The sequence below is a fragment of the Pelodiscus sinensis genome, chromosome 5 (genome assembly GCF_052426305.1).
Source record: "Pelodiscus sinensis isolate ZL-2025 chromosome 5, ASM5242630v1, whole genome shotgun sequence".
Classification (NCBI taxonomy): Eukaryota; Metazoa; Chordata; order Testudines; family Trionychidae; genus Pelodiscus; species Pelodiscus sinensis.
The window spans coordinates 128,797,782-128,858,729 of NC_143056.1; the positions used below are offsets into that span (position 1 = coordinate 128,797,782).

General features: G+C 54.0%; 3 protein-coding genes across 5 annotated transcripts; 1 reads left to right on the top strand and 2 right to left on the bottom strand.

Annotated features, from left to right (window-relative positions):
* Window positions 1-9,330: 9,330 nt before the first annotated feature.
* APLNR (apelin receptor) lies at window positions 9,331-13,634 on the bottom strand. Its single transcript, XM_075928578.2, has one exon. It carries the CDS (start codon window positions 13,282-13,284, stop codon window positions 12,160-12,162), a length of 1,125 nt encoding a protein of 374 aa, XP_075784693.2. The 5' UTR covers window positions 13,285-13,634; the 3' UTR covers window positions 9,331-12,159.
* A 13,667-nt stretch (window positions 13,635-27,301) lies between these two features.
* Window positions 27,302-58,262, top strand: LOC102463971 (mas-related G protein-coupled receptor member H-like). 2 transcript variants are annotated; one of them, XM_006116925.4, is made up of 4 exons: window positions 27,302-27,504; window positions 50,002-50,155; window positions 53,457-53,745; window positions 56,777-58,262. In XM_006116925.4, the coding sequence occupies exon 4, from the start codon at window positions 56,829-56,831 to the stop codon at window positions 57,789-57,791; it is 963 nt and encodes a 320-aa protein (XP_006116987.1). In that variant the 5' UTR covers window positions 27,302-27,504; window positions 50,002-50,155; window positions 53,457-53,745; window positions 56,777-56,828; the 3' UTR covers window positions 57,792-58,262. The 2 variants fall into 2 exon arrangements, with proteins under 2 accessions (XP_006116987.1, XP_014425876.1); XM_014570390.3 differs by having other exon boundaries at window positions 50,002-50,082.
* LOC102450075 (apelin receptor) lies at window positions 29,841-41,342 on the bottom strand. Of its 2 annotated transcripts, XR_016349722.1 has the most exons (3): window positions 41,150-41,342; window positions 37,501-40,208; window positions 29,842-35,812 (listed from the first exon to the last, which is right to left on the bottom strand). XR_016349722.1 is itself a non-coding variant. In XM_075928579.2 (2 exons), the coding sequence occupies exon 2, from the start codon at window positions 39,766-39,768 to the stop codon at window positions 38,644-38,646; it is 1,125 nt and encodes a 374-aa protein (XP_075784694.2). In that variant the 5' UTR covers window positions 39,769-40,208; window positions 41,150-41,342; the 3' UTR covers window positions 29,841-38,643. The 2 variants fall into 2 exon arrangements, 1 of the variants encoding a protein (XP_075784694.2); XM_075928579.2 differs by having other exon boundaries at window positions 29,841-40,208.
* Window positions 58,263-60,948: the final 2,686 nt, after the last annotated feature.

Genomic DNA, 60,948 nt, shown 5'->3' on the forward strand with positions numbered 1-60,948 from the left:
TGTTCTTGAGCAAGAAGCCACAAGTGTAGACATAGCCCCAGTCCCACTCCTGAGGAGCCCCTGGCCACTCCACGCTGCTGCTTCTGTATCAGAAGCAGCAGCACAGGGTGCCAGGTGGGAACTGGTCCATAAGGGAAACCAGTTTGAAAACCAGCTCCCCTTGCAGACCGGCTGATACAGAGGCAGCAGCAAAGGGTGGCAGCAGCCGCTGTCTGGCCGGGGCTGAGCTCCAGGACCACCGGTGTGAACCAAAACTGAGACAGGCTGCCTGCCAGCCTGGCTCCTAATACACTTTAAATGCAGAGCTGCAGTGGGGGTATGTCCCGGATCTGGACTGGGTTGGGCTGCTGGCCAGCCTGCTAATAAATTTACTGGCGGGGGGGAGGGGAAGAAATGTGTTGTCTAGAGCAGTGTTTCTCAACCTTTTTTTATGAAGAACCCCTTTTTCAACAAAAAAAATTATAAGTACCCCCTTTAAAAAAAATGTTAAGTACTCCCAGTACCTACAGTTTTCAGACACACCATTGTTTTTTCTACCATTGCAACACATTTCTTTAAACAACTTAATTGTAGCCAGGGGGATGCTGAAATTTTTGGGTGTAAAAAGTACAAAAATAATAAAGCGCTGCAAAACTTAAAACAAAAATTCAATTTTCTCCAAATTTCAGTTGTGTTGACGTACCTCCCACCCGACTTCTCTCCAGTACCCCTATGGGTACGCGTACCACTGGTTGAGAAACACTGGTCTATAGCATTAACCGATAATGGTTAATTGACAACACTGTTACATTCCTCTTGGAACTCCAGCCCCGAAGCACCAACAGAACAGGCGCCTATTCATAGCGGCAGAACAGTGTCTTTGTCCCATCAGCTTGAGGTCACACAAAACAAATCCTTCCATAGTAAAAATGACCCCCCTACTTCGCAGCAGGTGTTCCCCTTATCAGTCTACCCAGGAAGGCTGAGGGCTGGATAGGCCATAGAAACGAGCCTTGCATCTCGTTCTTAGGCTGAGCCTCACTCTCCATCCCACAGCCGCACAGCACCGTCCTACCCGGGCAGAGAGGGTTCCTCCAGAGGCGGAGGGGGGTTTTCTGTCAAACTAGCCACAGCCGCACCGGAGTTAGGGCAGCAGGGCCTTGGGGAGGGAGCTCTTCATACCCAGGAGTGCCAGAGCAGAGCTCCCCTGGAGAGAGCACGCTGCCGCTTTCCGAAGCAAGAAGCTGCCTTTGTCAGTAGCCACTTCTAGCCTGCCTTTCTGTTACAGCAGGGACAGGGAAACTAAGGCCCAGGGCTGGATCTGGCCCCTGAGGCTCAGAGCTTCCCCACCCAGCATTGGGGACCCTGCATCGGCATCGCCCAGGCCCTGCACCCCCTAGCCTGCTCCTGCACCCCACCACTCACCCAGCTCCCCAACCCTCAGCCTGCTCCTGCACCCCACCACTCACCCAGCTCCCCCACCCCTCAGCCTGCTCCTGCACCCCACCACTCACCCAGCTCCCCCACCCCTCAGCCTGCTCCTGCACCCCACCACTCACCCAGCTCCCCAACCCTCAGCCTGCTCCTGCACCCCACCACTCACCCAGCTCCCCCACCCCTCAGCCTGCTCCTGCACCCCACCACTCACCCAGCTCCCCCACCCCTCAGCCTGCTCCTGCACCCCACCACTCACCCAGCTCCCCAACCCTCAGCCTGCTCCTGCACCCCACCACTCACCCAGCTCCCCAACCCTCAGCCTGCTCCTGCACCCCACCACTCACCCAGCTCCCCCAACCCTCAGCTTGCTCCTGCACCCCTCCTGCCCAGACCCCACACCCCGTCCAGCTCAGACCCCTCACCCCTAGCCTGCTTCCCGGCAGCCCCCTCTCACACAATGAACCCCTCATTTTTGGTCCCACCCCAGAGCCTATGGAGGGGCTCACAAAATGTACCAGCCTGGGACCCCTGGGCTCTGGTGTGCACGTGGAATGTGGAGAAGACTTTCTCCTCAGTCAGGGGTTTTTTTGGTTGGTTGGTTGGAGTCTTTTGTTTTGTTTTTTGTTTTCTCCTCCTCTGCGTTACAGATTTATTTCAGCCCCGCTCTCTGAGCTCGCCTGGCCTTATTAGGCTGATAAAGCAGCATCCCAAGGACACATTTTCCCTTCCCACTACTATCTTTAGTCGATTTCCACAAACACTTTTCAGCCCTTGTTTTTCAGCTCAACCACCTATAAATAAAAAACGCTGGAACGAGCCCAACACGTACCCGTTCAGCAGCACTGATTAGCTGACAAAAACAAACACCTCCTTGCTCCCCGGCTGCCTGCCTCTTTCTGCCCTGAGGAATGAGGGGGGCAAAAGATTGTCTTGCCCTGAGAGCAAGGCTAGGAAGAGCCAGTTCCAGTCTTCACTCTGCCCCCTGTGCCTCAGTTTCCCCTCTGCCAAGTTTGAAGACTTACTTCAACAAAGGGGAGAACTAGTCTGGGAGGACAGATTGCCCAGGGTGGTTGGCTGGGACTCTGAAGATGTGGGTTGGGTTCCCTGCTGTCCCATGGACTTCTTGTGTGACCTTGGTCCAGACGTAAGAGTGATCCATCTAGCCTAGTATTCTGTCTTCTAATGGGCCAGAGGCTTCAAAAGGAATGAATAGAACAAGGCAATTGTCAAATGTTAGAGACTTCAGGACACTCAGGGCACGTCTACATAGCAGTGTTATTTTGGAATAACTGACGTTATTCCAAAACAGTATAGTCCACGTCTACACTACAAGCAATTATTTCAACATAATGTCAAAATAATGGCGAGCTAGAGGACGTCTTACTCCGACTCCAATAACCCTCATTTTATAAGGAGTAAGGGAAGTTGGAAGAAGAGTGCTCTTTCTCAGACTTCTTGTTTGTGCAGACAGCGCTAAAAGTCGAAATAAGATATTTTGACTTAAGCTACGCAATTGATGTAGCTCAAGTTGTGTAGCTTGTTTCGGCTTTAGCTCTGCGGTGTAGACGTGCCCTCAGAGCCTGGATTTGGGTCCCTGACCATTGTGGCTAGTAACATGCATGAACTTAATTCTTTTCCGAATCCCTTTATAGTCTTGGACTTCACAACATCCTCTAGCAAGAAGTTCCACGGGTTAACTATGCACTGTGGGAAGAAATTCTTTCTTTCTTTTTCTTTTTCAAACTGCTGCCTATTCATTCCACTGAATGATCCCTGTTCCTTGTATTATGGGAAGGGCTAAACAGGGCATTTAATCTGTCTGTGCCTCCCTGTAAAATGGTTCTAAGGCACTCCAACCTCAGTCTATAAGTAGGGCTGTCGATTTGTCACAGCGCTTTCTTCTATCAATAATGAGAGCATGTTGCAGGCAACAGAAGTCTCCCTCACCCACTCCTGTAACAGGCCCAGAACCTCTGATTGAGTCACTGACGTCCTCAAATCATGGTTTAAAGACTTCATGTGCCAGAGAAGTAGGTGACCAGTTACACCCCTCGCATGGGGGTAAGACTCACCAGGCAGACACTGGGAAAGAATTCTCTGTAGTAACCCAGAGCCCTCCCCAGTGCCATGTAGGCTGACCAGGGAGGAAGGGTGAAAAACAGGATGGGAGGTGGGAATAAGTGCCTACAAAAGACAAAGCCCTAGATATTGGGACTGTCTGTCCCTATAAAATCAGGACATGTGGTCATCCGACTGACATCCACGTGCCACGTGGGACACCCAGAACGGGAAGCCAGGATCTCCCCTCCACACTGGATTATTGGGGCAACCCACACACACACACACACACACCCTGCAGCCCCAGTTACAAGGAGTTGGTAGAGATCAGGCCCCTGGGTAATAGGGGGTGGGGAATCTTGTATTTACCATAGATAGAGATCAACAAAAGGAGCTTGTTGGTCTACCAAGACAGTCGCTCGTGGCAGTGGCTCCTGATTGGCTGGAAGCCTTGGAAGATTCTGGCCCAAGGAGTGACTGTCATCTTGGTGGTCTCAGCTCAGGGTCAGCCAGGCGAGGGATTAAACCCCCCTTTATCCACAGATACACAGCAAGCTTCCCATCGTGCTCTGCTGCAGAAGGACTCTGTTCCTGTCCCTGCTGACTCCTGTGAGTGGAAGTTGGGGAGGGGGGAGGGTTGTGGTATATGCAGGAACGGGAGAGAGATGTGTTTTCCCACAGAGTCCTTGTCGTTGGACAGAGAAGCCAGTGACCTCAGAGGGTCAGGATCCAGGTTGGAGGTTCCTACCATCTTCCAGCAAGAACAGCTGAAAGTGGTCATGTGCCCCCTTTCCTGGTGTCTGCATTCCCAGGTCTGATCTTGTGCTGCCTCAGTTTACCTTCCACCTGGATTCAGACAAAGCAAAGCTGTTGTTTTGACCCCACCAATCCCATCCTGGGTGGGCTATCCTCCACGTAGTTACACGCCAACTTTCCAGCTCTCTTCAGTTAGCCCCAGTTTCAGTTAACCCTTTCCCTTTCTAAGGGCATCTTTCCAGGCTCCGATATTTTCAGTCCTTTCTCAGGGCTTCCCCTTCCTCCAAGCTAGAGATGGGCAGGAAACAATTTTCCCATCCCACAAGAACTTGAGTCATTTCCAAGATTTTTTTTTCCCATCTCCCAAACCTGGCCAAGGGGTCCAAGTGTCAAAAATCATCACACACAGAACATTCCTTTTGACCAAAACCATTTTGTTTCTGCAATTTTGAAACATTTTGCTCCCGTTTGGGCCCCTTTTTTATTTAGCCTTTTTTAAGCGTCAATTAACTTTTGAAACAAAATGTCTTTGCAAAATGCTTTTCGTTAAAAAAATTTAAAAAAAAAACCAGGACACACTTCAACCATTTTGAAACTTTTGCCTCCCACTCACCTTTTTTTTCTTTTTTCTTTCAGATCAGGGAATCCGTCAAAGCCTCTTCTGCAAATAGTTGTCGTTTCAAGACCTTGGTATTTCTCAGAGGGGGGAAAAAACCACATAGTGTCAAAACCACACTTCAGAAAAAATGTGAACAAACTGGAGAGAGTCCAGAGGAGAGTAATGAAATGGATAAAAGGTCTAGCAAACCTGACCTACGAGGAAAGACTGAAAGAATTGTGTTTAGTCTGGAGAAGAGAAGGCTGAGCAGGGACATGAGAACTGCAGCAATTGATCTGCAGCAATACAAACTTAGGTTAAAATTAGGGAAAACTTGCTAAAGATGGATAGGTAAGCATTGACTTCTAAAGGAGGTTGTGGAGTTCCCATCATTGGAGGTGTGTAAGAGAGGGCTAGATAAACACCTGTCAGGGATGGTCTATGTTTTCTTGGCCCTGCCTTTGGAGGCTGGACTAGATGACTTCTCAAGATCCTGTGCATCTAGATTCTTTAAAAAAAATCCCGTCAGTTCAAGTAGAACCTCACAATCCTTTGTAGCCCTCCTAGCTTGGTCCTTCAGCTGAGGTTTATCCCTCAGCTGGTCTCTGAATAGACCTTCTGTCCACAGTCCGGCTACCGTTGTATACTTCCTCCCCTCCCCTCGGCCCAGCCTGGTTTCTAGCAACATGCTCCTGTCGTGTGACTCATTCCACCTCGGGGAGGTTGGCTAAGCCAGCTCAGTGTGATATCATCTCTGGTGATCTGATGGTGCGGGTTGGATAATTTTCATCACATATTTTTTTCCCCCAAGAAAAATGCTGTTTTCATTAAAAGCCAAATTCCTGGAAAATGGGTCAATTGTAACAGGAATTTCCATGCACACAAATTTTGTTTTTGAAAATGAAAAGTTATCCTTTCAGAATTGCAAAACAAAATTTCCCAAATTTGAAAGGAAATTTCAAAATTTTCCAAACAAAAAAAAAGGGAGGGAGGGAGGGATTCTGTTTCATGGGAAATTTAGAAATGATGAGATGATGTTATGAATCAGAAATTCCAAGTTTCTGCCGACTTGGTTTCATCGTGTGTCTCATGACTTTGAGTGACCTTTTTCAAGCCAGTGCTCCTGGAGTCATGTTAGTAAGTGAGAATCACAGCTTTCCTTTTTAAAAATCAGGTTTTGAGCACTTGTGGTTGAGTGGGACCAAGTAAATCTTTTTCCTTGTTTACCTTCTTCATACCAGTCATGCTTGGATAGATCTCTGTCATATCCCCCGTTGGGATAAGCCTACACAGCAGCATTATTGTGGAATAGCAGACATTATTCCGAAATAACATATTGAGCGTCTACACAGCAAGCCCGTTATTTTGAAATAAATTCCAAAATAGCAAAAGCAGCCAGTGAGAGGGGGTTCAGGGCGCAGGCTTCTAGTAGTTGTACAATTTCACATTTGAGTTCATTCAGAACTCTTGGGTGAATGCCATCCGGTGACTTGTTACTATGAAATGTATCAATTTGTTCCAAAACCTTCTCTAATGACATCACAATCTGGGACAGTTCCTCAGATTTGTCACCTAAAAAAAAAAAAAGCTCAGATTTGGGACTCATCCTCAGCTGTGAAGAGAGATGCAAAGAATTGGCCGAGCTGTGTGCATTAGGGACCCCAGCGCTGGACTTGCAGGGGGGCTGCAGGGTACGGGTGAGGAGTATCAGCAGGGTCACGTCGGTGAAGCACCTAGCAAGGCGGCTGCAATTTGGGCTGGACATGCATTTGCTGAGGGAGACCAGGTCATCAGAGGGTTGCTTTCTTGTCATTACTTGTGAGTGGGGACCTGTGTGTAGTCTCTGAAAAAGCTGAGCAGGGGAAAGCCATGTGCACACGAACTTTGGTTTGCAGGGAACCCCCGTGATGGATGTTGACATAGGTGACGCATGGTAGCACTCGGGTGCTCCACACTTTTGGGGGCCCCGCAGCGGCCACCCCAACCATCTTATAGGTGGCGGGGACCTGGGTGGAGAGGAGGGGGCTATGGGAGCCTGGCACAGTAACAGCAGGGCCCCCCCACACATACTCACCACGCAGGCAGCGGATTCTGGAGCAGCCTGCTCCTCCTTTGCCCCCCGCCATCTCCCTCCCAGCCCGCTGCAGCGGTGAAGTGAAGCGCATTGGCTGCGAGGGCAGCGTGATGGGGCGGAGCAGTCTGCCAGGCCGCACCAGCTCCCACTGCCCCTGTGATGAGGGGGGGCAGTTCCGGCTGCTGCCGTGCCAGGCCCCTGTAGTCTCCCAGGCTGCATTGCTTGGTGGAGGGGGCAAGGTTGGGGGACTGAGAGGGGGAGGAGCTTAGGGAAGGGGTGGTGTGGGGGCACGGCTGGGGCAGAGCCTCCTGCAGGGGAAGGGGCTGCCCTGGGTCCTGCGTCCCCTCGGGACAGCCCCGTGCACCCCTCCCTGTGTCCCCACCACAATGTTAATTGCTATGTGGGGTGTCCCTCCCTGTTCCTCTGGGTGGCCTTCCCTGCATCCCCTCCCCCCACAGGCACCCGTCGCCTCTGGGCACTGCTGGCCCTTGCGGTCTCTATCCGAGGGCGACACCGCGGCTGTGCTCTGGGCGAACACACTGGCAGGCTGTTGTGCAGGCGGGCAAACCCCTGGAGCAGAATGAGATCGACAGGCATCGCCCTCCTCCCCCACACCCCTGCTGCAGACACACGTGATCCCAGATGAGCACCGGCTCTGTGCATTTCCACACGCAGCCCCAGATGCACTTCCCCCATGAGCCAGAAGGGACGGGTCTGTACGGGCACAACCACCCGCCCGCCGGCAGAGTCGCACGGAGGGGACCTATAGAAACACAGGCCCATGCGCACACAGGCACCCACAAAGGCAGCACACTGGCACAAGCCACTGGCGTGCATCCCACCGGGCACGGGGGCTTGCAGCCCCGCCTTTGAGGGAAGCCTGAGTTGCTCTTGCTCCCAGGGAAGGAGATTTGGTTCTTTGTGCCCAGGCTGGAGCAGCCCAGGCTGTTAGGTCTGCAGGTCCCCAGCGGAACCTGCGGGGTGTAGCCGGGGGGCAGCGTTCATTCAGACCCACGTGCACTCACGCTGACACACACACCCCCAGCGGCTCACAAGCGCCTTGTGCGCATGCACCCTCAGACACGGCCACGAATGCCCAAGCTCCCCGCTACCCACCTGTGTGGAGGCAAATGCGCACCCCGGCACAGCGTTGAGAGCACCTTCACAAACGTCTGCTTCCCAGCATGCGCTTGTGCAAGTACCCACAAACAAAACGCAGGCATGACCACATGGAGCAGACACTGCCACACACACACAGAACAGACATGCCCACCCGGACACAGTGTATGCACAGGAGAACCACACACATGCACAGACATCGGCTCCCACGTACACTAACATAGACATACACCCACACACACACACACCTACAGCTATGTAGGCCAACATGCATGTAGCCCTGCACACGTGTGAGCAGACATGCATGTGCACCAACGTCCATGCATGCCAACACACATAATTGCCAACATGCATGGACACACACAAAGAGACATTAATACCAACACACATGCACATTGACACACAGAAGCACGCACTACCATGTATGTACACCAACCTATGTGTCTGCCAACATGCATGGACAGACACTCTGAGAAGTCAGCACTAACATACATGCACACAACATATATGCCCACACAGATGTAGACAGGGACACTGGGTCTACTCAGAAGTAGGAACCAACACAGAGGCACACGCTTGCTGACATCCATGTGCCCATAAAGATTTGGGGGCCTTCCCCCGTAGTTTTGGGCCCCTCCAGGCTGATTCTGCCCCTTTCCCACCCAATGCAAAAGTTTTATTTCCTCTGTCCCAAAGATTCTCCAGCAGGTCCGGACAATGGTCAGAAAAATGGCCCAGGATGTGGCTTCTCCTGGGAATACACCAGGGACTCGGCCCACAGTCCCATGCCAGCCTGCATCCCCCTCTGCCCACAGCCTCAACCCCAGAGCAGCTCAGGCACCCTTTGACCCACACCTGTGGGGGTTTTTACCCCCCCCCCCCCGCTTCCCTTCCACCTCCTGCCCAGCCTGCCCGCCAGCCTCTGGCTTTCACGGAGCATCTGGCGTTCATTGCACAGCCCCACCCAACAGCAGTTTCCGAACAGCTGCTCGCGCTGGTTGTAAATTCCTGGAGCCGTCTGGCTTTGCAGGGATGTGGCAGGGGAGATTAAATAAGGCAGCGGCCGGTGACACACGCGCACCCCCGCCCAGCTGTCTCTCCCGGTCTCTCCTGCCCGTGCTTGTTTTCCCTCCCACTGTGTCCGTTATCTGCCATCTTTACGCCATCTCTGCTCCCGGTCCCTTTGCCACCTCCCTTAATCTCTGCCCCCTCTCCCCACTTCTCCCTGCTCCTTCCATCTCACACACCTAACCAGGATCTCCAGCAGCTTTCCCCCATGGCAGTTACTGAAGCCACCTGACACAAAATTTAGCCAAGGCCCATTTATTCATCATACACAACAGCAGCCCCGGCCTGACAGAGGCCCCCCTCCCTCCCCGAGATGGTCCGAGCGGTGACCCCACTGTTCAGAGTTCTGACGGGGCAGCCCCCATGGGGCTCAGAGACCCAGACAAGCCGCCGCAAGCTGGGAGGCGTCCCCTGGGGCATCCCAGCACAGTTTTTGGCCTGGAGATCTCTTCCTGGGGAACGTGACTTTTCTTCTGCCGCCCGACATCCAGCTGGACTCACCCGTCTCCTGGGGGCGGTGGGGTCTTTCTGGCCAAACTGTGACGGCCGCAGCCCAGCAGCTCTGTGGATGGGCTCTGCTTTTCCCCGGGCGCTATGCAAAGGGAGCTGCCCCTTCCTGAGACGCCTTCTCCAGTCTCAGCGGGTCCATCACAGGTCGTGCTTCTTCACCATTCCCCCAAGAGCTGGGGCAGGCCCGGGGCTGCTCCCACATGCCCAGAGCCCCTCCCCCCCCCGAGCCCTTATGCAGGAGGAGTGGTGTGGCCCCCAGATGCCTGCCCCAGACCTCATGCCCGCGTGGTCCTCAGAGGCAGGTGGGTGGGGTCAGGAGGCCCATGCAATTCTTAGCACCTGCCACCTCTTGTAGCTGTTCCACCTCCCACTCCTCTGCAGGCCCCCGACCGACTTGGCCCATCCATCCACTTCCCCGGCCCTTCAGCCTCAGGCCCAGCAAAGGGCCACATGCGGAGAGACTCCTGTGACCCACTAGCTCCTCCCCTGGGGCTTGTCTGACAAGCAAAACCACCCATCCCTTGCTCCCCACAATGCCCTTCTGACAGGCCTCGGGGCCCGGGCAGCGAGTAGAGCAATGCCTGGGCACACTGCCACCTGGGTTCTCTTCCTGCCTCTCTTGGGGAGATTCTGGGCGAGTCACTTCCTTGTGCGCTGCCTCAGTTTCCCCACCCTACATTGGGAAGCACTTTGAGATCTGCTGAGGAGACAGGCTGGGAATTCTTCTCAGGGATGGGCTAACAAGCAAGAGAAAGATATCTCCACACCAGATAGGGTAGCCAGATGGTTTCCACAAAAACACTGGACATACTTAACATGACATCATAATCGACATGACATCTTAGTTAGAAAATACCGGACAGTTCTATTTTCTCATTTCTATTTTCTCCATTTGTTTCCCGAACAGAAAGCTCAAATACTGGACTGTCCAGTTCAAAACCGGACACCCGGCAACCCTAACACCAGAGGGAAGGAGCTCTACCAACCCCTCTGCCCCTGCAACCCAACCGAATAGCCCCTCCCTCCAGGAGACAGGCTTAGAGGAGTGTGGGGGGGGAGACAGTTCTTGGCAAACTCATCCAGTGAGCTGCTCTGGAGCTGTGGCTAAAGCTATCTGAGCAGGGGGGAGGGGGGGCATGCGAGGAGTGACCCCCATTAACCTCCTCTCTGGCTTTTTTCTCCACATGGGTGAGGGCGAGCAGGTGAATAAACAGAAAGCCGTGGGGCAGCAGCTTCTTGGACTTCAAAACTGGGACAGACCCTCTGCCCTAGCCACCTCTTTCCTCCATTGCGAGGTGATTTCTTCCTGCTCCCCGCCCCCCGCAGATGAAACAGGCTCTGGGGGAAATCCTGAGTGGGTGAGGGGGAGGGCTGGGGGTGGGGAAGAAATGTCTGTGCAGGCCAGCGGGAGGGAGGGGGTCCTATGGCTAACAGCTCCTTCGGTCCCACAGCTGGGGGGCAGAGGGGGACACTGTATCCAATACCATGGGGGTCTGGATATTGGCAAAGGCCTAATGAGAAGGGGGAGGAGGGTCTGGATGGGGGGGCAGACTTTTCCTCCTCCCCCTCACCCACACACCCCACAGAAGTGTGACATTCCAGGGCGAAGGCAGCCTGTGTCTCGGGGAGAGGCAGCTGCAGCCGTCCAGCCTTAATACCAGGAGTGGGGGACCTGAGGGCCGGATGCAGCCCCCAGCTTGCCTGGATCTGGCCCCAGTGGCTCAGGGTTCCCCCCTCCCAGCATTGTGGAATCCACACTAGTGCTCAGCCCACCCCCCCAACTCCACATGGGGCTGGAGTATACAGAATCTACTCCGCTGCGCCCCACTAGGCTCTGGTGTGTGAGAAATGTGGGGGCTCTTCTCAGACAGGGGCCACATCAGTGAGGGATTTTTTTTCTCACTTCTCACTTGTGTGGCCCCCGACTGATTTCTCTGTGGGTCAGCGGCCCCCCCACCCCCAAAAAATTCCCTACCCCCTGCATCAGACCCTGATCCCTGAGGCTATCTCTAGAGTAGGGAGGGGGAGCCATGTTCAGAGGGTGGTTACTTGGGAGGAGTCTTCCACCCCTACCCCCACCCATTAACACCCTACTCCCAAAGCCCAGGCAGTGACCAGAAAAAAGAACAGTAATTCAGAAAGACAGAAAACCCTCATTCCTGGGGTTGTCTGCTTCTGGGTCATGAGCCCTCCAGGCCATGTCTACACTGCTGCTGGTGAGACAGACAAGCACTGGATCTATTGTGTGGGTCCCAAGCCCTTGGAGTGACTAGGGCTGGAATATGGGAGGCTTCTTCCGGCTGCACTGTAGACAGGCCTCTAGCAGACCGTGCCATGCCAAAGGGTGGCATTGAGTTTCTGCGGGCCAGCCACAGACCTCGGGACACCTTCTCCTCACAGGAGCTGGAGGAGGAGTAAAAGGAGACATGGAAGAGGACGAAGGATGAACGAGGGAAGCAGTGGCGGAGAGAAAAGAAAAAAGAAGGCGCGAGAGAAGCAATGGAAGACAGGGGGCAGCAAAGGATGTCCCTGAAGATGGGTCTGTGCCCTCCCACTTCTCTTAGCCTCGTAGCAGAGTTTCCTGCCTCCCTGGACCCAGTTTCTCCTGCTGCAGTTCCACACCCTTCCCCTGCAGGTTCTGGCTGTGGCCGGAGGAGTAGCTGGCTGACCTGTCCTTGCTGGACCCCGGCCAGCGCCCCCGGCTGCAGCACAGGACAGCGGTACAGGCCTGCCGGAAGCGGGGGTCAAAGAAGGCGTAGAGGAAGGGGTTGAGGCAGCTGTTGATGTAGGCCACGCAGGTGCAGTAGGGGTGCAAGTTATTGAGGAAGGCGTGGAAACCACAGGACCAGGGCATCATGTCCATGTCCATCAGCACATAGATGGTCTTCACCAGGTGGAAGGGCAGCCAACAGAGGGCAAAAGTGGCCACCAGCACAATGATGATGCTTAGCAGCCGTTTCCTCTTCCTCATCTCCTCGCCGCGCTCCTTCCGGAAGTGGTCGGCGATGGTGCGGGCGATGAAGAAGTAGCAGGTCAGCATGACGACAAAGGGGACCACGAAGCCCAGCATGGTGGAAGACAGGCCCAGCCCCACTTCCCAGGCCCCCTCGGTCCCGTTGGCCACCATGCCTGAGTAGTCCATGTAGCATGTCACCTTGGTTTCCCCGGGTAGCACCGATGCTCGCCGGAGGATCATGGCTGGCAAAGCCAAAATGGCCGCCAAGGCCCACAGGGCAACGGTGGCCACCAGCCCGCTGGCCCTCCACCTCATCTTGGCATTAGCCATGGGCCGCACGATGGCCAAGTAGCGGTCAATGCTGAGGCCCATCAGGCAGAAGACGCTGGCGTACATGTTGACGAAGACCAGGTAACTGCTGAGCTTACAGGCGTAGGAGCCGAAGGGCCAGTGGTAGCCCAGCCAGGTGTAGGCAGCCCAAAGAGGCAGGGTGACGACGAAGGTCAGGTCAGCCATGGCGAGGTTGGCGATGAAGGTGTCGGCCGAACGCCGCTTCTCTTGCCCTCCTCGGAAGATGGTCCACAGCACCAAGCCGTTGCCAGTGGTACCCAGCAGGAAAACCAGCAGGTAGATGGTGGGGATGAGCACCAGGGACGGGCTCCACTCCTCGTAATCACAGTCGCCTGTCTGGTTCTCGCCATAGGCCTCCCAGTACAGCTGCTCCTCCATGCTTCAGAGATCCCAGCGCCAGGGGTGGCAGAAGGATGCTAGGAGCAAGGAGTTCTGACCCCGAAGGTCTCTCGGGCTCTGCAGCTCTGTCGGGACCTGGTGCTACCGGGCAAATGCTCCGAGCCCCTCTGACTTCCCAGCCACCTCCTTGCCCTCTGCTCTGGGCAGACAGCCTGACTCCTCGTCTCCACTCAGCTCATTTCTCTTCTCCTCGGCTTCCTTCCTAACGCCTCAGACAGATGTGGTCAGAGCCCTCCCTGCGCGCTCTGTCTCACACACAGGCCGGCAGCTGTTCCTTCCTCCTGCCTGTCAGTCCCTCAGCCTGGTGTCTAATTAGAGTCCTGAAGTTACAGCCCCTTCCCCCTTCTTCCCACCCCCACCCCTTCCCTCCGCCTCTCACTCAGCATCCTCATGGCAAGCCGGCGAATTGGCTCCTGAGGTGCTGGGCAGATCTTTGTATCCAGGAGCCCAGGCCGCCTACCCCTCCGTCCCCACCTCCCCCGGTTCCCCAGAGCCAGGGCCGGAATGTGGATTAAAGCCAGCTGGAGCTGCTGGGGCCAACAGAGGGGGGGGGGGGGGGGGGGTCAGTGTGAAATTTCACAGATGCATTTAGCAACCCCAGGAAAGCCAATCGGCCCCTGTCCGTCCATCCCTCTGCCTGATTCAGCCTTTCCTTCCAGTCATTTCACCAGCCTGGCAAGGGGCATTGCCAAAGCAAATACACCGGCCCCCTTGGTCCCATCCTGGCTGTGGAACCACAGACCCCAGGGTAACACAGTGGCCCTTGATCCCCTGTGAATCAACCGGGACACCCCCGTTCTCACCCAGGAGCACTCAACAGCCCAATGGCCGGCTACTGTCCATGCTACAAGAGCAGGAGGCGTCCACCCCCGTGTCCCCATGTCGTACCAGGATCTGCTAGCCTGGGAGAGTCTAATTAGCAACGTCTACACTGGAGTTTGAGCCCCGGGTGCTCAAACCAAGCTACAGCCATTTCATATCCCAGCCTAGGCAGGAGCTAAGCATGTTACACAACACACAGGCCTTGTCTGGAGCAGTAAATGAGCCCCCGTGAGATTAGAACTTTAGCCTCGGTCTGTGTAATGGGTACATCACCATGCTTCCTCTGCCTTTAGTCCCAGGACTGCGTGCAACTGCACAGCTTGCTTTGGGGGAGGGATGCTCAGTGGTTTGAGCAGTAGCCTGCTAAACCCAGGGTTGTAAGTTCAATCCTTGTGGAGGCCGTTTAGGGATTTGGGGCAAAAATTTGTAAGGGATGGTACTTGGTCCTGCTGTGAAGGCAGGGGACTGGACTTGATGACCTTTCAAGGTCCCTTCCAGTTCTAGGAGATAGGCAATCTCCATGAATTTGAACCTCTCTACTTTGGCACCCTCTGGACCTGATTGGTGAATGTGCTGGACCACGGGAGGTCAATATGGTCTAGCAGCATCACCAACACGTCCACTGCTTACTGGGCTCTGAGAAGACATCGAGGGGTCAATTAGAACTAAGTAGCCACATGGAGCCAGGACTGGTGGCTGGAAACAAACTTTGGGAGTGCGGGAAACTTAGTCACACTCAAGTGGACATCCAGCTCCCTAAAATCATGCTGGACCACGGATGTTGCTGGACCAGAGCATGCCGGACTAGAAAGGCTCAGTCTGTACACCAGACATGGTGCAGTAGTGGGGTTCTGTTCCCCACTCGAGTGCCCACACATTGAAATGGCTACTGACTAACTGGCAAGGGCTGAGGGATGTTATTTAACATTTTCGTCCATGAGCCAGCAGGAAAAATAAAATCAGCCTTGCCCCTATAACACTTGTGGGAGGATTAAAGAACAAAGAGGACGGGCCACAGCACAGAGCGATCTGGATCGCTTGGGAAGCTGGGTACGAGCGAACCCCGTAGCCAAATGGAAATGAGATAGAAACATGCACCCTTCGGAATGGAGGATGGAAGACTGTGAAAAAGCTTTTTTTGGGGGGGGAGTCTAAACTGCTGTGCCTTAGCCACCAGGAGCTCAGTCTATATAGCTCAGGGGTGGGGAACCTTTTTTGGGTCGGGGCTGCTGACTCTCAGAAAAAATTAATTGGAGATCACACAAAAGTAAGAAGCAAAAAAAAAAAAAAAAAAAAAGCTGATGCTGACATGGGCCCCAACTGAGAAGCAGAAAGACCCTCCCCATAGTCACTAGAGTCTAGGGGGCCTGTGTTAGTACATTTTTGTGGACTTCCTTAGGCTCTAGGGTGGGGTCAAAAATGAGGGATTCAGTGTGTGGGAGGGGGCTGCCAGGAAGTGGGTTTGGGGAGTGGGGTCTGGGCAGGAGGAAGGGTGCGGGATCCTCCGGGACTGGATCCAGGCAAGCTGGGGACTGGATCTGGCTCCCGGGACTTATGTTCCCCACCCCTGATTTAGCTGAACAAAGAGAAAGTCGAGGGGCGTCTTGTACAGTCTGGAAACACCTAGGTGGGGAACAAATATTTAACAACCGGCTCTAGGCTCTAACAATGGCTGGGAGTCGGAGCCAGACATAAACAACTGGAAATAAAAGGTGCGTTTTTAACAATGAAACTAATTAACCGTTAGAACAAGTTCCCGGGGGAAATCTCCATCGCTGGCAATCTTTCAGCCAAGACGGGCTGTTGTTCTAATAGCTCTGCTCTGGGAGCGATTCTGCGGCCGGCGTTATAGGGGTGGTCAGGCCTGAGGTTCGCCTTCCGGCCTTGGAGTCAATCAAAGCAGGACAGGAGGGCTGGAAAGCTTGCCTGAAGGTGACAGATGAGAGACAGGGATCTTTGGAGCTTATCTAGCAGCCATCTGTAAGTGCCTGGGGGGGGGGGGGGGGGAGAAAGGGTTCTTTCATCTCCCAAACGCACCACAAGAGCTGCTGGCTGCAAAGTGAAGCCAAACACATCCCAAGGGGACACCAGGTGCCAATGGTTTACAGGGGCTGGAAGGCACCAGTGAGCCGGCACACCTAGGGATGTGGTGGGTTCTTTGATGCCTGGGGTCTAGGGGTGGGGGGAAATCAGTCAGGGGCCGCACACAAGTGAGAAGCAAAAAAAAAAAAAAAAAAAAAAACCTACCCCTCGCTGACATGGCCCCTGAGTGAGAAGAAAGACACTTCCCACATTCCCCTCGCACACCGGAGCCTAAAGGGGCCCAGGCTAGTAGATTTCATGAGCTCCAATGCTGGGGTGGAGGGGAATGAGCTTTGGAGGCTGGATCCAGGCAAGCCAGGGCTGTATCTGGCCCCCGGACCTTCAGTTCCCTACTCCTGTTTTACACAAAGGTTGGCTGTGGGTCTACAGACGTGTTTCCTCTGCAGGATATTGGGATGGATGGAAAAATGACTGGCTGGAATTCTGTGGCCTCTTTCCCCTAGGTGATCAGACTGCAGTAGGAATGGGGATAAATACTGAGCTCTTCCATTGGCCGTTTCAGCCATGCCCTTCATGTTCGTAAAGAGGGGAAACTGAGGCACAGAGCCAATCACCACACTCGCTTTTGGCTTTTACTTCCATGGGGCTTTGAGTGACTGGGGCACTGTGGAAGGACTTTTTTTACATCGCACGCCAGCTAGCGCACTGGCACTTTTCATCCCTCCCTCTCTCCCCTCCAGTACACAAGCACAGGCTAAGAACAAATGTGGGTCAGGTTTCTTTGCAGCAGAGCTAATAGAAATAGTCATCTGGGTAGCAAATTGGGGTGGAGACACCCCCCGTGCAAAAGGGCAGGATGAAACCCTGTCGTGGGGCTGGCACCCTATAGTGTAAGTATGGGCTGGGCTCGTTTCCTGGTAGGTCGCTTTTCTGCAGTGGGTTCGATCCCCATTCAGCTAGCCCCATTCAGTTCAGTGGGGTAGTGCCCGGGTTGCTAACCTCAGTCTGTCTCAGATTCTGGGAACACGTCTGCTGCCTCTTCTCTTTCTCCCAAAGCCCAGCAAAGTTTTGCTCCCTGGCATGTCACTGGAGGAATTGTTCATTGGGCCAGCGCGTTAGGTGGTATAAATAGGCCTGGAGTCAATGGGGAGGCATCATTTTACCCCAGGTGGGGATCTGATCCATCAATGCCAATACAGCTGCAGCTTGTGTACACCAGGTGGGGATTTGGCCCATTGATGCCATAGGAGCAATATCTGATTTACACCCGCTGGGGATCTGGCCCCGCTGCCTCCAAACAAGCCAATTGACACTCGTCAATGTATCTCCAGGGGCCTTGGGTGTCTCCCCCACTTCCCACTGGCTGAGGCTCTGTGTTTCCCGTATTCCACAGCAGGAAGCTACTTGCTCACAGCCCCGGATGCCTGTGGGGTTACTGTCAATGTATTTATTTCTCTGGATAGAAAAGGAAGCCAGGAGAGGTTCCTGCCCGCAGCCCTGCACACCCCGCCAGCGCTGAGATGTACAAACTGTGCCCTCCCCAAGCCCTCTGCCCATGACAGAGTCAGCCTCTTTCGGCTCAGGCCAGGTCTAAATGAGGAATAAACCATATTGCTACATGAGGGGAAATCCATACTCCCAGCAATGCAGTAAAACTGACCTGTTAACACCCTGTTAACTTAGCCACCCCCTCTTGGGCAGGCAGAGCACCTATGTCAAGGGGAGAACCCCTCCTGTTGGGGTAGGTAGCAGCTTCACGGCAGTGTTTTAAGTATAGACAGGGCCCAAGTAACTGCCCTAGGACTCCAGCCGACCTCAGACCTTCCCTCCACAGAAAGGAGTAGTGATCAGTGTTCCCTGTAAGCTGAGGAGAAACTCCAATGCTGCCCTGTTGATTAGCAGAGCACCCTCAGGGAGGTTTGGGTTTCTCTTGGTGGTGTACACTCGCACATGTGTTGGTGCACGTAAAATTATTCCGCACGCAGAAGGAAAAAATCTGCACATGGATGGAAAAGATTAGAAGGAACATTGATGGTGACTCCAGTGGGCAGCAGATAGCCCCTAGACTCTGCCCTCTTCCAATGCCGGCGAACAAGAGACATCCATGTCTTCAAGGTGAGTTCACTCAGGGGATTTCAGACTAGGTGGAATGCCCTACCGGGAGCCCTCTTGCTAACAATGGTAACACTACCAGACTCCCACATAACCCCATATAGCCTCAGGTCTCCACCCCCTTTATAAAGGAGGGTGCTATCATTTTGCAACTGGGGAAACTGAGGCACACGGCAAGACATGACTTGTCCAAGGTCCCCCAGCAGGCCAGGGAGAGAAGCGAGGCCCGGGTGGTGCAGCGCTTCACTGTAGTCACTAGCCAGCTCGGTCTCCCCCTGTACTACTGTCCATCCCTCTGCAGAGGTCACCTACCAACACAACCAACTTCAGAGAGGCTCCTACAGGCACTGGCGGTGATGGGGGAGGGGTGTTAAATCTTTACTTCTCAGTATCCTCTGTGCTGAGAGTGGTTTGCATATCTGTGTGGGACCTGGGGGCCGGCTCCTATCTGCTTTTCTTCTTCAATCTGATCTTCCCAGCAATCTCTCTCATCTCTGTGTGTGTTTTGCCAGGCGTGCGTGATAACAAACGGGTCTGTTCCCAGGGCTTCCCTCTCCTGTTTGGGAGATGAACCTTTGTGCGTGTGTGACAGACGCCTGACATAGCATCCCTGGGATCAGAAATCGACAAGGGGCGGGGAGACAATTCTTACAAGCTTTGGGAGCCTCGATTCCCTGGGGTGCTCAGCGATTCCCTTGGCTCCTAAGTCACTTGGGCCCAGGGCCTCAAAGGAATTTAAGTGCCTGTCAGAATCAGGCTCCTAAAGTAACTTTCTGACTCTGGGCTGGAGAGGTTTCCAGCTCACAAAGCTTGTACTGGTTTAACTACGCCTCCTCTTTGGGACTTTATCCGCCAGTCACACATGGGGAAACTGATTTGTCCAGAACAAGGGTGGGGAACCTAAGGCCCAGGGGCAGCTGAAGCCCCTGGCTTGCCTGGATCAGGGCCCCCAAAGCACTGGGGAGCCTGTGGGGTACTCCAGCCTCTATCCCTCCCCCAGCGCATGAGACTGGAGCACACAAAATCTACTAGCCTGCCCCCCCCCCTCGGGTCTGGAGTGTGAGAGGAACGTGGGGAGTCTCTTTCTGCTTCTCAGCCGGGGGCCACGTCAGTGAGAGTTTGTTTGGGGGGGGGGTTGCTTCTCACTTTTGTGCAGCCCCCAACTGATTTCTCTGTGGGTCAGTGGCCCCCGACCCAAAAAAAGTTCCCCACTCTGGTCTAGAGACATCTGGAAAGCCGGTGGCAGCACTAGGACTTTATCCAACAGCTTCCTGAAAGCCAGGTAAATATTCTAGCCACAAAGCTCTCAGCTGTCCCGAGGGGGGGGGGCTCTGTAGTCCCTGGCCTTGAACCTTATGGAAAGCTTCAAGCTCGACCTTAACTGCCCACAGGGTCTCCCCCGAGGCCGCGCTGTCTGGGCTACACTCAGAAAACGGTCCAGACGTGTCCCGGGATGGGGGAGGGAGGCCGAGCAGGTGGTAATAGTCCAGCCTGACCTCTGGGATGCCTGAGCCATCTCCGGAGCGAGGGCGTGAGCTGGGTCATGCTTCTCTAGCCAGGTCTGGACGTGGGATGGGGAGAAGACTCTCCCCCCACCCCTTGCAATGGGATGGAAACATGGCGAGTAAGCACCTTGGAGCACAGAAGGGTGGGCAGGGGGCTCAGGATGTGTCCCTGCTGCACAAGAAACCAAGGCCGGTGTGATCGGACCTGGCCAGGGTTCGCGGCGTGGGGTGAAATAGCAGCACAGACAGCATCAGGCCCCGTTCGCTAGCACTCCGGCAGCTGACCCAAGCACACCTTCCGGGCAGCACCAGCTACCTGTGGGGAGAGGCAGAGCGCGCCCGAGACGGGAAAGAGACGACGCACAAAAGTCCAGAGGAGATGTGGGGGTCATGGTCTCCCCTGGTCTGTCTCCGATTTCACATACCCGCCCCCAACCCTTCCGGCCACCGGTAGGTATCCGCTAACAGCGGGCGTCTCGTGTAGGCCCCTTCCCTGGGCAGCTGGCAAAGATCCGTGTGCCTAACAGCTGGGGCGAGGGGGGCTGCCGGCAGCGGACAGGGGGGCTAAAGACAGGGGCACTGAACAGTGCTGCCGTCAGGGGACCTGGAGTGGGAACAGCTGGCTCCTTCTTCCTTTCGCCAGCTGCCCCTTCTTTGTCTCCTGCCCTCCTTTTTCTCCTTCTCTCTCTCTTCCAGCTGTCTCTTCCCTGCAGACGCAGGATGCCCTTGCCCCAGCCTACAGGGGGGACCCCTTCACCCCCCCTTGCTGCCACCCCCACCCCTCTCTGACTGTCCCACCCGTTCCCCAAGAAAAAGATTCGTCTGCCCTTGCATGGGCCTTAGGGGGCAGCCTCCTCCCACAAGGAAAAACTGGGACTATGTGAAAGGAGGGCGTGAAGGGGGTGCACCCACAGGAGAAGAGATGGGGATGAGTTGCGGGTTCAATTGGTGGAGCGGGTTGCAGAGCGAGGGGGGGTGTCACGTCAGCCTGGAGGGAGCCGCGGGAGGGTTTCACCCGCTAAGTGTTTCTCAACCTTTTTTTTTATAAAGTACCCCTTTAAAAAAATGATAAGTACCCCCAGTAGCGACAGTTTTCAGACACACGACATTTTTTTTCTACCATTGCAACACGTTTGTTTAAACAACTTAATCGTAGACGGGCAGACGATGACATTTTTGGGTGTAAAAAGTACAAAAATAATAAAGCGCTGCAAAACGGAAAACAAAAATCCGATTTTCTCCAAATTTCCGTTGTGTTGACGTACCCCCAGACGTCTCTCAAGTACCCCTGCAGGTACTTGTACCGCTGGTTGAAAAACACTGATGTAAGGTGGGGCAGGGAGGGTCATATGAGGGCAGGATGAGGGGTGGGGGTGTCTCTCTGGGGCAGGCTGGATTCCCGTTGCTGGCGCTGTCCACATGTGCAGCTGGGACCTTCTTGCAGGGCAGGAAGGTGGGGGGATCCCTACGGGGCAGAACTGGGGTGCCCTTGCCAGTGCCAGGTTGACTGCCCCCTTGTGGGTGGAGCATAAAGCAGTCGGGTCCCTGCCCCACTCTGCAGGCTGTGGTGTTATCTGAAGCAGGCGGCCATCCTGGGCGGAGGTTATTTGGGGCAGGAAATGGATAGGGGGCAGGAAGGGGAAAAGAGACAAATGGGCCCAGGGGCCAGCTCACACTCAGCAAATTCCCAGCCAGCGTTAAATATAAATCTCTGCTTGGCAACATCCCTACACAAAAGGATGCTTTGCCAAACAATGGGAGGACGTATGCACCCGAGGATCCCTGCCCAGAGACAAGGCGCTGCCCAGGAAGGAGTCTGGGGTCCCATCCAGGGGACACTGGAATCCAGATTTCTCTCTCTTCCTTCGGAGGGACTGTGGACAGAGTCGGGCGGGGGGATAGGCCAGGAGCCGGGGATGGTTCTCTCCCCTGGTACTTTCTTTCTCCGTGTTTCCCACTGGAGTTTTCATCCCTTTCCATCCTGCTGCCTGCATCCTTCTAGCCCAGGGGCAGGGAACCTCAGGCCGGGGCCCGGGGCCCGGATCCGGCCCTCGGCTTGCCTGGATCCGGCCCCCAAGGTTCATGGCCCCTCCATAAGCACCTGTCTTGGTGCTCCAGCCCCCCTGCTGTTCCCCTGGGGGCTGGAGCGCCCAAAATCTACTAGTCTGGGCCCCCCTCCACTCTGGTGTGAGAGGCGAATGTGGGGAGTATCTTTCTCCTCAGTCGGAGGCCACAGTGAGGGGTTTCTTTTCCCCGCTTCTCACTTACGTGTGGCCCCCGACTGATTTTTCAGAGGGTCAGTTGCCCCCAACCCAAAAACAGTCCCCCGCCCCCGTTCTAGCCCAAGGACTGTCTGATGCTGCCTGTTCCCTGCCTACTGTGCTGCTGCTGGTACCTTGTCCCAATAATTTCATTGTGATCTTTGCTGCTTTCCTGAAAACCCCAGCCCCTGGCATCAGGTGATCACAGCAGGCACTCAGTGTGTATTTGCAAAAACAAAACAAAATATCAAAGGAGAGCCTCTAGCTCTGGCAAGTGCAGGGGAAAGGTTGGACAGCTGAGCCTCAGTGCGACCCTACCAGCTCAGAAACCAGGAAGCTCCGTCAAAGAGCCTGTCTGCTTGATCGCAGCATTTGCAAACCAATCTCAGGACACTTCTGAGGCCGGAGACAGGACTTGCAAATGGGTAAAGTTGCAAGGTGGCTCCCCTGAGTGGCACAGGATGGAAGCCTCGGGCTGCCTAGCACAACGGCCCCAGACGTGTTCCCTAAGGATGGAGTGCAGGAGATGCTGGGTTAAGAAGCAATGCGCTGTCACTGAGGGTATGTCTACACTACAGAGTTGTGTCAGAAAAACAGACATTTTTCCGACAAAACCTGAGTTACATCCACCCTGCAAATCGTGTTCTTCGGAAAGTAAATCAAAAGAACAGAGGGGGTTTTCCAGCGTTGGTATTCCTCTTTCTACGAGGAAGAAGCCTTCTGAAAGAGCTCTTTTGGAAAAAGGCATGTGTGGATGGGAAAGAGGGAGAAGAGGAGAGGGGGAAAAGCATAGGTGCCCTGGTGGCCATTCCGCCCATGCGAGAGAGCATCCGTTCAGGGTGGACGCTATCTTTCGAAAAAGCAGATCGCTTTTTTGATGCCCTTTGGCAGTGTGGAGGCTCTCTTCTGGAAGAAGTTTTTTCGGAAGATCTCTTCCAAAAACAGCTTCTTCTGAAAGAACCTTGCAGTCTAGACATAGCCTGATTGAAGTGCGTGAGGTCGTATCTTTGCATCGACCCCCGCTTGTTGGTGAGAGAGACCCTGGCTTTGTCTGTAATTGATACGGTTACCGCAGCGCTGCCCAGGGCTTCTTCCTAGTGTGCGCACCACCTGCCTCAGTGGCCTGTGAGCAGGATTCATCACCGAATTTGAGCTCCTGGTTGGGTTATTAGCTTCCCCAGCCTGTGACAGGTGCTGATGGGGCCTGCAACGTGAATGCTGATTCCTGCCGCCTGCGTATCACTGACCAGGCATTTTCCCATCAGTACACGCCAATTTGTTGAAGCAAACTACGTCTCTCCGTCTCTCTTTCTCTTCTCCCCCTCCTGCCTCTCACCCTCTTTCTCTTCTCCTCCTCCTCCTGCGTGGGGAGCGCGGAGCCCAAATGGCTGTTTGCACCACTTGCTCCCACATGGCAGCCCGGCTGAGCGGCTGCCTATGAGCACCAGCTGCCCCCCTGCACCGTTTCCCTTCATCCCAGCACTGATCCTGCAGCCTCCCAGTTGTCCTCCCCCTCCCCTCGTTCTCCTTCCCTCCCCCCGGCCAGGGTCTGTTCACGGCCAGGGGACGGGGCCTGGAGCCGCTGTCACGCCACATGTCACCGCCCCACCCCCCTTTCGCCTCCCGCCGTGGCGCTCGGCTGACTTCTGCACCGCTCAGCCGGGCCACCACGGGGGAGCAAGCAGCACAGGCGGCCGTTTGGGGTCCGCACTCCCCGTGCAGCATGGGGGTGCTGCATGGGGAGCATGGACCCCCAATGGCCGCTTGCTCCCCCGCGGCGGCCCGGCTGAGCGGCGCAGAAGTCAGCCGAGCGCCACGGCGGGAGGCAACAGCGCCCCCTAGAGGCAAGACGTAACGTTACAGCGCTACAGAGTCACAGACATTAGGCTACTATATATATACACACACTAGCCAATTAGCCCATCATACGACAGGATTTTCAGGTCTCTCCTCCACTTCGGTCTCTCTCTCTCTCTTTTTCTCTCTCTCCTCCTACTGCCTTTCCCTTCTCTCTCTCCGCTTTCCTCCACCTCCTGCCTCTCTCTCTCTCTCTCTCTTCTCCCCCTCCTGCCTCTCCTTCGGGGGACCGTGGAGCCCAAATAGCCGTTTACGCCGCTTGCTCCCCCGCGGCGGCCCGGCTGAGCGGTGCAGAAGTCAGCCGAGAGCCACGGCATGAGGTGAAGGACGGGACTCAGGCAACAGCGCCACCCAGAGGGAACAGCCAGCATTTCAGCATTACAGACTCAGGGTATGTCTACACTACAAAGTTAATTCGAACTAACAGCCGTTAGTTCGAATTCACTTTGATAGGCGCTACACAGGCAAACCGCTAGTTTGAACTTAATTCGAACTAGCGGTGGGCTTAATTCGAACTAGGTAAACCTCATTCTACGAGGACTAAGCCTAGTTCGAATTAAGTAGTTCGAATTAAGGGCTGTGTAGCCCCTTAATTCAAACTAGTGGGAGGCTAGCCCTTCCCAGCTTGCCCTGGTGGCCACTCTGGGCACCACCAGGGAAACTCCTCTGTCCCCCTCCCAGCCCCGGAGCCCTTAAAGGGGCATGGTCTGGCTATGGTGCCCGTGCCAGGTGCAAGCCTGCCAACACCCAGCCAGCAGACCCTGCACCTGGCACGGCACGAGCCAGCCACCCGCTGCCAACCAGCCCTTGGCCTCTTCCCGGGACCAGGCTGGCGGCTCCCGGGAGCCTGCCCAGGTCCGCAAGAGGCAGGCGCCCGCCTGGTCTAGTGCGGAGATTGTGGACCTCATCCACGACCTCCGCAGTAGGCACAGGAAAGTGGCCGGCTAGGGCAGGAGAGCTGCCAGCCTGGCCACCCAGGAGCAGGTGTGCATGAAAATCAGGGTGGTCCAGTGAGACCCCCGACCCTGAGCCCTGAGCTTACAATGGCCGTCCTGGGTCAGACCAAAGGTCCATCTAGCCCAGTAGCCTGTCTGCCGACAGCGGCCAACCCTAGGGACCCTGGAGGGGATGGACCGAAGACAGTGACCAAGCCATTTGTCTCGTGCCATCCCTCTCCAGCCTTCCACAAACAGAGGCCAGGGACACCATTTCTACCCCCTGGCTAATAGCACTCCATGGACCCAACCTCCATGCCTTTATCTAACTTCTCTTTAAACTCTGTTATACAGGCAGTCCCTGGGTTACGTACAAGGTAGGGACTGTAGGTTTGTTCTTAAGTTGAATTTGTATGTAAGTCGGAACTGGTACATATTGTAGGGGAAACTCTAGCCAAACATTTCTCCAGAGCTCAGTTTTATTCTCCCACACCTCACTTCCCTCAGTCCTTTATTCTCAAGCTGAGGTGTCTGCTGAGAAAAGCCGCTCCGCGTCTCCCTGGTCTGCTGGGGGGGAGGGCGCTAGCTTCGCATCTCCCTGGTCTGCTGGGGAGGGAAGCAGCTAGTGAGGGGTTGCCTTACCCCATTTGTAAGTAGGGAGCCGATGTAAGTCGGATCCATGTAACCTGGGAACTGCCTGTAGTTCTAGCCTTCGCAGCCTCCTGCAGCAAGGAGTTCCACAGGTTGACTATTTGCTTTGTGAAGAAGAACTTTCTGTTATTAGTTTGAAGCCTGCTACCCATTCATTTCATTTGGTGTCCTCTAGTTCTTCTATTATGGGAACTAATGCGGAACTTTTCTTTATGCACCCTCTCCACACCACTCATGCTTTTATAGACCTCTATCCTATCCCCCCTCAGTCTCCTCTTTTCTAAGCTGAAAAGTCCCAGTCTCTTTAGCCTCTCTTCATATGGGACCTGTTCCAAACCCCTGATCATTTTAGTTGCCCTCCCCTCTCCCACCTCCTTTTCCCAGTCTCCCCGAGTATTGTTCAATAATGAGAGTTTCTATTTTTGAACACGCGTGTCCTTTATTTTGTACATCAGGAAGGGGTAAGTGGAAGGAGGTGAGGGAGGAATGGGGTATGAGCCCTCGATGGGGAGGACTGGGGTGGCTCCTCGGGGTGGAAGCTCTCCTGCAGCCCCCCGATTGACCCCCCCCCCAGATGGCAGCCTGTGGCAAGTGCAGCCAGGCTGATGGCCGAGTGCTGTGATGTGCCGTGTGTGGGCACTTAGGGCACTCCAAGCCAGGACTGCTTTGCAAGCGGGGAACCCCTGAGAACTGTCTGTCCAGGGTGGGGGCCAGATCCTTTTAAGCACAGCCCTCGGCTAGCCTGAGACAGCAGCTCCACGCTCTAAGGCTGTGTCCAGACTCCATGCCTCCGTCGACGGAGGCATGTAGATTAGCCAGATCGGAAGAGGGAAATGAAGCCGCGATTAAAATAATCGCGGCTTCATTTAAATTTAAATGGCTGCCCCGATCTGCCGATCAGCTGTTTGTCGGCAGATCGGGAGAGTCTGGACGCGATGCCCCGACAAAGAAGCCTTTCTTCATCGACACAGGTAAGCCTGGTTTCACGAGGCTTACCTGTGTCGATGAAGAAAGGCTTCTTTGTCGGGGCATCGCGTCCAGACTCTCCCGATCTGCCGACAAACAGCTGATCGGCAGATCGGGGCAGCCATTTAAATTTAAATGAAGCCGCGATTATTTTAATCGCGGCTTCATTTCCCTCTTCCGATCTGGCTAATCTACATGCCTCCGTCGACGGAGGCATGGAGTCTGGACACAGCCTAAGTCCTAACCTGATGCCCTGCCGGCACTGCTTCCGGCCATCCTTAACCTCGGTTCAAGGTCCACTCAATGTGGACATGCTAGTTCGAATTAGCAAAATGCTAATTTGAACTAGTTTTTAGGTCTAGATGCACTAGTTCGAATTAGCGTAGTTCGAATTAACTAATTCGAATTAAGTTAGTTCGAATTAGTGCTGTAGTGTAGACGTACCCTCACAGACATTGGGCTACTGTATTATATATACGATTCCTCCCCAGGGCTTCCTGGGGCTTTAAGTCGAGATAGCGTGTCCACATTAGAGGAGCCTCCGACTAATTTTGAGGCTTCCCTGCAGTGTGGATGCTCTATTTTGACATAAGCTTTTCCAGAAGCTCTCTTCCGGGAAAGCTTATTCCGAAAGAAGCTTGCAGTGTAGACGTACTCAGAGCTCGGGCTTCATAGAGAAGTGCCAAGGCCGAGCCCGGGGGCCCGGCAGGAACCATATAGACCCACAGGAGCAAACGCTCCCTTTCTGCCGCTCCGCCTGGTTCTCTCTCTCATCCCTGAGCTCACAGCAGCACCTGGTGGCGACTTCCATGTCTGTGGCATCCCATTTCGCGTGCTGGGAGGCTGCTCCCACTTACATCACCTCTCGTCGGTGCCTGCCTGTGTGTTTCACCCCTCCGGGTGCCGCTGTGTTATTCCCCTTCTCTTCCAGAGGCCGGGGGCCCTGACAGTGCACAGTCCTCTGTGAACACCCTCCACAAGTACAGTGACCGTATTTGCCACACCAACAACTGGGACACAGGAGCTGCGAGAGGTGTCGGCAGGACGGTGAGTAGGGTCAGCAGGGAGCGGGCATTGAGAGGAGTGGGGGGGGGGGGTGAGTGAGCAGCCTAGAGGTGCAGGATCTTGGCTTGGGGGGTATAAGTGAAGGGCCGCGGTGAGGGGTGTTGGCAGGGCAGTGAGTGAGGGTGCAGGGTGTCAGCAGGGAGGCGAGTGAGTAAGGGGGCTGGGGCTGCGGGGCGTTGGCAGGGTGGCAAGCAGGTGGGCTGGGGGGGTGAGGCATTGGCAGGGCGGTGAGTGCGCAGGCTGGGGGGCAGTGTGGCAGCAGGGGGTGAGCGAGCAGGCTGGAGGTGCGGGGCAGCGGCGGGGGGTGAGCGAGCAGGCTGGGGGTGTGGAGTGTCAGCAGGGCAAGCAAGCAGGCTGGGGCTGCGAGGTGTCGGTGAGCAGGCTGGGTGTGCAGGGTGTCAGTGGGGGGCTGAGCAAGCGGGCTGGGGGTGCAGGGTGTTGGCAGGGTGAGCGAGCGGACTGGGGATGCGAGGTGTCGGTGAGCAGGCTGGGGGTGCAGGGTGTCAGCGAGAGGTCTGGAGGTGCAGGGTGTTGGCAGGGCGAGCGAGCGGACTGGGGCTGTGAGGTGTCAGTGAGCAGGCTGGGGGTGCGGGGTGTCGGTGGGGGGATGAGCAAGCAGGCCGGGGTGTCGGCGAGCGTGCTGGGGGGGCGAGATGTCAGCAGGGCAGTGAGTGGAGGGGTGCAGGAGGGGTGCAGGGTATGGGCAGAGTGGTGAGTGAGGGGGTTGGGGGTGCCAGGTCTGGGCCTCAGGAGAGGGGGGACCACTTGCTTTCACGCAGCCCCCAACACGGTGCCCCAGGCGCTGCCTTTCTCTGCCACTATTGGCCGGACTGCAGCGCAGCAGGAAAAGCCTCCAGGAAACACGTCCCAGTGCTCCTGCTCCCCCAGCCAGAGCAGGGAAACGGCAGCGCATGCAGCCGCTTCTAGCTGTGTGTCTGTAACCGCCACCAGGCAGATTTGAACCAGGGATCTCTGGAGCTGACTATAGGAGCCTCTACCCTCTGAGCTAAAAGCCAGCTGACTCCCAGCCCCTGCTGTCGAGGTCTCTTGTTCTTATCTGTTGCTGTGGTCAGTGGCCCACACTAGGTGTGTGGGTTACACTTCTTCCCCATGAGCTGGATCCGGCGGGGAGCCTCGGGGCTTTCCCTCCTTCCACCAAAATATTGGCATTTCCAGGACATTTCAATGGTTTATGGGGACAATGGGACAGAATATTGGAATTCGAGAGTGTTCTGGAAAATCCGGAACGTACGGTCGGCCTATCCAGGAGCCATTTACTCCCTCTCCGAGCTCATTCAAAACACTGAAACCAGCATGAGCCTAGATCTGGGGCAAACGCCTAGAGGGCTATTTACTGCCCTGCAGCCACAGACCTCTTGGACTTGCCAGACTGAACCAGATCACACCCGGACGGTTTCCGTGCGTGCTGACAGCACCAGAGGGTCTGGACCCCAGTAGTGAGCAGTCATCAGATAATCTGCCCCCCTCACGTATACAAAAGGTTTTTTCCTGGCTCCTGTCGGAGACCCGCTCATGCTCTGAATCGTGCGGCTTTACAGCCCCAAGTAAACTCTGGGTGTCTTGACCCTCCTGCTACTCTGGAGAGAGTCTCTCGTCGTCCCTGTGTGTGTCTCGGTCTGTTTGGGATTCAGCTAAGCCCGGCGCCCCGGGCAGCAGTGAGTCCTGCAGATGGTTACAGCTGCTCGTGAGAACAAGAGACCCATGTTGTTTATTTGCTTTGGTTTGGTCTGAGTTTCCCACAACCCCAGTTTCAGTGACTGGCCTGCAGTTTGGGTGTTGTGAGACGGGGAGAGCAGATCGGCCACCTGACGTCTCTTCTCCGGCCCAGTGTCACAGACTGGGCATGCCCGGCCCCTTCTTAGCCTCTAACTGAGTGCTGCTCCCTGTGCATGTCTCAGGCTCTGTGGACAAGGTCGTCTCTCTACCTCCCTGCTCCCCACAACAGGCCGGCCTTGGGCCATAGTCAGTACAACAACCCTTCTCCCAGGTAGGAGGCCCAGAGCCCGGGTCCTTCAGGGCGGCGGCCTGAATCAGTTATCACACCTTTTCCTTAGGGCAGTGAGGCCTGACAGCCCCAGCCAGTAGCGGTGCCCCCTGTAATCAGGGCAGTAAGGCCTAGCAGCCAGAGTCAGTATCAAACACTCCCTGTTCCAAGGCAGTAAGGCCTAGTGGCCAAAGTCCACAGGCACAGCTGTAGCGCCCACCTTGGGGGTTAATGGGGTGGCAGGACCCAAGCCCTCCCTCTCCACCAGGTCCCAGCCCAGAGCCCTGTCACCACCATTAGCTCAGCGGGGAATCCTCCCACAACACGTTAAGTTCTCAGGGCTCCAGCTCCCCGCCCCAGGCTACTTCCTACCCACCTCCCTGACGTCGGCTTCGTCTCCCATTGCGTTTCTCCAGCCGTTCCCCCGACTGGCTTCCGCAGTTCAGTCCTCCTGTAGCTCCTCCTGTAGAGCACTGGTAGCACCTCCTTCCTCCGCAGCAGTCATGCCGGACTGAGCTGATCCACCAGCCTTTATACCTGTCCGTGGCTGGAGCATGCCCAGTAGGGCAGGGGGTGGGGCTCTCGCTGCCAGGTAGCCCTGGTTCACTCTTTCATGCCCAGTGCGGGGTTGGTACGCCCCGTCACACCCAGTCATTCTTAGTTGAGCTTCCAGAGGCCTCCTGCTCGATATACGGGACCCTGGCATGGGGCAAGAGGCCACCCCTTTGATATGGCCACAGAGAACACCTGGTACAGAGGAGGGGGCCGCACGGGGCCTTTGGAGTGGGCAAAGGGTGTTCTACATGGCGTCCCTGCTGTGGGGAAATGGAGCCACATGGAGACCCTGGTAGGAGTAAGGGGTCACATGAGGCCCCTAGTATGGGAAAGGGGGTGTCAAGGCTGTTCCCCACTCTGGCACTATGAACGAAGAAGGTGGGAGCCCGCAAGAGCCTCTCCAGGCACTGGTTACAAAAACTTCCCCCCAAAATACTAATACCCAGATTTGGGGGATTTCGCTGCCACCATCAAGTGCTTGTTGATCCCTAACAAACCAGGGGTGAAGACTTGAAACCAACCCCGGAGGTACCCCAAACTCTTTTGCCCCCAAAGAGCTTGAAAAAGAAGCTGCAGTCTCTGGTAGCTGACCCCTCAGTCAGAGGCCTGCAGACAGTGCTTTTCGGTGACGGTGCGCACCGATACGGCGTACCGGCACCTTTGTTTGTGAGCGTTCACGCCCTGCTGCTTTCCTCAGCACAGCCCCCGGCCCTAGGAGTGCTCGCGCCGTGGTGCACGGCTTAGCTGGGCTGGCGGGGGGGCTAAAAAGCAGCATGCGGCTCCATTGTTGGGGTGGAAAAGTAGCACATGGCTCAGCTAGGCAGCGCAGGTGGAACAACGGTGCACGGCTTAGCTGGGCTGGGGGGAGGGCAGAAAAGCAGCGGGCAGCTCAGCCGGGCTGGGGGGACTCATTGAACCGACACTGAAGGCGCAGCAAGGAGGGGGCAGTTGCCCTGGGCCCAGCGCGAGTTGGGGTGAGACCAGCGCGCACACCACACAGGCCCACGTGATGCATAGAGCAATGAGCCAGGAGTTAGGCCACATGCTGCCTCCCTGTACGCAGGAGCGGCCACTTTGAAGGTAAGGTTACCTTACCCGTCTCGTCCCTCTGATGCCTGGCTCTGGGGGAGGGGAGTTTGGTTGGGGGGAGGGCGCTGGGGTGCCTGGCTCTGGGGAGGGGTGGGAGCATTGGAATGGGAGGCAGGGTGAGGATGTCTGGCTCTGACAGAGGAGTCAGTTTTGGTCCTAGCAGTGCTTTCTTTGTGACTGTACACCCCTATTTTCCTAGCATACTGTAAATGAATGGCATTCCCTCGGGCATACCAGCACCTATTGGCATTTATTTTTCTGGGGATTGGCTCCCGACAGAAGCCTGCTTGGGATATGTGGGTATTAAAAGGGCCACGACCACATTTTGGTCCCCAGTGTGGCTTTTCTTTTGCTCAACAACTTTCCTCTGGAGTACCGGCACCTTTTTTCTTACAAAAAAGGCACGGCCTGCAGATACCCCCAGACAGACCTTCCAGGACACAAGAATCAAATCCTCACCTTCAAAAAAGTGATTTTTATTACAAAACAAAAGATAAACTTGATCAAGTATACTTGGCTGCTAGATTTTACCAAGCAACTGAGGAAATCAAATTTTAAAAAAAAACAGAGAAAAGAGTCTTGGCACAATGTTTAGCTGATAAGGGGAGAGGGGAGGCATAGAATCATACAGAGCAGTTCAAACCAAACCACAAAATAAAGAAAAATTACCCTGAATGCAACTAGATACACATTTCCCTGGTCCTCACTTCTAATTTTCTTTTTGTTCGGTCCGCTCCCATGCCCTGAATTCCATGGGGACATGGTAGTTCTGCTTGGGTTTAAATCATTCTGTCTCTCTCAGCTCCTGGTGTTAACTCTCCCAGACAACGAAAGCAGGCCGGGAATCTATATCCAATTCAAATTTCAAGCCTCTATCTCGATTGACTCTCCCGGCCCCCTGGCCAACACCTTTGCTAGGTACCTGAGTTAACCCCTTAGTCACTGGGTGCTGGTCAACACTCCCCCGTTTATGACACGCCCCCCCCAAATCACAGATGGTGCTGGACAGGCTGGGCCACATTGGCTGAGATTTCTTCCTGGAAGTCTTGGATAAAACATAGTTAATAAGTACATGCACACTCTGTATTTACTACTGAATACAGGAGAATGAAACAAACCCCTTCCACATCTGTGGAGCACAATGACTGATATACAGGGAGAGTCCTACATAGCCTCACTGGAGAGGGCATCAGCCACTTTCTTGGAAGCTCCTGACGTGTGTTGTACGTCAAAGTCGAAGTCTTGGAGAGCCAAACTCCACCGAAGGAGTTTCCCGTTAGTCGTTTTGGCTGAATGAAGCCACTGAAGAGCAGAATGGTCGGTCTGCAGAAAAAAGCGTCGTCCCCACACATATGTCATAGCTTCTCTAGAGCTTACACAATAGCATCGCACTCCTTCTCTGAGACACACCAGTGGTTTTCTCTCTCAGATGGTTTTTTGCTCAGAAACATGACTGGGTGAAGTTGTTAATCTGGTCCCGTCTGCAACAAACTGCCCCCACACCTCGCTCGGACGCATCTGTAGTGACAGTGAAAGGCTTGTCATACTCTGGGCAATGCACCTGCAACCTTCTAAAGGCTTGTGGATAATCTACTAGCCGGATGTGGGGAATTTGCCCTGGTCTATCTAGACAATGTGGCCGTTTTCTGGGGTCCTTAGTACAGGGTCTGGCATCAGGGGCAGCCTTAAGCTGGTTAAAAGCTTCTTGGCACTGATCAGTCCATTGGACTGTGTTTGGTTGCTTCTTTCTGGTCAGGTCAGTTAGTGGAGCGGTGATTTCACTGTAGTACGGTACAAATCGCCTATAATACCCGGCCAAGCCTAAGAAGAATTGGACCTGGGTTTTTTACTTAGGGACAAGCCAATTTTGTATAGCCTCTAGCCTTAGACTATAGGGGATTGATAGTTCCTTGACCCACCTGGTGTCCAAGGTAAGTTACCTTGTTTAGGCCAATTTGAAATGTTTTAGCCTTAACCATTAGCCCTGCCTCCTTTATGCGTTGGAAGACAGCTTGGAGGGGTTCTAGGTGTTCTGCCCATGACACATTGTCTAGATAGACCAGTGCAAATTCCCCACATCCAGCTAGTAGATTATCCACAAGCCTTTGGAAAGTTGCAGGTGCATTGCGCAGCCCGAAAGGGAGAATATAAAAAACTCATAGGCTGTGTCTAGACTACATGGCTCCATCGATGGAGCCATGTAGATTAGGGTTGTAGGCAAAGGCAAATGAAGCTGCGATTTAAATGATCGCGGCTTCATTTAAATGTACATGGCTGCCGCGCTGAGCCGACAAACAGCTGATCAGCTTTTTGTCCGCTCAGCGCGCTAGTCTGGACGCTCCCCTGCCGACATCAAAGCCCTTTGTCGGCAGCCCCGTTATTCCTCGTGGGATGTCCACACTGGGGAAAAAATTGTTGAAAAGAAAAAAGGGGGAGACCAGCATTGTTAAGCAAAAAAAAAAAAAAAAGTGGCACTACGCCTTTAAATGGCCCCGTGCTCCTCACTGCCCTGCCCCCGCCAGATGCAGCAGGGAAAATTGTCCCCACTGGGCTTCCATCTGAGAGAAATAGGAAATACGGGACATTTCACATGTCTGGTATTTTCTGGGTTTTTTTACCGGACAGGGGACCTAAATAATGGACAGTCCGGGCAAAAACTAGACACCCCTCGGTGTCACTTAGGAAGGGTTGGTTGCTCCAGGGCTACTCTGCCCAACCGCAAAAGCATGCGCTGGGCTGTTTCCCTGCCCTATTCAGCCTCGCTATCCAGTTGCCTCGAAAGGCCAGGGAAAAAACAAAACACTCTTTGGTTTGGACTCTCTGGCTGTGCAAATGTTACCTTCTGTGTGCCTTTACCCAAGGCAGCAACAGAAAAGAAGAAGGAGAAGAAGAAAAAACCCTCCAAAACTTCCAAACAGCAAAACAGAAGAAAAAAAAATGTGTGCTTTTAAAATCCGGAGGTCAGTGTTCCTGGTTCAAAATGATCCCACCGCTCCCACCATGTCATGGCTGTTCCCAACTCTGTCACGATGAATGCAGAAGGTGGGAGCCCCAAGAAAGCTTCAAAACCTTACCTCTACAGGCACTGGCTTCAAAAACTCTCCCCTCCCCCAAATCCTAATACCTAGATTTTGGGGATTTCACTGCCACCATCAAGTGCTTTTTGATCCCTAAAAAAACAGGGGTGAACACTTGAAACCACCCTCAGGGATTGCCCCCAAAAGAGCTTGAAAAAGAAAAGACAAAAACAAGTTGCAGTCTCTGGTAGCTGACCCCTCAGTCAGAGGCCTGCAGATACCCAAAGACAGACCTTCCAGGACACACGAATCAAATCCTCACTTTAAAAAAAAAAAATTTAAAAAAAAATTTAAAAAAAAAGATAAACTGATCAAGCATACTTGGTTGCTAGATTTTACTGAATAGCTGAGGAAATCAAATTTTAAAAAACCAGAGAAAAAAGCCTTGGCACAATGTTTAGATGATAAAGGGGGAGAGGGAGGCCTAGACTCACACAGAGCAGTCCAAACCAAACCACAAAATAAACAAAAATGACCCTGAATGCGACTAGACTCACATTGCCCTGGTCCTCACTTCTAATTTTCTTTTTGTTTAGTCCACTCCCATGCCCTGAATTCCATGGGGACATGGTAGTTCTGCTTGGGTTTAAATCATTCTGTCTCAGCTCCTGTTGTTAACTCTCCCAGACAACGAAAGCAGGCTGGGAATCTATATCCAATTCAAGTTTCAAGCCTCTATCTTGATTGACTCTCCCGGCCCCCTGGCCAACACCTTTGCTAGGTACCTGAGTTAACCCCTTAGTCACCGGGTGCTGGTCAACACTCCCCCGTTCATGACAAGGGAACGCACTGAACCCCTGGCTCACAGGAAAAGGGACATGGCCCCCAATAAGCAGGAAATGGGGTACACTGAGCTCTCTGTATGCAGAAAGGAGGAAATGGGTATGCATAAGAGCCACTGGTTGGGGAGAAAGAGGCGACCCTCGTATGGAAGGACAGGGAAGTAGGGATCACATGGGACCGGTGTGTGAGGAAGTATGTTCTGGGGGGGACATTGCTGTGAGTACCTATTCAAGGCAAACTGCTTGGAAACAGAGTTTCCGCAGCCCAAGACAGAGGCTCCTTCACTGTAAGGCAAACCAAACCCGTCCAAAAGAAAACTTCTGTTTCCCCTCTCTGGCTGACAAGAAGTCACACTCACAATTCCCTCAGACACTCCAGTTCTCTGATAACGCTCCTTATAGAGACGGGAGGTTAATAAAAACCTATGTCATCAAATACAAGTTTCTTCGGACTTCAAGGATCAGCCACATGCCCAGGTCTAGTTATAACTTAGGAGCTCACCCAAAAATCACGCTGGCAGCGCATCGTTTAGAATTTTAAAAAAGACAAGGAGAGAAAGAATTGTGAAAGGAATCCAATACATCCAGCAATTGCAAAGTTCTTGGTGCAAGCTTGTAGCAGTGCTGGCATAAGTCAGGTCTTTGGAGAACAGCCACAGCCTGGATGGATCGTTCAGATCTTCGTCTAGAGCTTCAGTTTGTAGCAAAGTGGTCAGAAGAAGGACTGAAGACAAAAATGGAAGGATATCCAGGGCCATGTGGACGGAATCCCATTGTTCTTGCTGTGGAAAAGTACATCAACAAGATGGTGTCTGGAGTCACATGGGCAAGTCACCGGTCCGTGCACGACTCAGCTCTTAGCAGGGAGAAGCCATTGTTCTCATGCTAGTCTGAACATTCTCAGGAAGGCTTCCCAGATGTGGATTGACACGTCTCAATGCCCATTGTCGGGCAAGGACTGGTATTCAGCCTGCATAGTCCCCTCACAAAACGTTGATCAAACCCAGTGTGGGCTTCTTTTGTTTAGTTTGGAAAAAAGAAGATTAAGGGGGGACATGATAGCGGTTTTCAAATATCTAAAAGGGTGTCACAAGGAGGAAGGCGAAAATTTGTTCCTCTTGGTTTCTGAGGACAGGACAAGGAGTAATGGGCTTAAAGTGCAGCAGGGGAGGTTTAGATTGGACATTAGGAAAAAATTCCTAACTGTCAGGGTGGTCAAATATTGGAATAAATTGCCAAGGAAGGTGGTGGAATCTCCCTCTCTGGAGATATTTAAGAACAGGTTAGATAGACATCTGTCAGGGATGGTGTAGACGGAGCTTGATCCTGCCTTGAGGGCGGGGGGCTGGACTCGATGACCTCTCGAGGTCCCTTCCAGTCCTAGTATTCTATGATTCTATGATTCTCCCAGAAACAAACTTTTGAAATAAAAGTGCATAGCCCATGTTCATAGTCTCAAATGCAAAATGATAGATGTGTCTGAATGGCATAACCAGCAAGTTGTGAGCTTTCCATAGACACCTCACTGGACACAGCTTGTACAAGAGTTGCTGCAAACACATAACTGAGGTTACACCAGGGATCTAGATGGTCATATTTTAATCAGATAATGTCACTGAGCAGCTGCTAGTGTCTCAGGAGAGGCAAGTGCAGCCATCCAGCCACGAGACCCTGTGCAGAGCACTGAAACCAACTCTAAAGCAGGGAGGGGCCACTAAGTTACAGGAGTGATTATTTGAGGAATCTTCCAGCTCCCAACCCTTCCACCGCTACAAAATTAACACCCTACCCCAAAGCCCAGCCAGTGACCAGAATGGACCCCTGCCAGCCCCAGGAGCAAGGAACAGGAATGCAGACATCCCTTATCCCTGGGGTCCTCCCGGCTATGTCTATGTCAACTCACAGGGCCATAGCCAAACAGGATTATGAATTCGCTTTACCAGTGTCAATTAGGGATAGTTGCTTTTATTAATCTCACTACATCACTACTATTACAGGGATAATGCTGCCCTATGGTTACACAGCTACTGCAAAGGGACACATCAATAAGCATAGGCAGAGCAATGCACAAGAGAGTAACAGGCTGTCAGGGGGTACGCCCCTGACAGGGGTTTCGGCCTCCTACTACAGGCCTACACAGTACCCACAGTCCCAACGTAAAAGTCTCGGCCCCTCTATCAGGGCATATAGAGTAACCAAAATCCCCAAAAGTCTCGGCCCTGCTCTCAGGGCATATACGGTACTCCAGCCTAGTTCTGGGGAAAAGCCTCTTCAGGCCCGAGTGACTCCCTCTCCACCGGGTCCCGGCCCAGGGCCCTGTGGGCAGGGACTCAAGGTCCTGCCAGCTTGGTGGGGAATCCAGCCACTACGCACCAAGCTGGATTAGGAAACCTCTGCCCTGGGCCGCTTCCTACCACCCTAGCACCCCCCCCCCCTTTTGTAGCCTGTCTGTCTGTGCGGTGGTCCTTACCGGGGCTGGAGTTGGCAGAGCAGGTGTGCCCATTACTCCGCAGGGTTGGGGTCGGCTTCACTCCCGGGGTCCCACACCCGCCTTCAGTTGAGTCCGAGATGCCGCAGGAACACTGGATTTGCAACCTGGCTCCTCCTGACCTCTAGCTGCTATCCCCTCTGCTGGGCCACTGCCTGCTTTATATACTGGCCCGGCCGGGAGCATGCCCAGCAGGGCTGTAAGGGCGGGGCCCTTTCAGCCAGCTGGGCCTGGGCTACTCTCCGCCCTTTAGTGTGGGGCTTGTTCGCCCCATCACACAGGCACTTAGAAATGCTTACTCCCCTTCAGTCTGTGGGGAGTCCCGTTCCTTTCACCTTGCACCAGGTTACAGTAGATGTGGCTCCAGCTGAGGGAATCCAGGGCACCCTCTGAGGTCTAGGTCCCTGGTGAGACCCACCAGGCACGAGACTCCCTACACTACTTATACTACAGTTGTTTACCAGTTGTGCACGTACTGACTTAATGCCACTCTTAACATTCTCATGAGTTGAGCCGGAGGTCAAACTTGTTTACCTCTTAGTAGTTTCCAGCTCAAGGCATGGGGTAAAGCTGATAAGGACCAGCTGCTGTTTGCACTTGCAGGGTCCCAGTCTATGTACTTCAAAGATGGGAACTTTCATCCTAGCCTGCTAAGCTGCAGGCCCTAAGTGTTAGTTTTTCTGTGACAGTCTACACTGCAGCTGGGAAAACAGACAAGCACTGGGTTGCCAGAAATAGCAGCATGTGTGAGTACGAGCCTGGTCTAGCCATACAGACACAAGCCTGCCTGAGCACTTGGATCCATCCTTGAATGACTATATGGGAGGCTTCTGTCAGACACAGTGTAGACAGGCCCCTAGCAGACCTTGCCATGCCAAAGGCTAGAAATGAAGTTCCACAGCTTAGCCACAGACCTTGGGATGCCTTCTCCTCACAAGGGCTGCACAAAGGGAGGAGTGAATCTAAGAAAGCTGAAGGAAAAGAAGGAGACATGGAAGAGGACAAAGGATGAACGAGGGAAGCAGTGGCGGAGAGAAAAGAAAAAAGAAGGCGCGAGAGAAGGAATGGAAGACAGGGGGCAGCAGACAATGTCCCTGTGGATGGGTCTGTGCCCTCCCACTTCTCTTAGCCTTGAAGCAGATTTTCCTGCCTGCCTGGACCCAGTTTCACCTGCTGCAGTTCCACACCCTTCCCCTGTAGGTCCTGGCTGTGGCCGGAGGAGTCGCTGGCTGACCTGTCCTTGCTGGACCCCGGACAGCACCCCCTTCTGCAGCACAGGACAGCGGTACAGGCCTGCCGGAAGCGGGGGTCAAAGAAGGCGTAGAGGAAGGGGTTGATGCAGCTGTTGATGTAGGCCACGCAGGTGCAGTAGGGGTGCAAGTTATTGAGGAAGGCGTGGAAACCACAGGACCAGGGCATCATGTCCATGTCCATCAGCACATAGATGGTCTGCCCCAGGTGGAAGGGCAGCCAACAGAGGGCAAAAGTGGCCACCAGCACGATGATGACGCTCAGCAGCCGTTTCCTCTTCCTCATCTCCTCGCCGTGCTCCTTCCGGAAGTGGTCAGCGATGGTGCGGGCGATGAAGAAGTAGCAGGTCAGCATGACGACAAAGGGGACCACGAAGCCCAGCATGGTGGAAGACAGGCCCAGCCCCACTTCCCAGGCCCCCTCGGTCCCGTTGGCCACCATGTCTGAGTAATCCATGTAGCACGTCACCTTGGTTTCCCCCGGTAGCACCGATGCTCGCCGGAGGATCATGGCTGGCAAAGCCAAAATGGCCGCCAAGGCCCACAAGGCAACGGTGGCCACCAGCCCGCTGGCCCTCCACCTCATCTTGGCATTAGCCATGGGCCGCACGATGGCCAAGTAGCGGTCAATGCTGAGGCCCATCAGGCAGAAGACGCTGGCGTACATGTTGACGAAGACCAGGTAACTGCTGAGCTTACAAGCGAAGGACCCGAAGGGCCAGTGGTAGCCCAGCCAGGTGTAGGCAGCCCAAAGAGGCAGGGTGACAACGAAGGTCAGGTTAGCCATGGCGAGGTTGGCGATGAAGGTGTCGGACAAACGCCGTTTCTCCTGCCCTCCTCGGAAGATGGTCCACAGCACCAAGCCGTTGCCAGTGGTACCCAGCAGGAAAACCAGCAGGTAGATGGTGGGGATGAGCACCAGGGACGGGCTCCACTCCTCGTAATCACAGTCACTTGTCTGGTTGTCGCCATAGGCCTCCCAGTACAGCTGCTCCTCCATGCTTCAGAGATCCCAGCGCCAGGGGTGGCAGAAGGATGCTAGGAGCAAGGAGGTTCTTCTGGCCCCGAAGGTCTCTCGGGCTCTGCAGCTCTGTCGGGACCTGGTGCTACCGGGCAAATGCTCCGGGCCCCTCTGACTTCCCAGCCACCTCCTTGCCCTCTGCGCTGGGCAGACAGCCTGACTCCTCGTCTCCACTCAGCTCATTTCTCTTCTCCTCGGCTTCCTTCCTAACGCCTCAGACAGATGTGGTCAGAGCCCTTCTGCATTCTCTCACACAATTGCCACTGTTCCTTTCCATCAACCCCTCAGCTTTGTGAAATTAAACCTCAATAGCATTCATCACCATGTACTTCTGACAGGTTTCCACCACCCTTTTAGGGCTTAAAACTCACCCTCCAGCTCCATTTCTGTTCCTCTTGAGGTTTGGCACTTTTGGCTACCTGAAAGGAAAAAAAATGTATTAAGTATTTATATTTGGCATGGGGAATACAGGCAGTCCCCGGGTTACATGGATCCGACTTACATCGGATCCCTACTTACAAATGGGTGAGGCAACCCCGCACTAGCTGCTTCCCCCCAGCAGACCAGGGAGACGCGAAGCTAGCGCCCCCCCCCCCCCCCCCAGCAGACCAGGGAGACGCGGAGCGGCTTTTCTCAGCAGACACCTCAGCTTGAGAATAAAGGACTGAGGGAAGTGAGGTGTGGGAGAATAAAACTGAGCTCTGGAGAAATGTTTGGCTAGAGTTTCCCCTACAATATGTACCAGTTCCGACTTACATACAGATTCAACTTAAGAACAAACCTACAGTCCCTATCTTGTACGTAACCCGGGGACTGCCTGTAAGTAAAAAAGAACATTTAAAAGAGTTAGGAGTTATTTCAAAATAAATAAAATATTACAAGGAAAAATATAAAAGTTAAGAGAGGAGCATTTTTAAAAACTTTCAAATTCTCAATATAAAAGTAGGTTAAGTAAAGAACATTTAAAATTATTATTTTGAAACATTAAATAAACATATAAAGAAAGGTTAAGCAATAGCACATGGCAGAAAAGGGAATTTTATATTATTTTATTCTAAAGTGAAGATTGTTTAGTAAGAACACGATAAAAACAACTTTAGAGAAAAGATTTTTTATATATAGGGAGGCTAAGAGAGAAACATTTTGAAAAAAATATTAAATAAGGATGGGTGAGGAAAAGAGCATTTTAAGAGAGTTATTTTGGAACATTAAAAAAGAAAAATATAAAAACAGGCTAAAAGAGAACACACAGAAGAAAAGGGGGAATTTAAAGAGGGGCAAAGACAGCACATGGCTGAGGAAGAGAAAGAGCTAAGGACAGAAAAGCAGCAACAGAGAGGGGGAGAAGCCAGAAGCTTACCCTTGTGGCTGTCCCTGGGGAAAGAGAGAGCTCCCAAGGCACACGGCCTCCCAACATTAGTTATCCCCACCTCAGCTGGTCTAATCTGAACCTGTTCTACAGCTGTGTCATAAAATACTTTTTCCTGAGCCAATCCGCTAGTCCCAAGATTATGAAACAAGGTCCATCACCCTCTGCTCCCCTCACTAGATAACTAACTTATCTAAAAAAACAGCCCTCATGTTAAATGTCAAAAAAAGTTATTTTTTGACATTTAACACCACATGTTTAGCCAATGTTAAAAGTGGGGGAGAGGTTGAGGCAGGGAGATGGAAGGGAGGTTCTTCAGCTATCTCTGAGCGTCATGCGGTCACCAAGCGGTGGATTTTATCTTTTACAAACAGTAAATGGAATAAAATACTTGTTATCCCCTTCACAAAGTGCCCGTGTAATCTCGCCATTTCTTAATCAATGTTTAAAAAGCTAGAAAAGAAAAGAAGTAAGCAAGATAACAGGATGCTCCCTCGAACATGACTTGGGCAGATTACAGTGCATTGATCATTATCAGAATTAAACTCTTTTAAGTTCATATTTTGGCCCTGAGCTGGAGAGCTTGCCAGCTTATACAAGTTTCATCAGTGCAGTACAACACTTCCTCTGTGGGTCTTTTTTGCCCATCAGTCACAAATGGGGAAACTGACTTGTCGGAAGTGACATGAAAAGCCAGTGGTAACACTAGGAATTGAAACCCTGGTGAGTACTCTACTCACTATACGCTCTGCTGTGCCATGCAACGATATCTGTTCAAAATCCCCCTACCCAAGAGAGTCACACCCTTTCAAAGCCCGCGTGTCGAACAGGTCGGAGGCACTTCTGAAATTTTTAACCCCCGCCATGTGGACCAAGAGCATACGATCCCACTCGCTGACACAGCTGGATGGATGGATGCTGTAATGGACACACCTGGGAGCGATGCCCACACTGACACCAGCTTTGTCTGGCTACTATCCCGGGACAGAAATGGTTACCACAGCGCTGCCCAGGGCTTCTTCCTAGTGTGCGCACCACCTGCCTCAGTGGCCTGTGAGCAGGATTCATCATCGAATTTGAGCTGCTAGTTGGGCCATTTACTTCCCCAGCCCATGGCAGGTACTGATGTGGCCTGCAATGTGAATGCTGATCCCTGCCGCCTGAGTATCGCTGACCAGGCATTTTCCAACGGAACATTTTCCCATCAGAAAACGCCAGGTTGATGATGCAAACTTTTTAAGGGGAGCACATCCGTTCCCTTCTAATCCTGCTGGGTGGGGGCGGAGTTTGGAGATTTGGATCAGGCTGAAATGTTGCGTTTTGTCACATATCGACATGGAACGTTTGGATTTTAATTTTGTTTCAGAACGGCTTTTTCTTTCAACGTGTCGTTTATTTTATCGGCTTCTTTGCCCCCAAATCAGGCGGGGACGTTTCATTTCTTCATCTCCGCGCGGAACTTTCTGACTGAGCGGAGGGAAGTTTGGTTTCGGAATTCTGGCGCAGGGGAAATGTCTGTTGTTGTTTCATTAAAAAAAAAACAAATTCAAAGTTGAAATGTCCTGGGGAGTGGAGAATCAGCCGGCAGGGCAGACCTGGCCTTTTGTAGGGTGGCAGGGCAGGTAACACTGAAGAGTGGCTGGGCTGGGTTATGCCCAGCCGCGGATTGGTCTAGGCTTGCAGACCATTATATGTGTAGGTCAGAGCAGCCTAATTTGTACCCTTAGTTCAATAGCTCCTATGCATGGATGCAGACCCATAGGGTGTTAGCCCTGCTCCCACAAGCCTGTACTAGGGGGCGTTCCCCAGGGCAGGAGGGGGGATAGGGCAGCCATGAATCACTCCCCATGTGGCATTAAAGGTACCTAGTTCTTCCCTTCATTTTTCACCAACACAAGCTAGCTAAGGAGCAAAGCAATGTCAACAGAGGCTCCTATGTTTATCATCAACCAATTTCAAAGTGCTTACCCAGGGAATTGTCCCTGTTGTACAAAAGGGTAAACTGAGGAACAAAGCAGGGACGAGTCTTGCTCAGGGTCACCCAGCAGGGCAGCAAGAGAGCTGCCCTGTTCACCTGCCTCCCAATTCTGTGCTCTGGCCACTAGGCCACACTGCCTCCTGTTACATATTCCCATGTCAGAGGGCAGATCCTTCCTTTCCCTGCCGGGAGTCCCCAGGCAAACAAAAACAGGTCTGTTGTGCCGATTCTTCTGGTGTTTTCAGAGCTACCCGTCCCTTCACTGCTGACTTCTAAGACCAGAAGGGAGCACTGGATCATGTGGCCTGAGTTCCTGTTTCGAGAACTGCCTTCAAACCATTCCCAGAGCAGAGCTCGGAGAAAAACATCCTTCCTGGCTATCAGCGAGGTAGAACCCTTGGCGCCTTGCTCCAGTGCTCAGTTCCCCTCATGTGCCAGAATTCAGGCCTGATTTCCTGTCTGAAGTTGACTCACTTCCACCTCCCGCTCTTGGGTTGTGTTTGACCTTCCTCTGCTACACTGAAGAGCCTGCCAGGCCAGGCCAGGCCAGGCCCCGCCCTACCACAGACCCCATCCTACCTCTGCTCCACCCCAGCCCCCTGCTTCACCCCGCCCCCCTCTCCCATCCCACTGCGCCCCAGCTCTCTGAGCACAGGAGGCTGGGAGAGGGCAGCGGGATGGAGCGGAGCAGGCTGCTCTGGATCCCACTGCTGCTGTAAGTGTGTGGGGAGGGCCGACCCCTGCTGCCACCCCACCATAGGGTGGCCAAGTGTCCGGTTTTGAACTGGACAGTCCAGTATTTGAGGGGTCTGTCTGGGAAACAAATTGAGAAAATACCGGACATATAAAATGTCCTGTATTTTCTAATTAGGTACGTTTTATTATTATCAGGAGTATCAGTACGTAGCTGCGATCTGCCTGGCTGGTCGACACACTCATGCTGCATGAGCCAGGGCAGGGGGGCCGGGGGGCAGGAGCGGGATGGAATCCCCGGGACCAGACTCACTTGTGCTTCTCCGGGACCATGCACAGGAGGGGCAGCACCCCGGGATCTGCATGTGCCCGGGTCAGTCCCGCTCCCCACCAGCTGATTCTCTCCCCACCGCCCCCCCGGCCAGCCCCACTCCCCCACCAGGCCAGCCCTACTCCACACCAGCAGGTTCTCCCCTCTGATCTCCCCATCCAGCTCCACTGCTCCCAACCCCCCTCCTGCTCCTCCAGCCAGCCCCGCTTCCCGCCGGCCAGTCCCGCTGCTCCCTACCCCCCAGCCAGCCCCACTGCCCCTGACCCCCTACAAGCCAGCCTGCTTCCCACCAGCCAGTCCCGCCCCCCCAATCTCCCCCAGCCAGCCCCGCTGCCCCCAATCTTCCCCCCACCCCCGGCCAGCCCTGCTCCCCTCCTTGCCGGTCCTCCTCTCCCCCAACTGAGATCAGGTGTGTCTGGTATTTTCTTTGAAGCCACCTGGTAACCCTACCCCACCAGCAATCCAGCAGACTGGGACCCGTCGGTAGGACAGTTGGAGGGGTTCGCTGGAGCCCGGCAGTGAGCAGTCATTGGATAACCTGCCCCCCTCACCCTGGTGACGGTTTTTTTCCTGACCCCAGCCTGTCCGAGGCCAGCTCGTGCTCTGAATCAGGACTTAGAGCCCCAGTTGAACTCTTGGCATCTTGACCTTCCAGCCTCTCTGGAGAGATTCTCTCGTCTCTGTGCATGTCTCCGTCTGTCTGGAGTCCAGCTCAGCTCTGGGCCCCAGGCAGCGGTGAGTCCCACAGATGGCTACAGCTGTGCAGGAGAACAGGCCACCCTTATTTGTTTTGTTTTGTTTTGAATTTCCCACGACCCCTGTTTCGGTGACTAGCCTGTGGTTTGGGTGTTGGGAGGCAGGGAAAGTGGATTGGCCGCCTGATGTCTCTTCTCTGGCCCAGCCATTCTTGGTTGAGTTTCCAAAGGCCTCAGGCTCAGTATACGGGAGCCAGGTATGGGGAAGAGGGGCACACAGAGCCCCTGGTAGGAGAAAGGGGGCACATGGGCCCTCTGGTATGCAGGAAGGGGAGCACACACACACCCCAATATGCAGGCAGGAGGGAATGGGTGTGCATAGAGAGCTGCTGGCAGAAGAAAATGGGGCAACCCAGATATGGGAGCAGAGGGAAATAGAAGTCAGGGGGAGACTGGGGCAGGGTGTTGCACAGAGACTGAAGGGGAGAGGAGGGCGGCTCACAGGGAGTTTGCAGAGGCAGGGGGATGGAAGGACGCATGAAGCTATGATGTGTGCACCCCCACACCTCCCCCAAAGTTTGGTCCTGTCCCCTCTTTTCATGTGGTCTATTACTAACAGTTCCATTGAGTCGAAGGCCACGAGGAACCATTGGCTCATAACAGGCCAGAGAATTTCATCCCCGGGACGCCTGCATGCAGCCGAATCGGGTGCATTTGACTAGAGCCAAGCTGCCGGAGAGGCACCCAGACGTCTCACAGCCTGGAGCACCCCCTACTTCCCCGGGGGAGGTTAATCCCCCTCACTGTTAAAAAACCAGGCCACCATTTAATTCCAATCTGCATGGCTTGAGATTCTAGCCACTGGGTCTTGTGAGGCCTTGCTCTGACATGAATACCACTGTGTGTTCTCGCTGTTCCTTCATAGCCCACTGCCCATCTGTGCTCTCTTGTGTAACTGACTGTCAGGCAGGGACCGCGGGTTTGTACAGCGCCTAGCGCAATGTGGGGCTGCTCCAGGCCGGCTCTGTGCCCAGACAAATGATTATGACTGGATAATGATGACGAGGTCTTCAGAGGAAATACCCTCTGAGAAGGGGCTCACTATCCCCAAAGGTTTGACCCAGTGAGTGAAAACAACCGTGTCTCCAAGCCCCGATTCATGCTGCATGGTGGATAACTCCTTCTGATTTTTTTGCCTCAGTTTCCCCACGTGTGACCTAGGTGGGGATAATAATCCAGCCCTCCCTGGCAGAGCACCTTTGAGACTGATGCAGGGAAAGCACTCTAGGGGTACATCTACACAGCAGCGTTATTTTGGAGTAACTGACATTATTCCGAAATAACGTCGTGCACATCTCCATTATAAGCCTTTATTTCGAAATAATGTCGATCCGGAGAACTTCTTCATCTGATGCCTGCAACCCTCATGTCACGAGGAGGAAGGGAAGTCGGGGGAAGAGGGTTCTTCCTTCCACTTCCTGCTGGGTCGACAGCGCCGAAAGCTGAAAGAAGCTATTTCGACTTCAGCTGCGCAATTGACGTAGCGGAAATTGCGTTGCTTCATTCGACTTTTACCCAGCTGTGTCTGCGTACCCTGGGAGAGCCGGGTATTATGGGGCTGGGCACACAACAGTATGGAAGTTGAATGGAATGAACAAAAACACCCAACTCAATCTCTTGAGCATCCGCCTTGCTGAAGCAGTATCCTGCACCTCCGGTGCAAACCAACCCGCTGTCCATAGCCCCGGCTGCGTAGCAGAGTCGTACTAAAACAGGCTGTTGCGGTGGGCACTACAGCCGACCACAACGTGGCAGAAGGGAAGGGCAGGGTTGTGCCGTCTTTTAACACTGCCCAATAATCGGCTCCTGAAGCAAGCGCTGCTGTGGGGATCCCCGGGCGAGAATCAGGAGGGCTGGCCTAGCCAATAAGGAGTTGACAGGAAATTGGCTTACTGTCACAGGGTGGCATTCACCTCACATGAGCGCCCCCATCAGGCTGAGGGCGGGCGCCTGCACTCAGTCTCTCGGTTGTCGCCAAAGGCCTCTTAGTCAACTCAGATCTCCGGCCGAGTCACTCCCTGTGTATCGCAAACCTCTTGGGGGTACACGCCTAGTGTCCCTTTTCTCTCAGGTCGTTTCCTCACCCAGGAGCGAGTGGTGCCACCAGGGTCTCTCCTCCTAGTTTCTTGCCCCTCGCTCAGGGCTTTATCTCAGTTCATAATAATCTCACGCTAGCTCCCCATACAGAGCTCTCCATGGTGCTGCTGCTCCCTCAGTCAATCAGCCGCTCAATCTTCCCCTCTTCAGGGCTCCAGAGACACTGAGCTGACTCTGGTCCTGCAGCTCCTTTTATAAAGCCTTTCGGGTCCCTGATTGGCCGGTTCCTCTACAGCCACTCTAGCCTCCCAGAGGACTTGTCTATGGCCTTTTTTCTGGGTCGTGGCAAGACCACAGGGCCTCTGCTAGGGAGCCTCAAAGCCTGGCTCACCCTGTCACACTTATCTGTCACCTTTCCCCCCTGAAGAAGTGAACATAACTAAGCTGTGTGACTGGCTTCCTAATGGAATCAACTGGTTTATTTCCCTAACCAAGCATCAGCCACTAATCAGCAATCGGCCTTAGCATCCCCTTTCCATGGATTGCTTCTGTATCGTAATCCTGGAGCAACTAACGCCATCTTGGCATCGTGGCATCCGCCCTGTTCATTTGAAGTGTCCAGGAGAAAGGGGAGTGGTCAGCATCCACGGTGAAATGTTGTCTGGAAAGGTAGTGCTGCCATTGGCTGAGAGCCTCCGCAGCCAAACCTTCATTTCCCCTCTCTCTTTTTGCTACTCCTTTCCCCCACAGGGCATAAGACTTTTCTATACTTGCATGGCTGAGCCCAGGTAGGAGCGGGGCTATGTAGCAGTAGATATCTGTCATGGATGTGTATCTGGCCTTCATCACCATTGTATGTAAGCATCTCCTGACCCCTCTGACGAGGTGGGGAAGTCGTTTATCACAGAGGGAGAACTTTGGCACAAGGAAGGGAAGTGACTTACTCCAAACCACACTAGGAGACTGATGGATTCCTGGCCCTCAAAGTTCTAGGCCAAAGCCGTAACTACCTGCCTGCTGTCCCACCGCTCTTCTGGACTGCTCAGTAACAGCAGACAACTCTGTTCTGGGTGTCAGGCTGTCCCATTTATACCTGCCACCCTTGGAAGCGGGTTCTGCATTTGCCTCTGTCCCACCAGTGAGGGTGCCCCAGAGAGAGAAGTATCAGAGGGGCAGCCTTGTTAATCTGAATCTGCAAGAACAATGAGAAGTCCTGTGGCACCTTATAGACTAAGGGTATGTCTACACTACCCCCCTAGTTCAAACTAGGGCGGTAATGTAGGCATACCAAACTTGCTAATGAAGCCCGGGATTTGAATTTCCCGGGCTTCATTAGCATAAAGCCGGCGCTGCCATTTTTAAAAGCCGGCTAGTGCGAACCCCGTGCCGCGCGGCTAGGAAGCCTAATCCGAACTATCTAGTCCGTGCCGCGTGTAGCCGAGCTTTCATGGGCATGTAGTGGAAATTCCAGAGGCAGGTATAAATATACAGGCATAAGAAAAGAGTTCCAATCCAGAGTAAGGCTAGAGATAACCAGGTCAATTCAGTCAGGATATGGCCCACTTCTAGCAGCTGATGTGGAGATATGAACACCAAGAGAGGAGAAACTGTTTTTGTAGTTGGCCAGCCATTCACAGTCTTTGTTTAATCCTAAATTGATAGTATCAAATTTGCAGATGAATTGTAGCTCTGCAGTTTCTCTTTGAAGTCTGTTCTTGAAGTTTTTTTATTGCAGGATGGCTACTGTTAAATCTGCTACTGTGTGTCCAGGGAGATTGAAGTGTTCTTCTACAGGTTTTTGTGTATTGCCGTTCCTGATATCTGATTTGTGTCTATTTATTCTTGGAGAGAGAACACCCTCATGTCCTTCCAGGAAAGAATCCCACGCCCCCCATGGTTATGGTCTTAGATCTCCCTGTTCCTCAGGCTGTAGATCAATGGATTCACCATTGTTCTTCCCCCTCCCCTCTGTTCTTCTCCCTCTCCCCTGTGATCTTCTCCCTCCCCCTCTGTTGACAGGCCTGGGTATGAGGTAGGATGTGGGTATACGTTAAAGCTGTAAAGCAGGAAGGCTACTGGCCCAGCCCTCTAAGGCTATGTCTACACTGTCAGGTTTTGGCAGAAGAGGAAATGCAAATGAAGCGCTCATTTGCAAATCTCACACTCTCATTTGCATATTCTCTTCTGATCCTTTTTGCGGAAGAGGTTTTTCTGCATTGACACCTTCAGCTGCCAACAGGAACTGGACTTGGTCCCAGGCTAGGGATCAGACCGCATCTAAATTCCCAAAAGGCTCTGACATGTGTGTGGGTGCCCATGTGGATGTGGAAGTACAAGTGCTGGAACCCCTTCTGGGGTCCACCTGCTGCTTGGGAGAAAAGAGAGGAGGTACTATCATAGGTAGGCTGGGAATGGAGACTCAGGGATGGGGGGCAGAGGGAAGTGATGTCTCTTTCACCAGTCTGGGGATGGGAAAGAAAAGAGTCTGGGTTCTGCGTACAATCCAATCTAATCTGACATATCTATCCCCATACAGTCCATCTATCTATCGATCTATGATGAAATACACTCCTGACCCCCTTAATTCACACCCTATGCTCTCCTGTAACATTCACACCCTGCACACTACTGTAACTCTCTTTATTCAAGGTAAGCCTTGTAATTTGAAACTCATGTGATCTTCTGCTCAATTCTGGCCTGATAAAATATGTGCGGCAACATCGTACATGAAGTGATAAGAGTTTCCTGTCTGGTATTATCAGCACATGTTCCCAACTCCACAGCCCTGCCCAAGAAGCAGTCAGCAAACAGATCTGTCCTAAATATAGGAATGTGTGTTTGCCTGAATTTGCATTTAAGCAGTAAACAGGGTCATCAAATAGGAAGAGAAAGCAAAGGAAGGTTCAAGAGGTGAAAGATCCAGCAGGGAACTTCCTTCCTAGCTGATTCTTTGGCTCCTGGTTCTCAGCTGGAAATGTTTTTCAATAAGGCGACAGGAACTATAAAAAAGTGAAACAAACACTTCAAGACACACTTCTCTCTCACCCAGCCCATCTCATTCTCTGCACCCAAGAAGACAAAAGGAAACAACCATCAGATTCCGGAGCAGGGGTTCAGACCTGAGAGGCTGGTGAGCAATCTGCGGGAGCATGTGGCGAGAAAGTTTTCTTTTGCAACAGAGAGAGTTTCTGAAGTAGATACTAGTAAGTGGTCTATCTTTCTTTTTCTGTGACTGAGTCTGAATTTTATGCCTTGTTACTTGTATTCACTTAAATCCTACTTGAACTCACTTAAAAGCTGTCTCTTTAACCTTAACCATCTTGTTTTACTATTGTATCTGCTCCAGTGCTGAAAGCTTGGTCATCAGAACCCTTGTGAGATGTTATGGATGGAACACAGAGGAGGAGTTATGTAAATTGATGCAAAATTATGGTCTCTAGGTCAATGATTAAAGGCAGGTCACTCAGGCTACATCTACACTGCAGGGTTTTTGCGCAAAAACATCTGTTTCTGTGCAAACACTCACAGTAAATCAAAAGAACAGAGGTTTTTTTTTGCAGAGTAGGTATTCCTCTTTCTTCAAGAAATAACTCCTTTTTGCACCAGAGTTCTAGCACAAAAAGGTGTGTGTGGATGGGCAACAGGGGTTTTTGTGCAAAAAGTGCTAATCGACAAAAGCATAGATGTTCTGGTGGCTATTCTGTGAATAGTGATCAGAGCTTTCTTTCAAGAGAGCGTCCGTGCAGTTTGGATGCTCTCTTGCACAAAAGCGCATCACTTTTGTACTGTGGACGCGCTCTTGCGCAAGAAGCCTGTAGCGTAGACATAGCCTCAAAGGACACATGTCTTAAGACTGTTGATTTAAGATAGAAGGTTCGGGAATGTGGCCAGTCCCAGAGGGGTGCAGAAATAGACACGCTTTCACTGGATATCGTTTAAACTTTTATTGTAAGGCTTCCGCATGTAACTTATTATTTTATCAATTTCTTACATACGTGGGCACCAAATAAGTACTAACATGAACAATAAGCAAAATGCAATACAGTAAAGAAAATTCCCTGAGGTTTTTCTAAATCCCAATAGTTGTCAACAACGGACCAGGGATTATTAACAGTTACATTTACATCAGTTTTACTTATAAGACTAATCATTTATCTAAAACTATTAACACTACTACTTAACAATACCTCTAAACTATTTCAGATAACAATACTTACATTTAACAGACACACAGACTACAAGAGCAACAACAACATATTCGGTATACGTTACGCTCTGGGAAATGCATTTGATTCGGTGAGCAGGAAGGGGTCCTCAGGTGATCAGTCCTCGGACCTGGCTCGGATTCTACCTTCCAATTCTTTGTTTGGGAAGCTTCAGTTCTTGTGTGGGCGGGGAAGCCAATTTATAGATGAAGCTTTTGCGCGTTTTTTCTGTGATAGGTGGGCAGACCCCATCTGTGGTGACAGGGTTATGGGGGAAGGAAAAGGGGTGAGATGGTTTCCTGTTTTCTTGTTCTGCCTTATCAGACATAGCCCATCCAGGGCAAAAGTTACATGTCTGGTTTTGGTTCTTGTTTTCTAAATATCGCAGCATGGGGGTTTTTCATCGGGGGGAGGGTGACCTTTAGCTAGGAGGCTATGTGCACAAGGCCTGGCCAGCAAAGAGCCTTCTTTTACAAAGACAAACTTCTCCAGACAGAGGGATGGGAGACTCATATCGTAGAGCCATAGGGTTGGAAGAGACCTGAGGAAGTCATTGAGTCCAGCCCCCTGCCCAAAGCAGGACCAACCCCAACTCAATCAACCCAGCCAGGGCTTTGCCTTAAAAACCTCTAGGGATGGAGAGTCCACCACCTCCCTAGAGAACCCATTCCAGTGCTTCATCACCCTCTGGTGAAATAGTTTACTTATCTCACTGATGGACCATTGTGTGTCAAATGCTAATGAGGAACTTCAAAAGGAAAAGAACAGCTAGATGGGAAGTCCATTTTCAGGTAAACATCGCCATTTGAGAGGGGCAGAAGACACTCTGTCTTTCTTCTGTTGGTGAAGACAAACTGCCAGCAGACTGGATCTTGTGAAAATGAGATCGCAGGCTGGTTGGTTGGAAATACTGGGGAAAAGATGAAGCTTAAGTTATGGGAGACTGGGGACCGTCTAGTGAGCTCAGGTGAGTTTTGAGAAAGCATGTTAGGGTTTGGTTTCATCTATACCCGTGTGTTAACAAAATGCTTAATTGCTAACACTTGAATCTCTGTGCTTGGATAATACACTTACTCTTCCTGTCACGCTGCCTCAGCGCTGCAGGTTCAGGAGAGAGGGGTTGGGGAGTCGAATCTGACAAGCAGGTATGTCCTAATCCTTGAGAGCTAAGCATTCTGGGAGTCTTCCGTTGAACAGGGGCTGAGCAGAGAGACACCCAGGGGACAGGGTCTGTCTATCGCCCACCAGCACAGAGATAGCAAAGCCTGTGGAGGTCTGGAAGGTAGCATCAGGTACCACAGGCTGGTGCAGTTGGGAAGCTAGAGCTGGGTTACAGCCAGCACAGACCAAACTTCCTTGTGCTCGACAGTGGAATGGGATGGGGAGGGCAAGGCCCTGCCACTCTTTACCAGTCATAGGGATGTGTGGCAGGGAGGAGTGGGCAGAGCCACAGGAGAAGAGGTAGAGGGGAGTAGGCGGGGCCTCAGGGGAACAGGCAGAGAGGAGTGGGTGGGGCTGAGGGGAACAGGCAGAGAGGGGTGGGTGGGGCTTGGGGGAACAGGTGGCATGAGGGTCAGGGCTAAGGGATAAGGGGAGTTGTGTGAGCTGAGGTTTGGGGAACAGGTGTGGCGCAGAGGGGGGCTTCAGGGATGCAGCTCAGGGGGTGGGCCACAGTTCACCACTACCCCCTTTTAGTGCAGTTCTGCCTCCCCGGGTGGTAGCAAGGTGCCAAGCAACCCTGAGTACCCCTGGAAGCATTATTAGTTAGGGTCTGCATTAAGGTGGTGGAGGTTTAGCTTGACCATTAGGAAACGCTTACCTGTCAGGGTGGTTAAACACTGGAATAAATTGTCTAGGGAGGCTGTGGAATCTCCATCCCTGGAGATATTTCAGAGCAGGTTGGACTGACACCTGTCAGGGATGATCTGGACCGTGCTTGGTCCTGCCTTGAGGACAGGGTGCTGGACTGATGACCTCTCCAGGGCCCATCCCCTTCTAGTGTTCTAGGAGTCTATAATTTCCTGATTCTGACCAGATCCTCTGTCTAGAAGATGGGTTTGCATTAAGAAGGACACGCTGCCTACTGAGACGTCGGGTTTCGATCTTTAGGGATAGGGAGACGATACACCAGAGAAGGGATTCTTGGGGCGAGGCCAATTCACATGCTGGTTACCGCCGATATTATGTGATAGCCTGAATTCACAGGAAGCCATTAGAGTTCTAAGTGGTCCATTTGGTGGTATCCATCCCTGGAGATTTAAGCTGTAATGAGGCATTTCCTGTATGTTTCGATCAAAAGCCTTCACGGAAGAGGAGCAGCGGGGCGGCGGCTGCGGGTTGTTCTCCAGGATTCAGCACTCACCCGTGACCCGCCCTGCCCGGCGTGGAAGGCTGTTTCCCTGCAGGAACTTGGCACAGATCAGAGTCCGCGGAGAGACTTTTAGGGCCATGTGTACACTCGTGCCTCGGGCGATTACTCAGGAACCGTGTGCGGGAGACTGTGCAGAAGATCCGAGGGACTGAGCGGCGGAGATTGCGGAGCAGCCCGGCTCCCAACAGCTGCAGGCTCAGTCCAGGCACCGAGAGGGGTAAGGGAAGGCGGGTGACGCTTTGCTGAGAGAGTCTCGGCGCGGAGGGGGAGGTGGCGAGTCTCTCATGGGGCGTGGTTCGTGCTCCCTCCCGCTCCTGAGCTGTGCCCTAGACAGAAGGGGCAGTAGGGAGGCGCCCCGGGGCGCGGCTCCGGCAAGGCTGGGAGGTGGGGCCGCTCCCAGCTGAGCTCCAGGCAGCCAGGCAGGCTGGCTAGCGGCCGGGCCGGGAGAGGGGTGCGTGGGAGCGGGGCGCTCTCCCCTCGCGCCCCCACAGGCGGGAAAGGGGGGAAGAGCAGCAGCGTCTGGTCCATGCGATTGCAGCCACCTGCCCCGCCCCCTCCGCGCGCACCTGTACACCCCAGCCCGCTGCCCCGCCCCCTCCGCGCGCACCTGTACACCCCAGCCCGCTGCCCCGCCCCTCCGCGCGCACCTGTACACCCCAGCCCGCTGCCCCGCCCCCTCCGCGCGCACCTGTACACCCCAGCCCGCTGCCTGGGCCCCTCCGCGCGCACCTGTACACCCCAGCCCGCTGCCTGGGCCCCTCCGCGCGCACCTGTACACCCCAGCCCGCTGCCCCGCCCCCTCCGCGCGCACCTGTACACCCCAGCCCGCTGCCCCGCCCCCTCCGCGCGCACCTGTACACCCCAGCCCGCTGCCCCGCCCCCTCCGCGCGCACCTGTACACCCCAGCCCGCTGCCCCGCCCCCTCCGCGCGCACCTGTACACCCCAGCCCGCTGCCCGGGCCCCTCCACGCACACCTGTAAACCCCAACCCGCTGCCCCGCCCCTCCGCGCGCACCTGTACACCCCAGCCTGCTGCCCCGCCCCCTCCGCGCGCACCTGTACACCCCAGCCCGCTGCCCCGCCCCTCCGCGCGCACCTGTACACCCCAGCCTGCTGCCCGGGCCCCTCCGCGCGCACCTGTACACCCCAGCCCGCTGCCCCGCCCCTCCGCGCGCACCTGTACACCCCAGCCCGCTGCCCCGCCCCCTCCGCGCGCACCTGTACACCCCAGCCCGCTGCCCCGCCCCTCCGCGCGCACCTGTACACCCCAGCCCGCTGCCCCGCCCCTCCGCGCGCACCTGTACACCCCAGCCCGCTGCCTGGGCCCCTCCGCGTGCACCTGTACACCCCAGCCCGCTGCCTGGGCCCCTCCGCGCGCACCTGTACACCCCAGCCCGCTGCCCCGCCCCTCCGCGCGCACCTGTACACCCCAGCCCGCTGCCTGGGCCCCTCCGCGTGCACCTGTACACCCCAGCCCGCTGCCTGGGCCCCTCCGCGCGCACCTGTACACCCCAGCCCGCTGCCCGGGCCCCTCCACGCACACCTGTAAACCCCAACCCGCTGCCCCGCCCCTCCGCGCGCACCTGTACACCCCAGCCCGCTGCCCCGCCCCCTCCGCGCGCACCTGTACACCCCAGCCCGCTGCCCCGCCCCTCCGCGCGCACCTGTACACCCCAGCCCGCTGCCCCGCCCCCTCCGCGCGCACCTGTACACCCCAGCCCGCTGCCCCGCCCCTCCGCATGCACCTGTACACCCCAGCCCGCTGCCCCACCCCCTCCGCGCGCACCTGTACACCCCAGCCCCCTGCCCTGGACCCTCCTTGCCCCCACCCTGCTCCGCCCCCTCCGCACGCACCTGTACACCCCAGCCCGCTGCCCCGCCCCCTCCGCGCGCACCTGTACACCCCAGCCCGCTGCCCCGCCCCCTCCGCACGCACCTGTACACCCCAGCCCGCTGCCCCGCCCCCTCCGCGCGCACCTGTACACCCCAGCCCCCTGCCCTGGACCCTCCTTGCCCCCACCCTGCTCCGCCCCCTCCGCACGCACCTGTACACCCCAGCCCGCTGCCCCGCCCCTCCGCATGCACCTGTACACCCCAGCCCGCTGCCCCGCCCCCTCCGCGCGCACCTGTACACCCCAGCCCCCTGCCCTGGACCCTCCTCGCCCCCACCCTGCCTCCCGCACCCCACACTCCCACCCTCTGCCCTGGACCCTCCTCACCCCCAGCCTGCCTCCCATACCCCACACTCCCAGCCCCTGCCATAGGCTCCTCCTCACCCCCACCCTGCCTCCTCCACCCCACACTCCCACCCCCTGCCCTGGACCCTCCTCACCCCCACCCTGCCTCCCCCACCCCACACTCCCACCCCCTGCCCTGGACCCTCCTCACCACCACCTTGCCTCCTCCACCCCACACTTCCACCTCCTGCCCTGTGCCCCTCCTCACCCCAAGCCTGCCTCCCGCACCCCACACTCCTAGCCCCCTGCCCTGGGCCCTTCCTCACTCCAACCCTGACTCCTGCACCCTCCCACACACCGACCCTCTGCCCGCATCCCCACCCTCTGCTCTAAGACTCCCCCCACACACTCACACACACTCTAACCCCCTGCCCTGAGTCCTTCACACTCCACCTCATACTTAATTTCTTACGGATTCTGTCACACTCCCCTGCCCTGAGCTCCCCCAGCAGCAGTACCTGTAAGAAACTTAAGTTACTTTCACCCCTGAAAGGGCCTCTATCAATTTGTCTTACTCTCTCCCTCTGCATTTCTCTCTGAATATCTCCCTTTCTCTCTGGGTCTGTCTCTGCACAGGCTGGTCCCCATCAGTGTTCCCTCTACCCTGAGTGCTTGGGTGGCCACCCAAAAGAGATTCAAATGCTGCCCAGCTGATAAGCAGAGCACCTGTGGCCAGCAGCAGATGGCAGCATGTGTTTTTAGTTGTAGTGCACATCTGAACATGCCTGGGTGCACATAAAATTTATTCTGCACATGCATGGTTGGAAAAAAATTAGAGGGAATCCTGGTCCCCACTCATTCTTCCTTTTCTGTGCCTCTTTGTCCCCACCATCCCCCTCTCTGCCTCCCCACACTCTCCACAGTTTTCTTTCTCACTCTGAGTATTTCTTGCTCGCACTCTTTGGGACCTGGTTGTTCCAGGCCAGAAGGCTGGGGAGAGGCTGGAATGAGCAGTGAAACACAGTGCTGGGGGTGTGAGAGTTACTGATGGTTCCCCGCATCTGCTCTCAGCCAACAGGTGTGTGTGAAAGAGGAGACACTGGCATCTCGCAGTAGAAGGTGAATGATGACTGAGGTGGGAACAACACCCCTGCTTCTGACAGAAACCAACCCACACAACACGGACAGTGAACCTGGATGCCAAATACATGATTTCACATCTTTGATCCTTGACAGCGTCACTGTGCTCATCTGTCTCTTCGGGCTGGCGGGGAATGGGATGGTGTTTTGGCTCCTCGGCTTCTGCATTAAGAGGAACCCCTTCACAGTCTACATCCTCAACCTGGCCATCGCCGACTTTATCTTCCTCCTCTGCCTGCTTGCTTACCTCATGCTTAGTATGGTGGAAACTCTCTTCTGTTTGCCTGAATTTGGGCAATCAATACGGGTTTTCCACCTGCTGTTTCTCTTCGCCCACAATGCCAGCCTGTATCTCCTGACGGCCATCAGCCTGGAGAGGTGTCTGTCCGTCTTCTATCCCATCTGGTGCCGATGCCGCCGCCCAAAGCGTCTGTCTGCCCTGGTGTGTGCCTTGCTGTGGGCTCTCTCTGGCCTGGTAACTGGGCTAATGACTTATTTCTGTGTTTCTAAAAAAGATAGACATTGTAGAGCATCACGTATTGCCATATATGTGGTGGATTTCCTGATTTTCGCGCCCGTCATGGTTCTGACCAACCTAATCCTGTTCGTCAAGATCCAGCGTAGCTCTCAGCAACGTCAGCCTGGAAAGCTCTACATTGTTATCTTGCTCACTGTTGTCTTCTTCCTCATCTTTGCTATTCCCTTCAGTATGAAGAGCTTTGGCCAGTATTTTAATTCTGTTGCTATCAGCATTGAGGTATGTTATGCATTGGCTTCTGTAAACAGCAGCATTAACCCGGTTATTTACTTCTTAGTTGGGAGCTACAGGAAGTGGCAATTCAGGGGTTCTGTCAAGTTCGCGTTCCGGAGGGTCTTTGAAGAGCAGGTAGAATCCAGAGAGGACAGAGAATCCCGCAGGACAACCATAATGGAGATGAACAACTAAATCCCTACCACGCCCAGAATGAGAGACCTTCTTATGGGCATGGAATTGTATTAATTAGTATGAAAATTAGCAACTTCCCACTTGTTGATTTTTTTTAAATATCCCATATAGCATATTTCTGTGGCACTTGGTTATGACATTATATCAGTCTTGGAAAACTTTCATTGGCATGCTATTAGGGCCTATTCTACACAGCCTCCAAGATATATATCCAGTGAATATCTATTTTTAATTCAATGTGGCAGTAAATGGTTTCTGCTTCTGTCTGCCAATCACCTACTAGAAAGAGGGATTGAAAAAAATGCATTTTGACAGGGTGGACATGAGAGGCACTAGCTTACTGACATTAATCTCAAAGGGCAACTTTATTATGTTTGCTCAAACTATAAGAATTAAAGAGAAAGAAAGTTATTCTAAAGTCAGAAATACATATCAATATCTACCTAATTAAACAAGATACACATTGCCCAATTCAGTACTACGTGTGATCATTAGAAAATCAAATAATTCCAGAGGGACACAAATAAAAGAGCCGTGAGTGATGGAAAGGTGATGGTTAGAGATCACCCGGTAGCTATAAGAAAGAGTTTACATTCCCGTTCCCACTCCGCAAGAATATGGCTGCAGTATATAAAGTTCAAATGTTTTATCTTTCTTATCCACCTTTTCTGTGTATTTAAATTGTGAAAAGTGTGCTAATGGGAGTTGCCAACTGGAGGGAATAATTCCAGACACACTGGGTGCAGGTGAAAACAAGCAGAGGATTTATTGGTTCACACAGCTGGTGGAGTATCCATCAGGGGTTAACCTGGTGAGCACTAACTTAACCAAAACATACATTAGATTATATAGGCAGCAGATGGGTGGAGGGGAAGTGATTTGATAGGTCTAGCGGCGGAAATGAGATATGCACATAAGCCAATGAAATATAAAGGTTACATAGGATCCCCACCCATCGCCAATTAAACGTATTATCACTAATACAAATAATTATTCTTAACAAGCTAAATAAGCCAACATAAACAGGATGGAAGCCCCCAAAATGGACATGTTAATGTTAACTTGTTTTGCTGAAATTGACACAGTCCTTGGGATCCAAGCTGATTAATCTGAAATTACAGAAGACAGTAAGGAAAACCACGCAGCCTGGCTGGTACCCGCCAGGCCTTATCAGAGTGAGTCCCCTTTGGAATGTAGTTGCCAGGGGAACCAGGGTCGAGTTAACGGTTGTCTGTGTGCTGTATTCCCAGGCTTGTCTAATGATTCCGGATTTGAGTTCTCAGTTCTCAGCAAGATACCATGGACTGCCTCAGTTTACCCCTTCACCAACTCTAACTTAAAATGAAACCCCTGGGCCACAGGGACCTATTTTAATGTTGTAACAGAGCACGAAGGCATCAATAACATCATCTCCCTTCTTAGGCCCAAGACCAGAGGTGCCAGATTTCGAATGTGCTAGGGCAGTGGTCCCCAACCTTTGGAGGTTGCCGGGCACCAGGGGGTGTGGCCGTTCGCCCGCCGGGCGCCAGGGGGCGGGGCCCCCCATAGCCACGCGCCCGGGGGCGGAGCGGGGCCCCCCCCATATCCGTGCGCCCAGGGCCGGGGCCATCTCCAAGCGCCACGCGCCCCCCCAAAGCGCTGCGCACCCGGGGCCGGCGCCCCCCCTCCAAGCGCCACGCGCCCGGGGCCGGCGCCCCCCCCTCGCCCAAGTGCTGCGCGCCCGGGGCCGGCGCCTCCTCCAAGCGCCGCGCGCCCAGAGCGCGGGCGGCCAATTCGCGGCGCTCCCGGGGCCGGCGCTCACCGTGCACCATGCGCCTGGGGCCGGCTCCGGCACCGTGCATGCGCCACATGCCCAGGGCCAGGCCAGCCCCGAGCACTTGGCGGGCGCACACAAATGCCCCCGCGGGTGCCATGTTGGGGACCACTGTGCTAGGGTGTTGTGCTTGACTCTTGCTCTACCCCAAGCTCTGCCCTCTACTCCACTCCTTCCCCCAAAGCCCAACCTTCACCCCCTCTCTTTCTGCCCCCACCCCGCCTTCTCCTACCCCATTCCACTCCTCCCCCAAGCACTCTTGTTTCCTCCCTCCTCCCCAGCACCACTGTGAACATCTGATGTCAGTGGGCAGGAGGTGCTGGGAGAGAGAGGCCTGCCCTTGCTGGTTCAGGGGGACTGCTGGTGGATGGGAAACACTGTGAGGAGGAGGAGGGTTCATAGGAGGTCTGCTGATGGATGCTCTGCACCCACCATATTTTCCTGTGGGTGCTAAAGGCCCGGAGCTCCCATGGAGTCGATTCCAAGATACCTATAGAGTTCCCCACACAACAGAGGTCAGCCATTTATCTCATGCTTTGCCTTTAACAAAGTTCAAGGAAAGAGACCAGGCTGGGGCCATACTTCCTCTGGTTGCTTGTGTGAAGACTGAAAGACACCACACTGGGTGACAAGGATAGAGCCTCCTCCAGAGATGCCATGGGACAGAGAGCGGCTGCCAGGCCTCGGGCCCCTTCCATGACAACCGCTCCTCTTTGAGCTTTGACACACACGCTAGTGTGGACGGTTTGCGGGGGGAGGGGGCAGTCTGACCACACGAACATACAGGACTTGAGAGGAGGGTGTCTTTGTTCAGCAAAAGTCGACGTCTCTTGAATGGACACCACACGGCAGCCTGCAGTCCGGGGAGCCGACAGCCTCCGCGGGCTGCTGGGTAAAACGAGGGGGCAGCGTTGCACTCCCAGAAGGGGTAGGGACAGCCAGCTCTCCATGCCACCCAGAGCATGGTGCTGGGCTGCCCCCCAGCCCCCAGAGTCACATGGCGCTCCAGCGGCAATTTAAAGGACCTGAGGTTCTGGCTGCTTCCACTATGGCTGTCACAATAGCAGTGCCCTTTTAATCACTGGGCCCGGGGGCAACTGCCCCTCACCTCCATCATGGTCTGCCTGCTGTGTGTACATCTAGAGAACAGTCGCATCAGTGTTGGTATGGGAAGAGGGATGCGGTCAAGCCAGACCCTGCGCCCCGCCAACGGCTCTTTCAATTCAGGAATTCTGAGGGTCGGTTTGCCGGGTGATTGGGAAAACGCTAATGCTACATCTTCTCAAAGATGCCCAGGCTTGGCCCTAAGCATAACAAAGCAGGTGCCTCGTGCAGCTGGCCTGG

Bases quoted from the DNA above. Each gene is read 5' to 3' on its own strand.
- APLNR (XM_075928578.2), bottom strand. From the start codon at position 13,284: ATGGAGGAGCAGCTGTACTGGGAGGCCTATGGCGAGAACCAGACAGGC.
- LOC102450075 (XM_075928579.2), bottom strand. From the start codon at position 39,768: ATGGAGGAGCAGCTGTACTGGGAGGCCTATGGCGACAACCAGACAAGT.
- LOC102463971 (XM_006116925.4), top strand. From the start codon at position 56,829: ATGATGACTGAGGTGGGAACAACACCCCTGCTTCTGACAGAAACCAAC.